This window comes from Suricata suricatta, chromosome 6 (genome assembly GCF_006229205.1).
Source record: "Suricata suricatta isolate VVHF042 chromosome 6, meerkat_22Aug2017_6uvM2_HiC, whole genome shotgun sequence".
Taxonomy (NCBI): Eukaryota; Metazoa; Chordata; class Mammalia; order Carnivora; family Herpestidae; genus Suricata; species Suricata suricatta.
Window position 1 is genome coordinate 9,773,774 of NC_043705.1, and position 71,710 is coordinate 9,845,483.

The following is a 71,710-nucleotide window of genomic DNA, read 5'->3' on the forward strand; positions in this document are numbered from 1 at the left end:
TTATAGAGCCTACTTCCACACCCTGCCACCCACATCCATGTGCTCCCAGGGCTTTTGCACTTAGCTGTTTCCTCTACCTGGAAACTTCCCCCAGACAACTGCACATCTTACTGACCAACTTCAGTCCCGCTGAAATACCACTTCATCAAGAAGGGTTTCCCTAAACTCCCCTAAAATGACAATTCCCCCACCTTATTAGAATATAAGCTCTATAAGGGCAAAGACTTAGTTTTGTGAAGAGTACCTGGCATACAGCACATGCTTTTTTTTTAAATTTTTTTAATGTTTATTTGAGAGACAGAGTGTTTGCAGAAGGGCAGAGAAAGAGGGAGACACAGAATCTGAAGCAGGCTCCAGGCTCTGAGCTGTCAGCACAGAGCCCAACGCGGGGCTTGAACCTGCAAACTGTGAGATCATGACCTGAGCCTAAACCAGTCACTCTACCGACTGACCCACCCAGGCGCCCCAGCAGCACATGCTTTTAAAAATGTGTTGAATGGATGGATAGACCATGATTTCCAGACCTGTAGTAATAATTATTCCTTTCTCTGGATATCTACCTGATGTCGATGTCTGAAAATGTGATAATCCTTGCCCTTGGCAATGCAAAGTGCAGTGGACCTGGACCTAAGTATTCTACTTATGTTAATAGAGCCTGTAAGGGCAGTCACTTTCTCCTCCTCCCCCTTCTCCCCCCTTCCCCTCTTCTTTTTCCTCCCCCTCCCCCTTTGCCTCCTACTTCTTCTCTTCCTCCTCCTCCCCCTTCATCCTCTCCCCCTCTTCCTCCTCCCCCTCTTCCTCCTCCCCCTTGAAGAATTCAGGTGTCCTTTGCAAAGAATCCAAAAACACCTGAATAAAACAAGTCTCTTGGATTTGAATTCATAACCCCAGGATCCCTAAAGAAAAAGTAGCAATTCAATTACTCTAGCCAGTTACCTATGTTTTTCCTAACTTTGCCATTCATGCATACACGAGGCAATGTGTGCTGGGCAGTGAGAGGGATATAAAAATAAAACGTTTAAAGGGAGTCTGTCCTAAAGGTTCTCCCTGTTAAGATGCACATAGCAACCGCGGTACATGCTCTGGCGTAGTTAAGTGCCCTAAAAAAGATAGTGATTATTGTACCAGTTCAGGGAAAGACACAGCTTATTTGAAAGGAAAGCATTTGAGCTAAGTCCTTAAGATTTGGACATGGAAACAGGCTTCAAGAATCTAGTCAGGAGGAAAAGCTTAAACAAAAGAATGGATTGGGTAAGCACAAGAAATAGTAATTCCATTTCACTGGAAGATATATTGGCAAAAAAAAAAAAAAAAAAAGGATGGCAAAAGGTGAAAGATGGAAAATGTAATTCAGAACCAAAAGGTGGAGAACTTTGAATGCCAGCCTGACAAACCTTGTGTGTTGGAAACAAGAGTTATTAAAATTAACTGGGAAACAACATCATTGGCTGTTGCCTTAGGATAATGAATCCAGTGGCTGTGAAGAGAAGATTGACAAGACCTGGGGTGAGGGGGCGGAGCTGGAACCAAGAAATCTCCCGTTTAGGAGATCAGTACAAGATTCCCGCCAAAATAGAGGCCTTGACCAAGTGTAGTCGCAATAAGAATAGAGGAGCAGGAAATCACAAAATATATGGAGGCACAAAATCTGGCAACGAGTTGAAGGATTGGAGAATGAAGCAAAGAAAGGGTAGGCAGTGGTGGGTGTGGTTTTTGAACCCAGGTAGCCTCCCTGCAGAAATAGAAACTCCAGGGCGGCTGGGTGGCTCAGTCAGTTAAGCATCAGACTCTTGGTTTCCACTTAGGTTAGATCGCATGGCCTGAGCCCACATCAGGCTCTGTGCTGGCAGTGCAGAGCCTGCTTGGGAGTCTCTCCCTCCCTTTCTCTCTTCCCTCTGCCAGCACTCTCTTTCTATCTCAAAATAAATAAATAAAAACTTTAAAAAAAAAAAAAGGGAAAAAAGGAATAAAAACTCCAGGAGTCAAAAAGCTTGCTTGAAAGGAATTTCAAATATCTTGCATTTTTAGATGCCAAAAGCTGTTAGAGATTGCTCTCAGTATGTACAGCTAGGGAGACGTGGGACGCATCTGCACAGAAGTGACCAATGAAACTGTGAGTCTGCGGGAAGGTTTAGAGAAGAGAGGCAAGGACTATGAAAGTGTGGATATGGCTATATTAGGTAGTATATTGAAGTCTTTGAAAGTCAAGAAGAGCCAGTGAAGGGAGATTCGGATAGCTGAAATGGAGCAATTAAGAGACTCAACAGAGGGGCGCCTGGGTGGCTCAGTCCGTCGAGCCTCGAGCCTCGGACCTCGGCCCAGGTCATGATCTCACGGTCGTGGGTTCGAGCCCCCCGTCGGGCTCTGTGCTGATAGCTCAGAGCCTGGAACCCGTTTGGGATTCTGTGTTTCCCTCTCTCTGCCCCTGCCCGTTCATGCTCTGTCTCTGTCTCAAAAATAAATAAAACATTAAAAAAAAAAAAGACTCAACAGAAAACAGTGACAAGAATAGAAAAATAATGTTGAGTAAACAATAAAAACTGTACAGTGTACTCTGTCTTCAATTAAACACGTCTCAATGACATATATCACAGAAGGTTGGCTTCTACAGGGTCTTCGACCCCTTTTTGAACAATGGGGATTGAACTGTCATTTTCATTTCCTAACAACATTATTAGAATACTTGCAGTGTGATCCGTTTAACCAGGGATGTTTAAAATAAGGCCTTATGGGACACATCAGTGGCTCTCAAGGTTAAGCTTTGGACTCCTGATCTCTGAACTGATAGCACGGAGCCTGCTTGGGATTCTCTCTCTCTCTCTCTCTCTCTCTCTCTCTGTCTCTCTCTCTCTCTCAAAATAAACTTAAAAAAATAAAGTTAAGACCTTAGGTGGCACAGGTAAATTTAAATACAGACACATATACATGATGCAAAGTAGGAGTAGGGGGGAGAGATCAGTCTTTCATAAATGTAGGCCTTTAATAACCCTGAATTCGAATTATTCCGTGGGTCCGTTTATAATGAGAAAGAATGAATCTAGACTTGCATTTCTTCTGTCCCTCACATTTATTTTCATTCACACTCAATTTATGCTGTTCACAAAGCACATCACAGGCGTGCACAGCACAGAAAATGTGTCTCCCTAACCAGTAGGCTCATTCCAGCGCACGCCTAGATTTGAGTTTAAGAGTATAATTAGAACCCTATAAATTACTGCATTAGGAGCCCGGGGCGGTGTTTCTTCTTACCATTACTTGACACATCAGGTCTTTGCACCGAATATGTATTACCTTAAAGGAAATGTTTGATTTTAAAATCAGCCAGGGATACCTGACTTCCTTCGTGTCACTAGTCTTGCTCAAGACCCGCGTGTCCTTTGTGAAAATGTACTTTCAGTGCGGTACATTTCTTTCTTTCTTTCTTTCTTTTTTTCAACGAAGGCTTCCATTTTTCCCCCCACCTAGCCTGGAGCATTTACGGATACTTTCAATCGACAAAACAGTAGCTCTCCAGCTAGAGAGTGCCCTCCATCCTCAACCGTAACCCCAGCTCTGTTGGGAAGCGAGGGTCCCTTTCCCTCGGGTCCCCCCAGCCTCCTCCCGATCCCCTCGGAAGGTCCCAGAGTCGCCAACCACGGCGACGGAAGGGAGTCTCCCTGAGCTGCGAGGGGCGGGAGCGGAGGGGGTGCGGGGAGAGGGGCTGGGATCGGCGGACACAAGTCTCCGAGGTGGGGGACACCCTGCGCGAAGCCCCCCGCGAGCGAGCGGGCGTGGAGACGGGGGCTCCCCGGGAGCGCTGCAGGGCCGGGGGCGCGGGGCCGCGTGCGTGGACCTTGTCCGCACGCTCCCGCCGCCTCCGCCCGGCTCGCTCCCCGCCTCTCCCCACCCTCCGAGAGCCGTTGGTACAGTCCCGCCGGCTCCGAGAGCTTAAAAAGGGCCGGGGCCGCCCAACCCTGCAGATTTGGTCCTGATTTTCGGGCGCGGGGCGTCCCCTACGAGTCCAGATCCGCCACGCTGCTGGGGGCCGTCGACGGGGTGTCTTGATTACTTGGTGTGGGGGGGTCTTTAGGCTGCGGCACTCGAGCGTTGGGGGGCTTTGTGCGCGCGTGCGTGTGTAGCTGTCCAGCCAGCAGCTAAGGCCCCCCGGCCCCGGCTCCCCGGCTCGCTCAGCCCCCGAACCGCCGCGCAGCGGAGAGCCGCGCGCGCCGCCCGCTCGGCGAGGGATGGAGCAGACGGAGGTGCTCAAGCCGCGGACCCTGGCCGATCTGATCCGCATCTTGCACCAGCTCTTCGCCGGCGAGGAGGTCAACGTGGAGGAGGTGCAGGCCGTCATGGAAGCCTACGAGAGCGACCCCGCCGAGTGGGCAGCCTACGCCAAGTTCGACCAGTACAGGTGAGCGCGCGCCCTGGCCGCGGGAGCTACGGCGCGGAATCCGGGTCCGGAGAGGGATCCGAGGGCGCGAGGGGGGCGGGGTCTGGCCTCCCTGGGTCCGCCGCTCGCCGGCCTCTCCCGCACCCGCCGCCGCTACGCCTGCTCGCCCGCGGCCCGGCGCTTTGGGCAGAAGTGGATCACCCCGGCCCGGCCGGAGACTGCGGCGGGCTCCGGGTGCGGAGGCCGCCGCGCGGCCGCGGAGGGTTTTGCTGTCTCCTCGCCGGTCCACCTCCTTGTCTCGGCCTCGGGAGCCATGCGCTGCGCTCCGGCGCGGTCGCTCGCCTCGGACGCGGCGGGGGCGGAAGGACCCCCGGTGGCCCCAAGCACTCAGACTCCGCCCGGCCCGCCGCCGGGGGTCACCGACTGGCCGGACTGACGGAGCGTGCCCCAGGGGCACAAGGGGTGGCGGCTGGAGGACCCGATCCCCCCACCACCGCCGTTCTCCATCACTCGATCGCCTGCCGCCAGGCACCTGCCATCTGGCATTTTTGCCGGTTTACATAGCGTCGTGTGGTTACCGGCAGCTGTTTTCCAACTCGTGCTGCCCCTCCCAAGCCCATTTAACTTACCGGACTGAGGGTCTCTTTCTTTCTTTAATATTTCTTTATTTTTTGAGAGAAACAGAGCGTCAGCAGGGGAGGGTAAGGGAGAGAGAGAGACACAGAATCCGAAGCAGGCTCCAGGCTCCGACCTGTCAGCACAGAGCCCGACGCGGGGCTCGAACTCGTGAACCGTGAGATCATGACCAGAGCTGGAGTCAGACACTTAACCGACTGAGCCACCCAGACGCCCCTGCGGGTTTATTTCAGCCCATGATCAGGGGTGTGAGTTGAAGGGCTTCTTCTCTTTGAGCCCCCAAGCAGTGTGCTTTCTCGAATCCTCAGTTCTGAGGCTCTGGAATGTAAATTGAAGACCGCTGCTTCCCAGATGTGATGGAGGGAGAGTCCATGCAGCCTTGGCTTGGTGATATAAATACCAACGAATCTCCCTACCAGTCTGAGGGACCAGAAGTAAAACTAACTCACCCTGGAAGGTGGAGGTTTCTTTTCCGAAGGGCAGCTATCGATTCAGTCTTTATGGCTGGTTGGGCTGAGGGTAGGGAGAGGAGAATCCTTGAAAGATAAGACTAAGCAGAGATTGTGTTCGTTGGGAGCAGTTTTTGTTAGTCACCTCACCTAAACAAAGGTAGCATGCTTGTCAGCAAGGGCTGTTTCCTCTGCATTTTAGGGCTTGAAATAAAAAAGTGAAGCCTTCTTAAGATCCCCTTCGCAGCTTGCAGTGGCCCCAGGAAATTCTTTTGGTTCCTATCCTTCTGTGGTTGCCAATAAAGCCACCGGGGGCCACTTTTTAATTGTGCCACTGGCTCCAAGTAAGGAAGGGCTTCTTATGGGCCAGGGACTCTTTATCTTCCTCTTGGATTTACTCATGTACCTCATGACAGCTCTGTGACATAGGTACAATTTCTTAGCCTTTTTTTTTTACCACTGAGGAATGGTAGGCATTAATAAAAAAAATGGTTGGATGAGATGCATCAGGTCATACTTGTATCAGGGAGCTGCTCCAGGATTCAAATTAGCATTGTGTTCCAGATCCCTCCCTCCAAACAACGGCTAAACTTTTTGCAGACACAGGATGCCTTACTAGTTTTCTTTCCGGGTAGATCTATTTTTGACCAAGTGAAATTCATCAACCAGGAGAGACTGAGGGCTCTGAATCTGTAGAACAGTGGCCTTTCCAGGGGCTTGGAATTCATCTTGACTGACAAGCTCTAATTAAATCACTTGAGATACAAGCATTTGGATTGATCTATTGCACAGGTATGTGGGGTGCAACGAATGAAGATAAATAGGTGGGCAGTTGGAGAAGTGTGGAGGGAGAAAAAGGTAGGAGGAGAGAAGTCATTTGGGTGGTATTTTTTGCTTGGAATGGGTATCCTAGCCTTGCAAAGGATTCTGATCTCTGACCTTGGGAAGGCCAGTGCAGAAGAACCAGGACAGACTATGTTCCAGTGTGAGCCAGACAGTAATTTCTCTGGAAACAGTCCCAGAAAAGCAACAGGAGGGCCCTTAAGACTGGTAGAAGGAGAAAGAGTGTGTGTGTGTGTGTGTGTGTGTGTGTGTGTGTGTGTGTAACAAAATGGAGTTTATTGTGAATTATAGGCTGTGTGCACAGACCTTGCTAGGTCATCAAGGGATACAAAGTTAGCCCTGACTTTGGAAAGCATTACTAATCAACTCTCTCTCTCTACTGGCACCTGACCTCCTGCCTCTCGAGAGAAAAGGAGAGGAAGGATCATTAGGGACATAAGTGATCAGACTATGTGATGAAACACTACCCCAAATAAGGGATAAAGATTCCTTGTCTTTTTTTTAAATTTTTTTAATGTTTTATTTATTTTTGATACAGAGAAAGACAGAGCATGAGAGAGGGAGACGCAGAGAGAGAAGGAGACACAGAATCGGAAGCAGGCTCCAGGCTCTGAGCTAGCTGTCAGCACAGAGCCTGACGCAGGACTCGAAACCAAAAACGTGAGATCTGACCTGAGCCGAAGTCGGAGGCTTAACCGACTGAGCCACCCAGGCGCCCAAGATTTCTTGTCTTAAAAAATAAATTAAACAAATGTCATAATTATCAAACTTCACTAATTAGATGATATGGATGATAACCCCCTTTTTAAAAAAAATTCTAATGTTTATTTATTTTTGAAAGATAGAGCAGGGGAGAGGCATAGAGAGAGACAGAGACAGAATCTGAAGTAGGCTCCAGGCTCCGAGCTGAGATCTTGACCTGAGCAGAAGTCAGACACTTAACTGACTGAGCCACCCAGGGGCCCCTGGATGACACCCCTTTGACCAATAGAAACTTGAAAATGGGTTTTTTTTTCTGAGGATGTGCTTGTGGTAGTTTTGATTTGGGATTTTTTTGGGAGGCCAATTACTGGTTTCTTCTGGAAAAGGTTTAGAGTGTTATTTACTTCCCTCATGTCATTTCCTTTGTTGTATACTTAAGTCATTCCTCATCCTATTTGTGGAGGACTTTTTATTATGAGTGCTTTTGAATGTGGTTTGTGTCTGGGCTATAGGGAAAATTAAAGGAGAATCCTAAAAACAGCTCTGTAATGAAACCTTGTTTCTTATGGCTTAGCTACAAGAGAAAAAAAATAGCAACTTTCTTGCACACAGCAGCAATGCCCTTTGCAAATACCTCTGTGACAAACTTACTCCTTTTATCAGTTTCAGCCTGTCACGTGGAGAATCAAGGAATTTGCTTTTCTTTCCCGTTACCTGTTTTCTGCCGTTAATTAAAGGCAGCTATAAACTGCTATAAACATGGTGATTCCAAATACAGAAATGTCCAAAATGAACTGTGAAAAATTATGTGTTCATTTTAAGTTGTTCAGAGGAAGAAATGTTAGCATTGTAAATGAGCCATGCTCTGTGACACACTTCTTTTTCCCCGGTGCGTATTTCATCAACCAGATTCAAACTTCTGAATACCTTCCTTGTAGGTATACTCGAAATCTTGTGGATGAAGGAAATGGAAAATTTAATCTAATGATTCTCTGTTGGGGTGAAGGACATGGCAGGTAATACAATTATTCATTTGCAAATACTTAATAAATTCTCTCTAGTCCAGCGTAAGGAAAGGACAGTGCCAGAATGGTCACAGGTCTCGGGAGGGACCAACACATCTCATGTTACAGTTATTTTGTTCACAATGTCCCAGCAAAAATTCTCATGGGAATTAGGGTAAGAGGGTTAGGCATACACCATGGGTGTCAAAACCAGCCCCCTAAATGAGTAGTAAATCAAAGAAGGTATGTAACTAGTTTAACTTCATCTCTCTGTCTTCTGTGGAGTTTAAGTACATATGGAATTTTGCTAAAACTTGACCTCTGTGGTGCTTTGAAATATGCAAACAATGGCAGGACCAAAGACCAAAGGGTCCACATTTGGACCTAGAAAAGCTGTTCACCAATTCAGAAAATTTCTTTCGACTTCAAGTTAATTGTTGACTGTTAACTTTTGTAGTTCCCTTTTTAATGTTTTATGGAGAGGGTAAGGCAGCTTAAACTAATACCAGTTCTTTGAAACTTGGTTCCTTCATTTGTCCTTAGTTGATACATTTGCGAATTATTATCTCGTAAACAGATCCTTCTCAGGCTTTTGAGAATGGTACAAACAAAAATTGCAGACCCAGTTTTGATGGGAGAAAGGAAACCTGAATTTATGAAATTTGAGGGGGAGTTAGGTCTATGGAAATCATTTATTTACTCATGGAATGCAATTGTTTGCATTCACTCTCAATATGTTTTAAAAACAGAATATACGTTAAGAGTAGTAGTACAGTAAAACCTTGGTTTGCGAGTATAATTCATTTCAGAAACATGCTTGTAATCCAAAGCACTTGTATATCAAAGCCAATTTCAAGAACCATTGGCTCAGTTGTGATCACGTGACATGTATTACAAGACATCGCTTGTTTACCAAGTAAAATTTTTTTAGAAACGTTCGCTTGTCAGGGTCCCTGGGTGGCTGAGTCAGTTAAGCATCTGACTTCCGCTCAACATGATCTCACCGTCTGTGAGTTTGAGCCCCCTGTCGGGCTCTGTGCTGACAGCTCAGAGCCTGGAGCCTGCTTCGGATCCTGTGTCTCCCTCTCTCTCTGCCCCTCCCTGCTCCCATGCTCGCTCTCACGCTCACTTTCTCTCTCTCTCTCTCTCTCTCTCTCTCTCTCTCTCTCTCTCTTCTCTCTCTCAAAAATAAACATTAAAAAGACAAAAAACTAAAAAGAAGTGTTTGCTCATCTTGCAGAACACTTACAGAACAAGTTACTCGCAATCCAAGATTTTACTGTATTTTATATATCGCCCTGAACAGTGTTAATTAAAAATTGATGACATTTGCAAATGCCACTGCAGCGGTTTGTGGCCTGTCCCCATGATAGTACGCAGCAGCGAGCTGTGGGCAGACTGTACTGCACATGGGCGTCCTGGACCGTCTCCTGAGCTCAGTTGTCTTTTTGTGTATCTATAGCAGTATCCATGATCACACTGACTCCCACTGCTTTCTGAAGATGCTGCAGGGAAATCTAAAGGAGACATTATTTGCCTGGCCTGACAAAAAATCCAACGAGATGATCAAGAAGTCTGAAAGAATCTTGAGAGAAAACCAGTGTGCCTACATCAACGGTAACCTTTGAAGTTTTGTATCTGAATTGGAGTCACTTATTCAGAATATATGCACGTAGATTACCACCCACAAAAAAGGCATTTCCTGCCAAGTCTTAGGACAGAATCGAATATGAATTTACAAAAGTAGATTGTAAGGGAGTGAGGCCATGTTCGAAATACTAGTCTATGTGTTAGAAATGTTCTGGAAATGATTAAGAATGTGAGCTATAGTCCTTGTTTATAAAATGCATGCAGCATACTTCTCTATTCTCAAGGGCACCTTTATAAAGCACATTTTTTAGCAGTGATTTCTAGGTCTTCTACCAAGAGTTCATTCATTTTCCTAAAAGTGATTTGGGAGAGGCAAATGCTTTTTAAACAGGCTGTGATTAACATCTTTTTTTTTAATGTTTAGTTTTTTGAGAGAGACAGCATGAGCAGGGGAGGGACAGAGAGAGAGGGAGACACAGAATCTGAAGCAGGCTCCAGGCTCTGAGTTGTCAACACAGAGCCCAACACAAGGTTCAAACCCACAAACCCTGAGATCATGACCTGGGCCAAAGTTGAACATTTAACCAACTGAGCCACCCAGGTGTCCTAACATCGTTTTTCTAAAGAGGATAGTAACTTTCTTTTTTTATTAAAGTTTTTCTTTAACATCATTTTTATTTATTGTTGAGAGACAGAGCATGAGAGGGGCAGAAAGAGGGGAGACACAGAACCTGAAGGAGGTTCCAGGCTCCGAGCTGTCAGCACAGAGCCTGACAAGGGGCTCAAACTCACAAACCTTGACATCATGAAGTGAGCTGAAGTTGGACACTCAACCAACTGAGCCACCCAGGCACCCCAAGGATAGTAACTTTCCAAATAGCCTGTTAAGATTACAGGAGATGATTTTTGATTTCCATCTATAAATGAAATTGCCAGCACATAGGAAGAATAAATAACTCGGCCAAGGTCGCTCAGCTATTAAGTGCCAGTTAGCATTTGAACTCAAGCCATTTGATTCCAAAGCCCATACTCTTAATGGGGATACTATTCCAATGATGTAAAGTAAAATATTACAGAGATTTCTCTGGTCATGTAGCTTCTTTCTTCTTGTATCTTTTTTTTTTAAGTTTGTTTATTTATTTTGAGAGAGGGAAAGAGAGAGAATCCCAAGCACGATCCGTGTGGAGCCGGACATGGGGCTTGAACTCATAAACTGTAAAATTGTAACCTAAGCCAAAACCAAGAGTCTGGCGCTTAACCAACTAAGCCACCCCGGTGCCCCCTTTCTTCTTATATCTTAAAGTCCCATTTGGGCTTTGATACTTGGCCTAAATTTGCTCATTTGTTTAAGAATGCAGGCCACTTACGAAGCTCAGACTGTATGGGACCTTTTCTCCCGCCTTCACAAAACTAGAGGTGTCCATTTCTTATGTGGTAGGAAGCTGTTAGTTGAGGACTGCCGTATGTGTAGGGCACACCAGGTTTCCAAGAGCGATTTTGTTGTCTGTATCGCTCACAATGAAGCTCAAAGCCTTTCAGCATAATTACTTTCAGCCGGAGTCACAGAGTCTATGAAACTAGATTAGATCTTAAAGAATAAGTGCGCTTTCTTCAAGGGTCTTTGATCCAGAACCTACCAGAGCCAAGCAGTGAGTGATGCAGGGCAGGAAAAAGGTTGGGGTACTGGTGTGTGCAGGCCACACCGTCTACAGCAGGGGCGGTGACGGCCACCCATTTCCCCACCCACTGTTTCGATTTCTTTTTCCACCCAAGTGGGAAATTCCCATTTTTACGGGACATGTTGCCAGGTGGTGAAATACTGGTTGGGATAAGCTGAATGTGTCTATAGATGAATTTCCCATAAGCTCAAAAGCCTAAAAAGTTTAACCATTGATTTTTACGGACACAGGAGGAGTACGGATGCACAGTGGTCAGCGGGAGGGATGTTTCGAGTACAGGAAGGAGCGTGAGGGCAGAGGAGGCATTGCAAAGAATCAAAACTGTTCAGGAATGGTCTTGCTGGAGGGAAGGGCAGTGGGCTTGGGCAGGAGGCGTAGGAGGGTGAAGTGAGATCAGGGCCTGGGCCTCTAAGACCAGCAAAGAAGTAAGAGCCTGCTTTGGTCGGTAGAATTCTATCAGACGTGTCTCGACACGTGTCTCGATGGATTCCGTAGCAGCGTGCAACACAGGGTGGAGGAAGGAGGAAATTGGGAAGGAGACCAAATTACTTATCGTAAGGCAAGTAGTAGACAAGCCTGGTGTCCATAAATATCACCAAGAAAAGGTCAAGGTTACTGTGAAAGATGGTACACCATGGGCATGAAGGAAAGGAGGCAGAGGTGGATGGGTGGGTGGATGGATGGATGGATGGTGCATGGGTGGATGGATGGATGGGTGGGTGGGTGGATGGATGGATGGGTGGGTGGATGGATGCTGGGATTATTAATAGTAGGTCCAAGAGTTTCCAGGGCTTCCATAAAGGAGGATGGCTAGGATTGGCGGGATCTGTGCTTGCAGGATTGCTTGACTTTCATTGGGTAGCATATGCACGTCCACTTGGAGAACAGTAATTTACCTAAGGGACAGTCATTACTTAAGAAGGTGGAACTTGTGTTCAAAATTGTTCTTAAGCCAGTGTTTTACGGGCAGTAAGCTATAGAACCAAAGAGGTCGCATCTGTGAGAAGTATGTCTGATATTTGGAAATGAAGACACTGCTGAAGACCCCAGAAGTTGTGAGTTGGTGGAAGGTGGTCTTGCCATGCTCTGGCTGGGAGGAGAACCTTAGTCTTACCCTTCTCTCATGCAAGATCAAAAGCACAAATCATAAAACGGGCACCAAATTAGGTGCCTACGTTAACTACACTCATTACACTGGAGTCCTTCCTTGATTATTCTTCAAACTCTCCTAACTGTAAATTTCTTGGGGGGGGGCGGGGGGAACAGAGTGCGAGCCCCAGAGGGGCAGAGAGAGAAGGAGACACAGAATCCAAAGCAGGCTCCAGGCTCTGAGCTGTCAGCAAAGAGCCGGATGCAGGGCTCAACTCACAAACTGAGAGATCAGGACCTGAGCTGAAGCCAGACGCTCAGCCACTGAGTCACCCAGATACCCCAAATTATTTTCTTTTCTTTCTTCTTCCTTCCCTCCCTCCCTCTTTCCCTCTGTCCCTCCTTTCTCCCTTCCCCCTTCTTTCCATCTCTCCTTTGTTCCTTCCTTCCTTCCTTCATTCATACCTTCCTCTCTTCCTCCCTCCTCCTCCCCCAGGGCCCCTAGACTTGCTTCAGTGTCAGTTGGTTTATCTCTGAGCCAGAGCTCAGCTGACACCCTGGAGAACCCTCACATCATTCAGTCTTTCCCTTCGTTTCCTCTGCTGATCCCCCTTTTTCCTGATATCCTCTCTGCTTCCTCAATGACTTTGTGTGAAAGGGTTCACGGAAAGTACATTTTTGAGACCACACATCCCTAAAGGTCCCCAAAGTCCATCCTCGCAACATGGTGATAATGGAGCTGAAGGTGGAATTAGGACCTAGGCTCTTCTCTCAGTGAAAGTAATCCCTTGACTTTTAGCTTCCAGTCATCTTTTTGAAAGCCTGGTGCCACTCTGATTCTTAAATCTTTCTATGAAACTATTATTTTCTTTCTGAAAACTTTGGGATTTTCTCTTTCGGAACCTTTTCCTGACCCAAGCGTTATAGTCATGTCCCTTGTTTCTCAGCCATTGTGTTGGGTTCTTTTTCCATGGGTTCTTTCATTCTGGAAACCTGTGTCCTTCTAATCCAGAAAATATTTTCAGGTTCTTTCTTTGGCATTTGGTGTGGTTCTGTTTCTGAAACTCCTACTACTCAGTTAGGAAACCTCCTGAACTGGTCATCTAGTTTTTCAAAAGTCTTCTCCTGAGTACTGTTTGTTTCAAGTTGTTTTTTGGAGAGGTTTGCTTTGGCCCTTTTTAATATTAGAGATCTTTTCTTTTATTAAAAAAGAAAGATCATTTCTTTTATTAAAAAAATTTTTTTTAATGTTTGTTTATTTGAGGGAGAGAGGGAGACAGAGTGTGAGCAGGGGAGGGGCCAGGCTCCAGGCTCTGAGCTGTTAGCACACGGCCTGACATGGGGCTTGAACTCATGAACCATGAGATTGTGACCTGAGCCGAAGCCAGAAGCCTAATCGATTGAGCCACCCAGGTGCCCCTTAATTTTTTTAACATTTTAAATTTATTTTTGAGAGATAACTTGTGGGCAGGGGAGGGACAGAGAAAGAGGGAGACACAGAATCTGAAGCACCTTCAGGCTCTGAGCTGTTTTTAGCACAGAGCCCAGTGCAGAGCTCAAACTCACAGGCTGTGAGATCATGACCTGAGCCGAAGTTGGACACTTAGCCCGCCAAGCCACCCAGGTGTCCCAATACTAGAGATCTTGCTCAATACCCAGGGGCCTTGGCTGTGTGCTAATATTTGAAAATCAGGGGCAGAAGACAAAAATTAACTGATAGCTCTGAACACAAGAATGGTGTCCGTCAACTGGACTTCACTCTAGGATCATCTGCTGTGGTTTTCCCTTGAAAAGCCAGTGGCGGTATCTTTAAGAGCTTTATGCGGGAGCCCATCAGATTCCTGAGAAGTTGCTTCCCAGCACCACAGTCTGGAGAAAAAAATCCCGTCTGGCAGCATTCCTGCAGCTAGGTGGTGAAGAAAGCTGGGGTCTTGGCATCCAGTCTGTAAGTCACTTGTTCTTCTCCTGGTATCCGCCAGTCCTGAGTTCATGTATTCTACTCCTTCTAGACGAGAGATCCCAGACTTCTACCCCGGGGAATGGGGGAAGAGTGGTAAAAGAGATTTGAGCCTCTACTTAAATAGGCTTTCAACCAGTTCTTGGATTTTTAGCCCCATCTCCATCCTCATTTCCAGAAGTATCTGTGCTGCCAACCCCTAAGCTTTTGAGATAGATACAGATATAGATATCATATGTTAATGTATACATATTTATGATATCAAGGTATAAGTGAGGTTATGAGGCACCTGGGTGGCTAAGTCGGTTAAACATCTGACTTTAGCTCAGGTCATGATCTTGCAGTTCATGAGTTCAAGCCCTGTATCAGGCTCAGAGCCTGAAGCCTGCTTCGGATTCTGTGGCTCCTTCTCTACCCTTCCCCAGCTCACGCTCTGTGTCTGTCTCTCAAAAATGAATAAATATTGGGACGCCCAGCTGGCTCAGTCGGTAGAGCATGCGACTCTCAATCTCGGGGTCATGGGTTTGAGCCCCATGGTGGGTATAGAGATTACTTTCAAAGAAAAATGAATAAATGTTAAAAAAAAATTTTAAAGATATAAGTGAGGTTCATTTACATAAATATTGTATATATCGATAGATATAGATAGGATATCAAGATAGAAGTCAGGTTACTTTTTGGCTCTCCCCATGGGTGGCTAAGGATTTTACTTCCTGCCCCTGGCAAACTTATTCATCTTCTTTCAAGCTCTCAAACTTTTATTGATGTTTTCCCTTCTCCCATTTTTTTTTTTGTCTTCATGGGTTGCTGCCTTTTTAAAATTCTTCTGGGTAGAGCGGGTTCCAGAAAGAGTACATGTCACTTATTATCTTAAACTGGAAAGTCCCGTGGAAGTGATTTCTGTTAATTCCAGCCGTGTCCGATTGATGTAGGATCTTAGGAGGATGACAGATTTTTACCTGCACGTGTCACTTAAACTCCTTCATCCGCTTCTCCTTCGCGGGTATTGTATAGATTCCATCGGCTTACACCGAGTAGAAAACATCAGCCATACGGAGCCCGCTGTCAGCCTCCACTTGTACAGCCCGCCGTTTGACACGTGCCACGCCTTTGATCAAAGAACAGGCCATAAAAACAAAGTCACCATGACATTCCACAGCAAATTTGGAATCCGGATTCCATTTGTAAGTATAATTTCTCTCTTCTCGGTTTAAGCGCTTTGTCAGTTGGCCACATTACACTGTACGCATTGCTTGTTTTGTTCTAGATATTGTTTGAATGTCTTGTGGTAAGTATTCTTAAAGTGAAGAATGAGATGAACCTTAACTTGGTGGAAAAGCCCTTTCATCCTAAATCTTTTCTTTTCTGGAGATGATATGGTGATAGTTTGCATTTATTTAAAATAATGTAAATTTGGGGCACTTGGGTGGCGCAGTTGGGTAAGCATCCGACTTTGGCTCAGGTCATGATCTCACAGTTCATGAGTTTGAGACCCACATTGGGCTCTGTGTGGACAGCATGGAGCCTGGAGCCTCCTTCATATTCTGTGACTTCCTCTCTCTGCCCCTCCCCTGCTCCCACTCTGGCTTTCTCTCTCTCAAAAATATATAAACATAAAATGTTTTTAAATAAATAAGTTAATTAAATAAAATAATGTAAATTAGATTTATTAAAACGAATTATTTATTGAGAAATTTTGAAAAGTAAGCTCACTACTAAAGGAAATGTATTCTGAGAGACCCTGAGTGGCTCACTTGGCCAAACATCCGACTCTTGATTTCAGCTCAGGTCGTGATCCCACAATCTTGAGATCAGGCCCTGCATTGAGCTCCATGCTGAGCGGGGAGCCTGCTTGGGGTTCTCTCTCCCTCTCCCTGTGCCCCTCCCCCAGTCATGCATTCAGGTACTCTCTCTCAAAAAAAATTTTTTTAATAGAAAACGTTCCCTCTTCACTTATTAGAGAAATAAGAATAAAAACTGTATTATTTGATTTAACTATTATTGCTGGGACTTAATGTTCATGGACCTAATTGACAGCACAAGTCCTTTGCATAGTTCACCTTCCCAAAGTCAGGGCTCTGTTCTGATGATATAAATACACTGGCCTGTTTTGATTGCCAAATAGTAGTGATACTGTTTAGACCACCAATAAATGAGAGTAGACTCTAATGACATGTTTCCCCTCGAAGGCTAAGTGCTGCCTCCTGAAAATAATAAGGGAGCCACCGGTGATACGGTACAGCAATCTTCTATGTCTGGTGAAGTAAATTGGCCACTTAGGAGAATGATCTTGGAATAGTAACAGGAATGTCCAGAAATAGTACGTGAAAACCGACCCTGGAAACTCTCCTCGCAAACCTTAAAGCACAGCTTTGGAGGGAAGTGAGGGCAGAATGTCTCAGGTGATTGCCCCGCTTGGTTTTCTGCATTTCGACCCCCAAGAAATAGTTATTATCACGGGAACAAAACTACAGGGCTCCACCGCCAAAGTCAAGTTGACATATGCTGCTAGCAAAGCAGGACTCCTTAGGAACAAGCCAAAAGGGTCTTATGTAAAAGACTTACACAATTTTCTTTTTCTTTCTTTCCAACAGACTGCTTCAGGATCCCTGGAGAACAACTAGGAAGCACCAAATCCTCTAAGGTTTTCCTCTAAGGTCTGCTACAAGTTTTGCCTTGGACGGGGAGGCCTCTACTGTCTGCTGTCCAACAGTACACTTTGCAAAGCCAATACCTAGATCTTCTGCAAGGCGGACACTGATTGTAGGGCATCGAGCAAGCAGATAGTGGCCTGAGCTCCTGCAGAAGAAAAATCCCACTGAAGGTACAATAGGCCTCGTAATTGTAAAGGCCAAATGGAGTGCTCACTTGGTTTTATCCTCTAAATTCAGGGGAACTGCAGTGGGAATGTCAGTGAAGGTTTTTACAGCTTTTGGAAACGCTTTGGTCCCTGAACTGTAATTTGCAATAAATAAAAACCAGATACCATAGACATCAAATGCTCATCTTGCTAGTTGGCGGAGTAATTGTAGATGTCTTTAGTATCCTTTGTATGTTCTTAATATTTTCAGAGAATTTTTTGGATCTATGGATTTTATTTTTTCAGTCTTACTTTACAAATTCCTGTCCTGTACATAGGAAGGTATTGTAGGTAGAGAAACGTTAGGCGCTTTGCCATTTGGTAATGAAAGGAAGGGCAGACGGTTTAGAAAAGTACACGCATCCAAACGCACACCAGACCAAAACCATGCGTCTAAAAACTCCCCTCTAGGAGCGCCTGGGTGGCTCAGTTGGTTAAGCGTCCAACTTCAGCTTGGGTCTCATGGTTCGTGAGTTCAAGCCCCTCGTCGGGCTCTGTGCCTAGAGCCTGCCTCAGATTCTGTGTCTCCCTCTCTCTCTGCCCCTCCCTGTTCGCACTCTGTATCTCTCTCTCAAAAATAATCATTAACAAAAATTTAAAATAAATAAATAAAAACTCCTGTCTAAACATGCACAGTGGGGGCCACCTGGGTGGCTCATTCCAACTTCGGCTCAGGTCATGATCTCATGGTTCCTGGGTTCGAGCCCCGGTCAGGCTCTGTGCTGACAGAGAGCCTGGAGTCTGTTTCAGATTCTGTGTCTCCCCCTCTCTCTGCCCCTCCATTGTTCGCACTCTGTCTCTCTCTGTCTCAAAAATAAATAAACACTTTAAAAAATTGAAAAAAAAATAAACATGCGCAGCGGTTATGGTCAAAAACTTTGTACTGCTACTGAAATCGCCAAATAATTTTAATAAAACTGGATTTGAATACAATTTAGTGTTGTCTTTCTGTTTAATATTCTTTAGTTCATATCTTAGATTTAGACGAAGTACCAAGAGCACAACAAAAGATACTTTTATGGGGGTGCGTGGGTGCCTCGGTTGAGCATCTGACTCTTGATTTTGTTTCAGGTTATGATCTCATAGTTCGTGAGTTTGAGCCCCACCTTGGGCTCTGTGCTGACAGTGTGAAACCTGCTTGGGATTCATTCTCTATCTCTATCCCTCTCCACCCCGCCACTTCTGCCAAGGTCCCGCATTTTCTCTCAAAACAATAAATAAATAAAAATAAATCTTTTAAAAAGACACTTTCTGATCTCACCCTTACGGTGTGAGAGGGTCAAAAAATGAGTTCAAGAGAGCTCACCTTCTCGTGTTTCACAGCTGTTCACGAATTGGCCAGAAGTCCCAACCCAATGGCCTCTGGCGCTTGCAGTTCACTGACATAAGCAGGTTGCCTGACAGTTCTGTGGGGGTCTGTAGGTGTTTACATGCAAATTGGCTTCCAGCAATTAAAAACAGGAGGTTTCCTAGAAGAAGGTGTAGATTTCTAGCTTCGTGAACATTTCCAGTTCCTTCACTGCATTTTCACTGATGTCTGTTAGCTGAGCTCTGCTCTGGCCGCCTCTCCTGTCCGTGGCCGCATCCGGATTTCCTGTTTCTCTGTTGATGTTACTTACAGAGGCCGCACAGGCGTTTCAGTTTGCTGCCCCTGCTTCCCGCAGTCATTTTAGGAATATCTGTCATAAACTTGGAGTTCATTATCTCCAGAAGCTTAATTAGAAAGTGAAGTCCTTTGGGTTGCCCGGGTGGCTCAGTCATTTGAGCGTCTGACTCTTGGTTTTGGCTCAGGTCATGATCCCAGGATCGTGAGATCAAAACCCATGTTGGGCTCCGTACTGAGCAGGGAGCCTGCTTAAGATTCTCTCTCCCTCTCTCTGTCCCTCTCGCCGGCTCACTCTCATGTGTGCATACACACTCATTCTCTCTCTAGAAAAGTCCTTTGAAGATGCTTCTATATAGGTTATTGCTTGTGTTCTTTACACCACACTACCGTCTCAGAATTATATTTGCTTCCTCTCACTTTGGAGAAGGATGCTAACAGTTTACTGCGTGCTTACTGCATAGTAGGCAGTGTTACCAGTTGTCCAGATGTACTAACAAACTTCTGGAAGGTTTCTTCATGAATTAGGTCTTTTATTGGCTCTCTACTGCTACCTGAATGTATTTCACTACACACTTAGTGCCTTAAAGCAACCACAAATTACTATCTTACAGCTCCGAAGAGTCCGAAGTCTGACCTTCACGGCGTTAAAATCTAAATAACGGCAGGCTTGCATATCCTCTCTGTGAGTTCTGTGTGAAGTCTGTTTTATTGAGTGTTTTCCCCCACCTTCTGGAGACTGCCCGCATGCCCGGCTCAGGGTCCCCTTGTCCATCTTCAGGCCAGTAATGGCGGGCTGAGGGCTGTATCCGGGCACTCCGACCCATTCTTGGCTCCTCTTCCCTCACTCAAACCACCAGGAGGTGTCTGCATCTCTAGGTTGTGCCCTTCCATCTGTAAAGTCTCTTGACACGTGAGATAACATATTTATAGGCTCCGGGGATCAGGATGTGGATGTCTTGAGGGGGGCGGTCATCCTACCACAGTCTGTCTTCTTCTTCCCAGAGCCATGTCCATCCCACGTGCGAACTAGAGTCACCCCATCCCAGGGTCTCCATCACAGTCTCCACTGGAAGTCCAAAACTTTGCCCAGTCTCCTCATTTAAATCAGGTATGGGTAAGGCTCTATCATCCGTCTGGGCCACCATTAGTCCCCATATGTTGAATCGCTAAGCCCGGTTTAGAAACCTGCCGAGTTTATCGAACCAAGTTGTTGGGACTTGACCCCAAGCACCTTTTAAAACTCATTCTAAGGGCGCCTGGGCGGCTCAGTTGGTTAAGTGAATGACTCTTGGTTTCGGCTCAGGCCATACTCTCTTCTTGATCCTGAGATTGAGCCCCCCATCAGGGTCTGGGCAGAAAGTGCAGAGCCTGCCTGGGATTCTCTCTCTGCTCCTTCCCTACGCCTGCATTTGCTCATACTTTCTCTCTCTCTCTCTCTCAAAATAAATAAACTTTAAAAGAAAAAAGCAAACCCTAGCCACTGTCCAACTGATTTCACTGAACAGTTTAGGATTATCTGAAAAGTGTTCTTCCTTTTTTCACTCCTAAATTACCTAATCCTACCAATAATATGCAAGCCCTATAGGGTGGAGACATTGTTTCATTTACTACCTTCTCCTGAGACCTTAGATCAGACCTGACCCAGAGCAGGTACTCAATAGATACATACGAAGAGAATGAAGAAAACCCTTGGGGCGCCTAGGTGGCTCGTTTGGCTAAGCATCTGGCTTGTCTCAAGCCCTGATCTCATGGTGTTGGGAGTTCAAGCCCTGCATCAGGCTCTGCCCTGTCAGTGCAAAGCCTGCCTGGAATTCTCTCTCTCTCTTCCTTTCTCTCTACCCTTTTCCCACTTTCTCTCTCCAAATAAACAGACTTAACTTAAAAACCCTCAATCTCCTCGTATAACAAGTTTGCCTTAATGTATTCTGATGCTGCCATCCTTTCCTTGGGTCACCAAATCGCATGCATTATATTACTTTTTATTAAGTTCGGAAATTCTGAGGATCATACTTTTAGGCCAGAGACTTCTTTCATCCAGCCCATGTCGATGGCTTATCTCTTGGCATGACTTCAATGGTCATGTATTTAGACAAACCAATTGATGAAGGGCTTTTAGATACATTTCATGGGTGGAGACAGCATTAATTATCCATTTAGCAATAGGGCCTAGCCTTATTTTATTTTATTATTTTACTGACTCACAGACCACTTTGAAAACCTCTGAATGGGGGTGCCTGGGTGGCTGTTAAGTGTCTGACTTCGGCTCAGGTCATGATCTTGCAGTTTGTGGGTTCGAGCCCTGTGTTGGGCTCTGTGCTCGGAGCCTGAAGCTGCTTCAGATTCTGTCTCCTTCTCTCTCTGTCCCTCCCCCACTCATGCTCTGCCTCTCTCTCTCAAAAATAAATTATAAAAAAAAGAAAAAGAAAACCTCTGAATGATAAAGTTCTCTCCAGAAAGCCCAGCAACACTGTAAATTTGCATACAATTTCAGAAAAGATTCCTAGATCCTCCTAGGGTCTAAATTCCTAGATTCCTAGGTTCCTAGGTTCCTGGATCCCCAGTTAAAGAACCTTGTTTTCTGTTTTTAAGTTTATTTTATTTATTTTGATTGAGAGAGTGTGCACATGAGCCAGGGAAGGACAGAGAGAGGGAAGGAAAGAGAATCTTAAGCAGGCGCCACCCTCTGCTCTGAGTCTGATGCAGGATTCCACCTCACAATTGTGAGATCATGACCTGAGCCGAAATCAAGAGTCAGATGCTTAACTGACTGAGCCACCCAAGCGCCCCAAGAACGCCATCTTATTGAGCCAAAGCTTGTGGGAAGTGATGGCTATTTGAGTTCATTTTCTGAGATAAGAGGGCATTGGCAGGCTAGACTACTAGTTAACATTTTAAAAGTTACAAGGGGGTTTCCAAGAAATGCCATAAACTGGTGCTACCTTGTCCAGGCACGTCCACATATTTCACAAGTTCCGGTCTCTATGTCTCTGAAGACATGAAGGACATTTTAGACTTTCACAACTTTATGTATGCAGTTAGTAGATGTTTTCCTTAAAGACATGTGGGAAAAAAAGGAAAAGTGTATAAAATAGTGAAATAAGCCAGACACAGAAAAAAAAAAAGAACAGTGTATGATTCCACTTTTAGATGAGGTACCTAGAGTTGGCCAATTCAGAGAGAAAGAAAGTGGACCGGAGCTCCAGGGAGGAGGGGCCCCGGGGGAGGGGGAGTTAGTGTGTCACGGGTACAGTTTGGAGCCATGAAATGATGTTCTTGGGGGCGCCTGGGTGGCTCAGTCAGTTGAGGGACCGACTCTTGATTTCAGCTCAGGTCATGATCCCAAGGTCGTGGGATGGAGCCCCGGGTCGCAGTCTGTACTAACTGTGGAGCCTGCTTAAGATTTTCTCTCTCCTCTGCCCTTCCCCTATTTGTGCTCTCTCTAAATAATACATATATTTATATATTGATATAAAATATGTATCCATTTATATTAATACATATATTAATTTGTTATATAAATATCAACATTTTATGTTAAAATAAAACACAATTATAATATATTTAAATATTAATATATAGTGTATATTATATAAATATATATTTTACAGAAAATAGAAAAATAATATCTATATTTAGAAAATGATTTGCTTGTAGATACTGGTGGTAGGGACACACTGTTGTGAATGTATATGATACCACTAAATTGTACATTTGTGGCTGGTTAATGTTAAAAGTATTATGTATATTTTTCCATAATTACAGATATTTTTACTGGTGAAACTTACAACATGCTCCATCGTGAAATCGGTGAAGGGGATTAAGAGTACACTTATTGGGGCTGACAGTGGGAAGGTTGCTTCATGAGGAGAGGACAATGAAGGAATGAGTTTTAAAAAAAGTACATTCATTGTGATGGGCACTGAGTAATGTATAGATTGTTGAATCATTGTATTAGATACATGAAACTAATATCCTGAAACTAATATAACACGGTATGCTAATTATACCTGAATTTTTTTTAGGATTTTACTCTTAACCTTTACTCTAAATCCAACATGGGACTCAAACTCACGACCCTGAGATCAAGAGTCACATGATCTACCAACTGAGCCCGCCAGGTGCCCTTATACTTGAAATTAAAAAAAAACACATCACTTCAAAGGCAGAGGACTTGACAGACTCATGGGTATTCCCCAAAGAAAGCTCTACTCTCTTTTTTTTTTTTGGACAAGCTCTGTTGGTTAAGCACCCAACTCTTGATTTTCACTCAGGTTATGATCTCACGGTTCATGGGTTCAAGCCCTGTGTCTGGCTCTGTGCTGACAGTGTGGAACCTGCTTGGGATTCTCTCTCTCCCTCTCTCTCTTTGTCTGCTCCTCTCTGCTTGCGCATGTGCACATGCACTCTCTTTCTCTCTCAAAAATAAATAAATATATATATTTTTAAAGTATATGGAGTTTCCCTCTCTAAAAGTAACCTTACGACTTTCTGTGTTTGCTTACTTTTTTTTTTTTTCATTTATACATAGTGTGCTCTTACAAAGAGAGCTTTCCACATCGGAACACAAACATTTCGTTCTTATGCAGCCTCGGGGTCATGGTATTTCCATCACTTGAATGTTCCCTGGTTTAGTTCACCAATCCCTGTTGTTGGACTTTGACGTGATTTTCCGCCTTCCACAACTGCAAACAGCTCCATGATGAACAACCGTGTGCATAACATCATTTCACAAGTATCAGCTGACACACTTCTTTATTACAAAACTAACAAGATAACTCAGCCCCAGGAAATGAGGTGACACCACAAGGTTATGGCAAACTGCCCTGGCTGGAGAGTACCCCTTCCGAGCAGGACTTGTCCGCTGATGTCACTACTTGCCATATGAAGGCTTCCCCACTGTGCAGTGGTCAAGTGCATTTGTGTGGAGCCTCCAAGCCTCTTGGAATCTTGAGGCTCACAGAGATTACTTATCACAGGCGAGAAAGAAACACATGTATTTGTGGGAAAACCAATGATCCGGTCGTGATCAGTTTGGAACTCTAACCGCCCTCAACGGGGGAGTCCTTGCTTTCCTTATGTGGTTGCTGGTTTTTTTAATCACTGAGCTTTCTGACTAGTGGAGGTGGGAGATGTGATAGCTTTGAAATCACGCTTCCCTTTGCGGGGGAGGTGTTGGTATATTTTGTTTCTTTTTCAAATAATTCACAAAAAGACTTAAAGGCGCTGTGTGAGACTCAGGTCTGCTGAACATGGTTCCAAACACTGAGTAAAGCCAAAATCAGTGGTCTGGGGACATCCTTCCTTATACAAGTTCTGTTTCATATATTTATATTTATATATCCATACACTATGGTGATATGTATAATGTTTACCTAAAAGCACGCCTGGAAAAATTCCTGGCCCAGCAGGGATCGAAATATTATAGAACTAGAAATTAATCGAATGCAGTTGAGGGTGGATTCACTTTCAATGCCAAGAGCCCTCCTCAGCACACTGTAGCAAAGAGACAAAGTGTCATTACACTATAGGTCTCTGCAGTGCACCTTTCAGCAAAAGCTGTATGATTGTAAGTTTATGCATCTATGATTCCTCTAACTGATAAATATAGAATTAAAGTATCGGGCAATCATGAAGATGAAATGTACTTGAGTGAGCACTGAGCCCAGCAAGTCTTATTATAAATAGAGAAATGGAGGCAAGTGAGGTGAAAGTTAACCAATACGCCTGAGCAATGCAATGCTAGTGCAGGTTCACACACACGGGCTGATATCCAGGAATTCCACAAGCTGACTAGTAGATGAAAATTGATCACAGCAGGAGAATTTACATTGTGGGAATCTGTCAATGCTATAAATCAGGGTAGTTTTCTTCCCTCAGAGAGCAGACATTCCATTGTGTCTAAAGTCATTCAACCAAAAGACAATGTTTGCTTGGACTATTTAAGTATGTGCATTCTACCTTTTTGTTTTTATTGCACTTTATTTTTTTTTACTTTTTATTTTTTAAATTTTGTTAATGTTTATTTATTTTTGAGAGAGAGAGAGGGTGTATGAGTGGGGGAGGGGCATAGAAAGAGGAAGACACAGAATCCAAAGCCCGCTCCAGACTCTAAACTGTCAGCACAGCTCCCCACAAGGGGCTCGAAACCACGAACCATGAGATCATGACCTGAGCTAAAGCCGGTCGCTTAACTGAGTCCCCAGGGGCCCTTGCACTTAAAAATTTTTAAATTGCTTTTTGCGTATTTAGATATATGTTGTTACTTCAGAGAAATCCTTTAAGGTTAGACAGGAATATTATTGTTCTCCACCCCATTTCAGAGATAAGGACATGTAAACACAAGGTAGATGAAGTAGTTTACCTAAGCACACACAGCTAGGTAATGGAAAAACCACAACACATTGGTTCTGCTCAGGACTCATTGGACCTTTGGCAAAAGAGAAAAGCTATTGAGCAAGGACAGAAAATCAACAAGGGCCCCCATGCAATGGTGTCTCTATGTCTTTCCTGTCTGAAATCTATCAACTGGTTGAGATGTTGTAGTTTAAAAAAAAACACTCATGAGGTATTCAGGCTGGATGGCTCAGTTAAGAGTCTTTTTTTCCCCCCAAGTGGATCCAATTAGTTCTCATGTTATAGCAAATGTTGGGACAGGGTTGTGCTTTATTCTGATGTGACAGGTCACAGGTTATATAATTCTTAGGGTTTAACATAACCCAGGATTCCATATTGTTTTGATGAAGACTCGCTCAAATGCAGTTGACAAAATGTAACCTGAATGGACTAGAACAAAACAAGCTCATAGAACTCAGCCAAGGGTGGATCGAAGGATCCAAACTGATTTTTAGGACTCTATCTTGCGCTCCATATTTTTTTACTCTAAAGTCTACCCTTGTGGCATTATTATCTCCAGGCTCACAACTTCGATTTCAATTTTGGTAGCATAAGGGGCTATTTCTTCCCAGTCTCTCAATAGGTATATGGACTCTGATTACATCATATGCCCATCCCTGACCCATTTGTACGGCCAGCAGGGTATGATCTCTGCCCTGGCCTGAGTCATGTGTTTGGAGTCAAGGCTGAAACAAGGTCCACCAAATCAAACGGCTTGGTGTGGGGGTTGGGGTCACCAAGGAAAACTAGAATTCCGCTATGAGAAGAAAGAAGAAGAAGAGACTACACAGTAGGCGGAAAATCAACAGATTTCTATTCCATAGGAGCTCGCCAGGTGTGTGTTGAGTTAGTGAATAAATGAGTATGGGGTAACGTAAATATAAATCAAGGAACCAAGGGCGCAGAACGAAGGATCATGGCAACCAAATCACCTTTTTTTTTTGCCCCTGATGACACCATTTAAACAATGCAAGGCTAATTGTTTTTCTTTCTCTTCTTTTACTGGTGAAACTTATAAGACATTCCATCACTCAAGAGACAGAGGACTTTCCAGGTAGACTCATGGGTGTTTTCCAAAGAAATCTCCAATATCTAGGGGTGCCTGGGTGGCTCAGTTAAGTATCTAACTTTTGATTTGGGCTCAGGTCATGATCTCGCCATTCATAGGTTTGAGCCCCATCTCGGGTTCTATGCTGCCTGCTTGAGATTCTCTCTATCCCTCTGTCTCTGCCCTTCCCCCCTCTCAAAAATAAGAAAGCCTTTTTTTAAAAAAAAAAAAAAAAAAAAAAAAAGGAAAACTCCAATATCTAAATATCCTCCATCAAACCCATATCAAAATTCTTCCACCAGGATTACAGGCTTGTGTAACAGGAGACAAATGGACTTTTTCCATCATCCCGGAATCTAGTGGAATCTTAAGGCTGAAAATGGAAGGTATCAAATACCTCCTATGCTAAAGAGGACAGCCAAAAGTCACTCAGGGGTTGGTGTCAGGCATTTCTGTTCAGGACTTGCAGGAAGGAGTTGGTCTCGCAGCAACCCCATTTTGTCTAAGGCCGAGGAGCTGGGCTTTTACATCGCCATTGTGAGTTGATCAAAGCACTCTTATGAGGTTCATTCCCAGACCAGGACTGCAGTAAAGTCTGTTAGAACCACATGCCAGCTCCTGTTGTGACCACACTTCACCTCCGCCCTCCCACGCCCCTCCACAACGGAGCCAGGTTTTCCATTCAGATCTTAGGCATTCCTGAGCTTTGGCCAGATCACACTTTCCTACCTCGCTGGCTCTGTTCTCCGATCTCCTGCCTGAAATGCACCCTACCCCAGCACCCTGCCTTCTGGGAGACATAGCAGCTCCTCTCCAAGGTGATACTTCCCCCGCTCAAGTATCATGTCTTTCCTAAGCTACCCCCATAGGAGGGATCTCTCCATCTCTGGGATTCCATAGGATTTTGTTTTCACTTTCTTGCAGCTGTTGCAAGTTCTATTCTGCCACAGGAATTTGCGTTTGATCTACCACCGGATAACAGATTCCTGGGGCCTGCACAGAGCCAGATTCAGTGGTCTCCAGCTGACTCTTCTTGTACCAAGCAAGGCAATTTTTTTTTTTTAGAATATTTGTTTTTATCTTGCTTAGGCTACTTTAGAGAAATCATAAAGAATATCAGGCACTGGCTTTTTTCTGCTAGTATTTTCTCCCCCTACTCCAAGAGATTAGTGGCCTTTGAAAACTCTTGCTTCAGGGTCTAAAGAAGTGGGTTTTTTTTTAATGTTCATTTTTTTTTTTTAGAGAGAGCATGTGAGTAGGGGAGGTATGGAGAGAGAGACAGAATTCCAAGCAGTCTCTGCACTGACACTGATAGCAGTGAGCCTGATGTGGGGCTCGAACCCATGAACTGTGAGATCATGACTTGAGCTGAAGTCAGACACTCAACCAACTGAGCCACCCAAGTGCGCCAAGAAGCTGCATGTGAACAACCTCTCCTCCTGGTCTTTTTCTCTCCCGAAAGCCTAGACTGATTGAGGAGATTATGGTGGGTGCTCAGGGAGCAGGTGGGGTGGGAAGGAGGGCTCTTAGAAGTCTTTGTGAAGAGTAGCTGAATGGAAAAGGACATGGCTTCTTTTTTATAGGACCTGTGCCTCCTTTCTTAGAAGTATTTCAAAAAGGAGCAGATTTTTGGTGCACCTAAGAAGGCCAGACTCTAGGGACTCATGCCCCAGCCGTGGCACAAAGCACGATCTTTCCAGGGACTAGACAGATCTAAGCACTAAGCCTGTCAGTGACAACCAAGATGAACTGAAGCCCAGAGACACTTCTCTTGTCAGCCGGCATCTTCTCGCATTCTTGTGTAATCCCGAGAGGGGGAAGGAACTCCCTCCACTGAAAACGAAAAGACTGGCAGGCTATCGGCCGAGAGCTGGAATTAAATTTGATTTATAGAAAAATAAAATAATACTGCTTTCAATGTTGGATAAGCTCCTGGCTGGTGAACTGATGCGGGGTGGAAAGGGATTTTCTCTAGGCTGGGATGAGATTCACTGACTTGTGCTCTACTGGACCCCAGGGCAAGAATCTGCTAGGAATGACTCACTTTCTAATTCAAGTTCAAGTACTGAGCAGAAGGGTGCAGTAAGGTGGTGTGTAGGAATATAGAGGTCAGTGTCATTCAGGGATCAGGTGAGCCCGTTGCAAGTTTGGAGCTAGCTGAGAGATACGTGTTGTTTGGTCTCCTGCAGCTACGCCTCTTACATCACAGCAGCTTAGGATTTGTCATTCTTGGTCCTCCGCAGGCAACGTGCACTTATCAGAGGTTCCAAATGCGCATCATCGTCATCAACAAATACAAAAGTGAAGTACCTCCTATAAACATATATGACACACGGAAGCTTCACTTTTTTCTCAGGTAGGAGATAAATAAGTATTATGGGAAGCCCTGGTAGTTTTAGAAATGTGAATGACAAAAAATAAAGGGTGGGGGAAGGTATGATTGAAAGTTGCAAGCGCCTTCTTTCTTATTTTTTGAAATTAATTTTTAATTTTTAATTTACATCCTAACAGTTAGTTAGCCTATAGTGCAATAATGATGTCAGAAGTAGAATCCAGTGATTCATCCCCTACATGTACCCAGTGCTCATCCCAACAAGTGTCTTCCTTACTGCCCCTTACTCATTTAGCCCATCCCCCCACCCACAACCCTCCCAACAACCCTATTTGCTTTCTATATTTAAGAGTCTCTTATGTTTTGTCTCCCTCCCTGTTTTTATAGTATTTTTGTTTCCCTTCCCTTATGTTCATCATTTTGTATCTTAAATTCCTCATATGAGTGAAGTCATATATTTGTCTTTCTCTGACTGATTTTGCTTACCATAATACCATTTTGTTCCATCCACGTCATTGCAAATGGCAAGATTTCTTTCTTTTTGATTGCCGAGTAATACTCCATTATATATACATATACCACATCTTCTTTATCCATTCATTTGTCGATGGACATTTGGGCTCTTTCCACACTTTGGCTACCATCAATAATACTGGCAAGCACATTCTGAATTACTTTTGGGAAAGACTAATTCTTTGTTCTTGGAAAATATTTTCCATCCTGGAGTAACATAAATATAAATCAAGGAACCAAGGAGCCCCCACCCCTTTCTTTTGGGAAAACTGTGATGTCATTGTTTACCTCTACACCAATGTTGAGATAAATAAGCCAAATACTCTGGGTGATCACATGAATTGGGTGTATGCGTGGTCAGGCAGGGGCTCACAGAAGACTAGTTATAGAGAATTGTAGGAGGACACAAGATAGCTTCAGGGTCTCTGTATTCTGCAGAAGAAACTTGGGAAGGACTTGGACTGGCCTGAAATAATCCTGCGGGTGATCCTCTCTCAGTGTTGTTCAAAACCAACGAGTCCAACTTCGGTAAGTAAGGCTGTTGGACCGTTTTCTGTTGTGAGTGACCTGCTGCGGCCAGAGGACCAGTCATACCCAGATGTAGGGGGCCAGGGACAGGTTGAGGCAGGCTTTTCCTGAAGGGGAGTGTTCGTTTCCTCATAGTCATTCTGGGAAGCCGCATATTCCAGCTGAAGGAAGAGGAACTGGGCTACAGACTGGAAGGAGGTGAAACATTCTTTCCTTTTCCCCAGCAGCTGGTTGCAAAATGTGGTAGAAGTCTAGAATGTGTGCAGCGGGGGCGGGGCTAGCCCCTCCAGGTGGAGGCAGGAGGCAGCGCTTGGAGGAATTCCAGAGCAAATCTGAGCTCAGAGAGGCCTCGCAGGACTATGAGGCCTGTCGTGTAGATGACACCCAACCCCTGAGAGAGGCCATCTTCATTTCAACTTAGTCTTTGTGGGGTTGTGAGGGATCAAGGAAAGGTTTGAGTTGGACCCACAAAGGGGCCATGAAGTCTCCTCCCTGAGGCCAGGGTTTGGACACAGTGACGAGCCCAAGGACCAGTCATCCCGGAAAATCACTGGTGACTGCCTTAGGCAAGGCAGCAAGGAAGGCAACAGGGGCCTTGCACATGCAGGAGACGGCATTCTTCACATTCTCAAACATGCCCGGGGGTTGCTTTGCAAGGACTAGCGTCCAAGATCATCCTGGTGGGGTCAGGAATTGTTTTCGTGAGGATATTAATAGAAACATGACGATCTAGGGTTACAGTTCCAGGCTGGCAAGAGCTTCTGTGGGCTTACTACCTGAGCAGTGTCCCCAGGGAGGCAGGCTGCCTGGCCAAGCTGCTGTCACCCTATGTCTCCCAGTGCCACCTTCCTGGGAGACTTTTCTACCTCAATTCTCGTTGCCTCCACCCAGCCTGGTCCTGGGGCATGTTGTTCCCCGTCATGAGCACTTTGGCCTGAGCAAGAGTAAAGCTACTGTCCTTAAAGGAGCTGAGCATGGTGTTATCCCAATGCTAAAAGAAGTCAACTCAGGGTGCCTGGGTGACTGTCGGTTGAGCATCCGACTTCTGATTTCAGCTCAGGTCATGATCTCAAGGCTCGTGAATTCCAGCCCCACATTGGGCTCTGCGCTGCCAGCAGGAACCCTGCTTGGGATTCTTTCTCCTCTCTTCTCTCTCTGCCCCTTCCCTACTCTCCCTCGAAATAAAAATAATAAAATAATAACATTTAAAAACTTTAAAATAAAAGAAGTCAACTCAAACTCCAATACATTTTAAAGTTAACTTCAAAAAAGGACTTGAAACAGACACAGAACTCTAATTAATGATAAAAAAAAAAAGCTGAGTTGCTTCAGGCTATTGATTTTTCATTAAAAATATAGGCCAAAATACATGATAAAAGACTATACTATAAATCGCCCAAAGGTTTTCAATATGCAGATCCAGATCCTACAATAACTTCACTCCAGGGCTGGGGTAATTTCAGAGACATCTCTGAGATTTTTTTCTACATTCCAGCTTGTGTCCTTGGGCCAAATGCCATCATATTCTCTATCATACCTCAGTGGTGTTTTGAATGCCTTATTCTCTATTTTATTGCCATCACCCACCTTGGTGGGCCCCGTCCCCCTTTCTCATTTCTTTTCTGAAGGACAGCCCTTCTTCAGACTTGATGAATAATTCAGAGTAGACTGACTCAGGAATGGCTATATAGACTCAAACTATCACAAGCAATGGCATGGGTATAGCATATTCTTAACACAGTAATCATGCAAATTTATTAAGAGGAAGACAGTTTCTCTTATACTCTGCTCCTCTGTGGGACAGATTGTATTTTTCAAAATGGCTAAAGCAATACTTTTTGACCCACATGCTCTTCCAGAACCTATTCCTATTTCCCATCCCCAAACCCAGGCAGGGCTTGTGGCTGCCTGAATAAATAGAATGTGGCAGACGTGTGGCATGTAACACATGATTTCCAAAGCTAGACTGCCACTTTCTCCCTGCTTGCTTGTGCTGTGTCTCCTGTCTTTCTCTCAATATGCCCACTCTTGGGAGCCATCCCTCTTGCTTCAAGGAAGCTCAAACCTGCCCTTGGAGACAGACCACACGGACAGGCCCACAAGAACAGGAATTGAACTACCCTGCTCCCAAACAGCCAACATGAACTGCAAGCTGTATCACAGACTGAGCTTTCAGATGATTCTAGGCATACAGAGCAAAGAAAAAGCACCCTCTCTGTGCGCTGTTGGAATTCATGAACCTCATAATCATGCACATAGCAAACAGTTGCTTTATACCATTACATTTCGGGGTCATTTGTTACCCAGCCATCATAACCGTGCTGGTGGATTGCAGATACAGAGAGCGACTGACTTCCATATTTATTTTCCTCTTAGCATTTGCACTCCACTGTTTCTGAGATTCCTTTTACAGCTGCACACATTGTGGGAGTTTCCGGGGTCCTGAGTTTGGAACAAACAAGTCCAGAGATGTTCTTAGGAATCAGACACACAGAGTTGGAAAGTATCAGTTTTGTTACGGGTACGTTGATTGGCAACTATGGCTTCAAACCTATGGCCAAGTGGGTTCGCTAGTATCTTACTCCTCAATTAGACATGGTCACTCATCCATAAGCATCCGCCCAGGGGTAGTGACTGCAGACCACGCCCCCACCCTATCAGAATTCCCTTGTTGCAAGGCACGCAGTCTCTAACCCTGAGAAAGGGGCTAAGTGAGCATGCCCAGTTCCTTTTCCCAAACTGACCAATCAGACCACTCCCTCCTCCTGCTGACACAATGGGGGGTGGGGAGTTACACTTCCAAACGGAAATGTGAATGTCCTACCTCCTACCACACTCTTATTAAATATTTATGTTTCTTTGATTTTTTCTACTTTAGCCTACTCCTAAGCAAACACTCCATGAAATCATGGGTTTGATTTCTAATTATGAAATCTAATTATGAAATTCTTTTTCCAGCCTACATTAAAATAAGCACTCCACTATTAAAAATTGTCCATGTACCATTTAGAATAATTACACATAGGGGCGCCTGGGTGGCTCAGTCATTTAAGCATTCGGCTCTTGATTTCGGCACAGGTCATGATCTCATGGTTGATGAGATTGAGCCCCATGTTGAGCTCGGCGCCCACAGTTCAGGGCCTGCTTGGGATTCCTTCCTCTCCTTCTCTCTGTCCCTCCCCTACTTGTTCTCTCTCTCAAAATAAATAAACGGGTTTAAAAAATAAAATACACATTTAAAAATAAAATAAAAATAATTTCACATACATCAGTGAATATATATCACACTTGGGGAAATCATACTATAAGAAATCTGATACAGGCTCCTGGGTGGCTCAGTCAGTTAAGTGTCTGACTCGATTTTGGCTCAGTTCATGATCTCATGATTCTGAGATCAGGCCCCAGGACAGACTTTGTACTGAGCACAGAGCCTGCTTAAGATTCTGTCTCTCCCTCTCCCTCTGCTCCTCGGCAGTCCATGCTGCCTCCCAAAAACAAACACATACATACATGCCTACATACATACATAAAATTCTGTATATATAGATAAAGAAACCAATACAGATCACTCCACAGAGTGAGTAAGCTCTGACTCAGGCAGGTGTATAATCCACTGTCTGGTTAAAGACAACGTGACACAGGAAAAGTGATGTTAAATGAAAAAAAATTTTCTTTTTTGTTGTGTTTTGCCACAGCGCAGTCTGTAGGGAGGATGGTGTCGGCAGCTTCATGAAGCAGGAAGTCACAAGACGTTAAAATGGGGTCTCCTGATTCTTCCTGTAATTCCAGCCCTGTGGGGTGATTCAGAATCATCTTTCACGATTCTGGATTCTGAACCTTAGTGTGTTCACATGCCAACTGCCATTCTGTGAGCATTTGTGGCAAACATTTGTTGCCTCACATGCGTTCTCCTCACAACATGGGATGACAGCTGCTGTCCCATTTTTTTTTTGCTCCCTTTCTTCCTTTTCTCATTCCCAGAGCCCCCTGGGGAGAAGCCAGAGTGGGGGTGCCAGCCTAGGGCGTCGTCACAGAGCGACTGAAAGATGGTGCTTAACACTCGTGGTTGCTAACAGTGGGTGGTCTCTGTTTCCATATGTGATCGATTGATTGATTGACTAATTGATTTTTACAGTTTATTTTTTTATATTGAGAGAGAGAAAGCAAGCGAACTGGGGAGGGGCAGAGAGAGAGAGGGAGAGAGAAAGAGAGAATTCCAGGCACGCTCTGCACTGTTAGCCCTGAGCCCAGTGTGGAGCCTGAACCCTCAGAACATGAAATCAGGACCTGAGCTGAGATCAAGAATCAGATGCTGAACCAGCTGAGCCAGGCGCCCCTGTATGTGAGTTAAACATCAATCTGGAAGAACCGATCATTCCCTGTCATCCTGAGAACCCATACTGGAATGGCCTTCTCACTTGGTTTCCTGACTCACTGCACAGAGAGCGGGGATGCTGGAAGCCAGCCAGGCCACAGTGGGAGAAAACAGTGGTAGCGAGAGCTGGAAAATGCCTCCTCGTACCAACAACCTTACTTCACCAAGAAGGACTTCCTCAACTGAAGGTCAGATTGCTGTTTCTTAGAGGACACTGTCGGAGAAAGTGTAGAAACAGTTATGAAGCTCCTTTGGCAACTGTGAGAACAGGAAATTTGGGGCCACTCTGCCTCCCTCCAGGATTACCAAAGGTACTTTTTTAAAAGTCAGTGCCTGGGTGGCTCAGTTGGTTAAGCGTCTGACTTTGGCTCAGGTCACAATCTCGCAGTTCATGGGTTCAAGCCCCACAATGGCTTCTGTGCCGACAGCTCAGGGACTGGAGCCTGTTTCCGATTCTGTGTCTCCCTCGCTCTCTGCCCTTCCCCCACTCATGCCCTGTCTCTGTCTCAAAAATAAATAAACCAAAAATAAATAAAACCCAGAAATGGGAGGGGCGCCTGGGTGGCTCAGTGGGTTGAGCATCTGACTCTTGATTTCAGCCAAGGTCATGATCCCAGGGTCATTGGACGGATCCGCATCTCCGGAGCATGGAGCCTGCTTGGGATTCTCTCTCTCCCTCTGCCCCTCCTTTTGCTTCCACAATCTCTCCCTCTGTCTCTAAAAAAAGTCAGAAACCGAGTAGCAGCAGCTACAAGAGGTGTGCAGGTGACACATCCGGCCATGTGCTGCCTCCTTCCCCTTTGGCGTGAAGGTTGCTCTTGAAGGAATGGATTATGCAGTAATCAGGTGTAGGAATCAACTGGGGAAGTTTGTTGAAAAATGTATGTAGTGTCCTGGACCCATCCCTAGACAATCCAGTCAGGACCACTACACTTGCAACAATTTCCCCAGAAGCCCAAGGGCATTCTGGTGCGGAAGGTGTACAGAACACACTTAGAGAAACACCACTCCGATCACTGTTTTTGAGGCATTCTTCTGACAGAATGCATATGTCTCAACCATTTTTTAAGTTTATTTATTTTGACAGAGAAAGTGTGTGTGTGTACAAGTAGGGGTGAGGCAGAGAGAGGGAGGGAATCGATCTCACGAACCATGAGTCATGACCTGAGGCAAAATCAAGACGTGGTTGGTTAAACAACTGAGCCACCCAGGCACCCCGGGTCTAAACTATTTCTTGGTAACGCTTCTAAAGTTCAGTCTGAGTTTCCTTTGACTTTGTTTCCCAGCCTCTGCCAATAACGGACCAATTCCAGGAGGAACATAAAGAACACTTGGTCAGGACACCTGGTTTCTAACTTTGCTCTGCTACCAGCTTGTACTGGGATATTTGGCTTCTAAGTTCTTTGGGCCTTGGTTTCCCCATCTTTCATTGAAAAGAATTTTTTTTCATACGGAGCTCCAAAGCACCCTAATACATCTATATTTTCCTCAGACCCAAAGATTTCATGAGGGGCGAAGGATAGACTGATAGTCTGGGATTAAGCACATTCTCCCGGCTCCCATCACACACACACACACACACACACACACACACACACACACACACACAACGGCCAACTCCTCCAGCAACCAAACCAGCGTGGCGTTGAATTTTTACTTTATATCTAGGAATTCTACTAGTGCTTTTGTTTGGTCTGGAAAGAACCCCCACTGCTGATTTTATTTTTTAATCCACAGGATTTAAAGAGGTCTTTAAAGAGTCCTGTTGATCTCTGGTGTTTATGATTCTGAAACCCTGGATGGGATCTGGCACAAATTCTTCTCGGTGGGTTTTTTTTTGTTTTTGTTTTTGTTTGTTTGTTTGTTTGTTTGTCCCATGCCATGCCCAGTTTTATTAATCTGGGGAGAAAGGATTCACGTCTGGGAAGCATGTTGTATTGAGAGTCAGAGGCATGAATGGGTCCGTTGGGCATTATGGCAATCAGTGCTTGCCAGGGAATCAACTCAAGAGTCACTTAAGCCTGGGGACACCTGGGTGGCTCAGTCAGTTAAGCATCTGACTCTGGCTTAGGCATGACCTTGCAGTTTGTGAGTTCAGGCCACACATCTGGTTAGCTGCTATCAGCACAGATCCCCGATTCAGATCCTCTGCCCGCTTCTCTCTCTGCCCCTCCCCCCGGCCACAAGCGCACTCTCTCAGAAATAAATAAAAACATTAAAAGAAAAAGACTGTATAAAAGAGTCACGGAAGCCTACTTATCCAAGGACAATGGTCCATCCAGTTCTGTTTTGTCTCTACTAGTCACTGCCTCCCCCTCATGTTACCCTTGTCACAGTGATGTCCCCGGCAAATTATTTACAAGTTGTGGTAGGGACAATGACAAAAGACCGTACAGAGGACTTCCAGAGCGTTGGAAAGATTCAGTTCCTCTGAAAGGCATTCTATCATCTCAAAACAAGATAAGATAATCCCTCTGAGTTCTCTCTCTGTTCAAGGACCAGGTGCTATCACCACAGCAACGAGAGCAGCAAACAAGGGATGTTTGCTCCTCCCGGGTTGGGCAGCCGTGCGCACATTCAGCCATGGCAACGCGCTAACCAGAAAGGGTGAGGCATCTGCCATGTGGCAGAAGCAAAGTTCTTGCTTTGGCCAAAGGGATTGAAGTACTGAAAGGGTTAATGACTTGCATTCATTGAAAAATCAGTAGATATCCTTCCCATTCATGTGTGGATATAAGGACAGTGCGGTACAAAGAAATACCTCCGGACGTGTTGGAAGACACAAACAGTGCCTGCCCCAGACTGTCAGCCCATTGCTGGGAAGTGCTCTGTCCTCCACATCAGACATTTTCTCTTCAGAACTCAGCCCGGCAGCCACAGGCACTCACCTGACCCTGGACTAAGGTGCACTCACGTGACTCTACTCATCTCCTGGCCAGTAGGACATACATCATCCCAGGTAGCCCCTTAGGTGGCTGTTCAGATTGCCACCAATAAAAAAATAAAATTATGGGGGTGCCTGGGTGGCTCAGTTGGTTAGTGTCCAACTTCAGCTCAGGTCATGATCTCATGGATCATGGGTTCGAGCCCCGCATCAGGCTCTGTGCTGACAGCTCAGAGCCTGGACCTTGCTTCTGATTCTGTGTCTCTCCCTCTCTTTCTGCTTCTCCCCCCACCCAAAGACAAATAAACATTAAAATTTAAAAAAAAGAAAAAAATTATAGAGCTGCCACCTGTAGGTAAAAACTCTGCTTATTTATAAATTGAAACTTCCTTTATAAGGCAGTAAGCTTTGCCCGAATTTCAAGGAACCCTATTAGGAAACTAAACTTATCATTAGATAAATTGCAGAAAGCAAGTCTGCTTTGGCAAAACCCAAGCCAACAAACGAATTCCTTTATTTATTCAACAGACATCTATTGGTGCCTCTTAGGTGCCAGACTGTGTGGGGAGTTGCAGGAAATCCAAATCAAACACGGCCCCCATCCTGAAGAGGAGTGTGTAACACACACACACACACACACACACACAGACACGTGAAAAATATCAAGCTAATAAGAATTGATGCCATGAAAGATATAAACCAAGCACTGTGGAAATTTAGAATGGAGAGGACTTTTACACAAAGGATGGGTAGGATTTTTACAGGTAGACATGGAAGACAGTGTATAGAGGGAGAAGAAAAGTCTCACCGTAGCCAGGGCTCACAACCTTCCGAGTTGTATATATTTAGGGAGACTTTTTTAGGAAAATTGTGGATACAATTTGACTACAGGGCAGGGTGGGAGTGGAAGGCTGAGGTAAAAAGCAGTGGGCAAAGGTTGAGGACTTCAGGCTTAACTGAAAGCAATAGAGAGTGATTCAAATGGAACGGTTATGTGATCAGAGCTGGGCATTGGGAAATCTGAGCCAGTTCTTGGTGTGAGTTGGGTTGTAGGAAGGACAGAAGTGAAAGCAGGAAGGTCATTTCCGAGGGCCCTGATAGGGAGGTCGGGATCAAGAGTTGCCCACTGAAATGGATAGGATGCAGGGGGGAGAGGAGCCATTGCTCAGGCTGAATGCTCAGGACGTGGTTGTGGACTGGCTGCAGGAAGCAAGTGATCAGAGATTGACTGAACCCTCTACCAGGCCCCGGGGAGAAGGGATCTGATGTATTTAACACAGACAAGTCAGGAAGGAACATACCTTGAGAAGATAAAATTAAGTTTGATTTGGGGGAGTTTTTTAGGAAAATAGGATGTGTGAATTGACCTGCCTTCGATTAATTATCAAACTGAATTGCACCACCATCGGTAGAATAGAGCCTGAAAGGAAATATGACTAAATAAGGAAAATCCATGTAGTCACTGAAGGAATGAAAAATGCTTTACAGAGACAGTCTATTCTGTGTGATTTTCCCAGATATGCAGATGGAGACTTATTTAATTCTATGTTTCCATTCTCTTAATAACTTTGTTCAATTGTACTGAGGTATAATTGATAAATACAACCGTAATATATTTAAAGTGCACAATGTGCTGATTTGATACACGTACACACTGAAGGAATTCCCACTGTGAATTACTTAACACATCCGTCAGTGTACATAGATACCTCTTTTTGGATGAGATTGGAACACTAAAGATCTACCCTCTTAGGGACACCTGGGTGGCTCAGTCTGTTAAGCGTCTGACTCTTGATTTTGGCTCATCATGATTTCAAGATTGGTGGGATGGAGCCCCCCAGCTGGGCTCTGAGCTGACAGCATGGAATCTGCTTGGGATTCTCTCTCTCTCTTTCTCTCTCTCTCTCTCTCTCTCTCTCTGCCCCTCCCCCACTCATGCACAAGCACTCTCTCTCTTTTTCTCAAAATAAATAAATAAAGGTCTACCCTCTTGGGGAACCTGGGTGGCTCAGTCAGTTAAGCGTCTAACTTCAGGTCATGATCTCCAGGTTCATGAGTTCGGGCCCTGCATTGGGCTCTGTGCTGACAGAGCTCAGCCTGGAGCCTGCTTCAGGTTCTGTGTGTGTCTGTCTCTCTTGCCCCTCCCCCACTCATGCTACGTCTCTTTCTCTCTCTCTCTCTCTCTCTCTCTCTCATTCTCTCAAAAATAAATAAACTTAAAAAAATAAAGATCTACCCTCAGCAAATTTCATTACACAGCTCAGTATTACCTATAGTCAGCGTGTTACACATTACATCCTCAGACTTTATTCGTCCAATGATTATAGGCTAATACCCTTTAGCAGTCTCTCCTTATTTTCTTACTCCCAAGCCCCTAGCAACCATTATTCTACTCTCTGTTTCTCTGAGTTCAACCTTAAAACAAAACAAAACAAAAATTATATCCCACACAGAAGCAGATTTCACTTAAATAGATTGTTATGAAGGGAACCTAACGAAGTCTCCTTCTTAGGCACACAACGGAAAGAACTGTCATGTTAGTTCAAAACCCCCATCTCTGTGTGAGTCATTAAAGTTGTTTTTAATGCTGCATGGAAATCTAGTTCTACTTATTTTGCTATGCCATTTCTTCTTCCAAGATATAAATTTGTCTGCGTATGTTAATTCAACCATTATGTGCAAGAATGCCAAGATATTTCTCCCATCTACAGTATTTTAAGATCAATGCAATTAAACTACTTTTGATTCCCGGGTCACCTGGATGGCTCAGTCAGTTGAACTTCTGACTTTTGATCTCAGCTCAGGTCTTGGTCTTGATCTCAGAGAACTTGAGGATCAGGCCCTGTGTTGGGCTCCACACTGGGCATGAAGCCTACTTACAAAACCAAAACCAAAAAAAAACCCTACTTTTGCTTCAGATGCACTCTTACTTTACCCATATCAGATACTGGCAGGAATTTGCAATGGGTCTCAACTGAGGGGAGATAATTTGCCTTTAATTTACAGGTTTCATGTCAGTCTAGGAAGGTCAAACCTAAATTCAATTTTTAATTTTTTTAATGTTTATTTATTTTTGAGAGATACAGAGTGTGAGTTGGAGAGGGGCAGAGAGAGAGGGAGACACAGGATCAAAGCAGGCTCCAGGCTCTGAGCTGGCAGCGCAGAGCCTGATGCAGGGCTTGAACTCATGAACTATGAGATCATGACCTGAGCAGAAGTTGGACGCTCAACTAAGTGAACCACCAAGGCACCCTTATATTCAATTTTTTTTAAACTTCAAAACTTCAAAGTCCAAAATGGCTAGAAACAGACCTCTTTTATTTTGGGAAGCAATTTTCACATATTTTTTCCCAAAATAGCCACAAAATAATCTTTTTACTCCCTTTGTAAAGAAACTGATGAACGAATTCATCTCAAGATATTTCAAAGATTCAAGCAAACAGATCTAAAAAGGTTAGTCTCATCTACCTCGGGGCTCAGCATGAGAGTTCTGGAGGGTGCTTTTGGAACGGCTGAGGAAAATCACATAGAAAAGAGGTGAAACGTGTTGCAGAGCTGAAACCAAGCCCCTGGCTAGCCAGTGGGGCCCCCGGGGACCCCAGGACTCCAGAGTGTCTGCAGGCTGGGGTTATCCCAAGAAAAAAAAACAGTAATAAGAGTAAGCTTAGCTGGTGTAGGGCATCTACTTAGGCTGGGCACACTGCTGCATCCTCACAATGTTATTCCACCCCTTCTGCAACGTGATAATCCTCATGTTGCAGATAAGGACATCAAAGGCTCAGAGCAAGCTGCAAAGTGGCAGATTTATGATCCAGATGGGTCCTCTGCCTCCAAATTGTGTGCCCATCTCTCCAGAAAGCTTTTCTCACTTACTTGAGCAAGAGGCCAATTAAGAGTCCTGGCTGTAAGCTGAGCTGTTGAGATACTGAGGGCCAGGAAACTGAGCCCTGGGGCATAAAACTGAGACTCTTTCCAAGTTCTTCTGGTGAAGGACCTTCATTTCAGCGGTTTTTACTTTTCCATTCCACTGAAGGTTATTTTGATTCTTCCTGCTTATCATAAAATAAATATTTTTCTACTGTTGTGTGAAAATAAGATACAGAATTCTATTGTCCTACCAATCCTCTTGAAGTTTTTGCTTCCTTCCTCTCTAAAGGAGACCTTTCGAACGCTAATTCTTTCCCTTCTCGCACTCTTAATTTCTGTTTGTTGAGATCCTTTGGTAACTTTACTCCTGAACTATCATTACGTTTTCCTTTGCCATGTAAGTCTTCACCTCTTCAATTTTGAGATTCTTGGTCGCTTAGATTGCACATTCAAGCTCTTCACCACTATGTGTTTAGATTTAGCAATGTGCGCTGGAGAGCGTGTTGAGTATCAGTCTTACATCCTCTCTTGGGCTTCCCTTAGTTGAAATACTCCTTCCTTAGTATTTTCCTCAGCGAGGATACATGTGGGATACATCGTCTAAATCATCACATATTCATCAGTACGTTTCTTTTTGCTCTGGGAGGCGAAGGGCATCTTGGCTGAGAGCAGGCTTTTTTGATTACATTCCTTGCTTTCAGTGTGCAATAGATATTCCACAGACTCCTGCCTTCCGCTGTTGCCATGGAGTCCTAGTCTAGGGCCAATCGGGTACTTGGTCTTTTGTCTAGAGGCCTGTAAGATTTCTCTTTATCCTTGCAGTTCAGAAAACTAACCGGGAGATATCTAGGAAAAGACATATTGTTTATTTTTCTAATCCTGCCTGGAACTTGCTAAATCTTTTCAGGGTGATGTCTTCAGTTTACCTAAACCAGAACTTTTGTACTTTGTTTTGAGATATTTCTCCTTCTCCTCCTTCCCCCCTCCTCCCTCCTCCTTCTTTCTTCTCCTCCTCCTCCTCTTCTTCTTCAGATATTTCTTCTGCTTGATCATCACACCTTTAATTAGATTCTCAACTTCATCTTTTCTCCCATTTTTTCACTGAATAATTTAGCTTCAGAATAATGCTGGCTAAGTCCAGAGAATCCTTGAGTACATGCTTATTTATTTATTATTTGTTTATTATTAAAGTCACTTTTCTGTCTCCACTGGCAACTAGTACAGTAGAAGTTAACCCAATTCTGGATGCTCTGGTTGCTACTCTTTGTTTGTTTGTTTGTTTGTTTGTTTTCTGGCTGCTGGGTTGCCTAGGACTATTTCTTCTTTTAAATTCAAGTAAAATGAACATACAGTGTTATATTAGTATATACAGTGTACAATATAGTGATTCAACAATTCTGTACATTTCTCAGTGCTCATCAAGATGCTAAGGCCATTTCTTTGTTTACTCTTGGCTCTCTCCGCCCCTGAGGTTGAGTCTATCCATGGAGGTACGAGGGGGAGCTACGAGGGATTCCGCAGACGCAGGGGTAGACCTGCAATGGACAAGCAGATAAGCCGTAACTCCTTTCTTGGTCAAGCATCGGAAAGGAGCTTCCTGCTCCCTTTCTTCTCATCAGTAAAGGTTAGTGTTCCTCATGGAAAGAGAGGAGGCTGTACCCTGTTCAGCAGTCTCCGGGTGGCCAACGGTGCTTCCTGGCCCACCGGGAAGCAGGTTGGCCAGTCACTCTTCTCGCCTAGAGATCTATACATCGTTTCAAGGCAAACTCTCCCCTAAGATCCAATCCTCATCCTACAATTTCCCCTCTACTTCAGAGAAGCTGGTCAGATGTTTAACAATGGTGCCGAGACTACTCAATGAGAAAAGAACAATCTTGTCAACAAATGGTCCTGAGCAACTCTGTAGCCACAAGCAAATGAATGAAACTAAGGGGCACCGGGTGGCTCAGTTGGTTAAGTGTCCAACTTCAGCTCACGGTTGTGAGTTTGACCCCGCACCAGGAGCGCAGAGCCTGCTTCAGATCCTTTTGTCTCCCTCTTTGTCCCCCACTTGTGCTCTCTCAAAAAGGAACATTAAACAGTTTTTTTTTTTAAAAAGAATGAAATTGAATGGTTCTCTCACACAATATATAAAAACTAGCTCAAAGTGGATCAAAGACCTGCATGTAAGAGCCAAAACTATAAAATTCTTAGAAAAAAACTGAGGGGTAAATCTGTATGTAGTGCCTTGAATTTGGTAATGCATTCTTCTATGACACCAAAAGCACAAGCAGCAAATGAAAAAATGCAAACTTGGATTTAATCCAAATTAAAGACTTCTATGTGTCCAGGGACACGATCAAGGAAGTGAAAAGACCACGTACAGAATGGAAGAAAGTATTTGGAAATAATATATCTGATGAGAGACTTCTAGCCGAACTACCTACAGGGCTCTTACAACTCGATAATAAACAGACAACACTTCTTTTTAAATGAGGAAGTGATCTGAAGAGGCATTTCTCCAAAGAAGATCCACAAAGGACCAATAAACATGAAAAGATGCTGGACGTCATTAGTCATCAGCCGAATGCAAATCAAAACCACAATGAGATACCATTTTACACTTGCTAGAATGGCTAGAATCAAAAAGTCAGAGGGGCCTGGGGGACTCAGTTGGTTAAGCGTCTGACTCTTGATCTCAGTTCAGGTCATGATCTCATGGTTTGTGAGATCAAGCTCCAGGTCAAGCTCTGCACTGACATTGCAGAGCCTGCTTGGGATTCTCTCTCTCCCTTTTTCTCTGTACTCCCCAATATCGTATGCTTTTTCTCTCAAAATACATAAATAAAGTAAAAAAAAAAAGACAGATAATGACTGTTATGCCCAAGATTTCTTTATCATCCCCCAAAACCAGAGGCTGCCAGGGAGACTGAGTCATGCACGCAAAAGCAAAGGGCTTTATTATTATTACGGGCTTAGGCTGGCCGGGCCTAAACTCAGGCTCACAGACTTTACCAGTGCAGTGGATCTGTGCTGAGAGCCCCAAACAAAAGCGGGGCAGGGCCTTTATGGGCTTGGGAAGGGGGAGTTACAGGAAATTGTGACACAGGTATAGTGATCCAATCACTATTGCCTGTCAATATTGGCAGTAACTTTAACCATATACATTGTTACTTTTGGCGAGACCCAACCACAACATTTAGAGTTTTGACCAATCACAGAGTGGGCCCAGGACCCTCACGTAGTGTGTAACTAGCCTTATAGGCCTGCCCTTAGAAATGTTAAGGGTGTTAGCTGGCCTTTCCTGATTGGGTGTTACAAGGGTGTCCCTCCTGCCTTGGGCAACGTGTGCCCTTCTATTGTCTAATGATTCTGAGAAACTGACACTTAGGCCTCCAAGGTCAGAGGGAAACTTGAAACCTGTCATAGAGTCAGTTTGGTTCAGACCTGTGTCCTTACATGACAAGTGAGGATGTGGAGAAATCAGAAGCCTCATACACTGCTGGTGGGACTATGAAAAGATGCAGCCACTTTGGAAAGTGGTCTGGCAGCTCCTCAAATAATTAAACTTAAGTTTCCATTTACCCAGGAGTTCTACTCCTAAGTAATAACCTAAATGGAAACAAACCAAATACCCATCAGCTGATGAGTGGATAAACAAAATGGGATATATCCATACAATAAAATATTATTTGACCCTACAAAGGAATAAAGTACTTATACTTGCTGCTTGATGGATGACCTTGAGAATATTATGCTAACTGGGTGGCTGCATGACTCAGTCATTTGAATGTTCAACTCATGATTTCTGCTCAAGTCATGATCTCATGGTTTGTAGGTTCAAGCCCTGAGTCGGACTCTGTGCTGTGGAGCCTACCTGGGATTCTCTCTCTCCCTTTCTCTTTGCCCCTCCCCTACACACGTGTGCTCTCTTCCTCTCTCTCAAACAAGAAATTAAGTAAACTTAAAAAAAAAAAAGAAAACAGAAAAGAAGTGAAAGAATCCGGTTACAAAAGATGGCATATTATGTGATTCCATTTATATAAAATGTCCAGAATTGTCAAATCTATAGAAACAGAAAATAGACTACTGGTGCCCAGGGCTGATGGGTCGTTGGGGGGTTGGGAGCAGTGAAAAGGGCGGGAGGAGGGGACAAAAGCAAATAGCTCAAGGGTGAAGGTTTCCTTTGAAGTGCTGAAAATGTTCTAAAATTGTCGTTGAGGAGGCCCCTGGCTGGGTAGCTCAGTTTGTTAAGGGTCCAATTTCAGCTCAGGTCATGAAGTCACATTTAATTAAATCCCCATTTAAATTTCATTTATGTCTAATTGCCTTTATGTATATATACATTTAGATTAAATGACATATATGGCATGGGACATATTTTACTATAACAGTATTTGTTATTTATCTGAAATAAATTATAGCCATCTAAATAACATACCACTTTCCTTAATTTCATTTCCCTGATGACTTCACTCTCCTTACTACTTCCTGGCTTTGCCAAATTTGCTTATAAAATCCGTGTGGTCACAGTCTATATCCCATTTACATTGTAACATATCATCTGTACAGTGGTCTCATTCAGTTTATTTTTTGTCCATCCATTAATGAGAAAACATGCTGGATATTATTCCAAGACAGTATGTTAAATACATACTAGCATAAAGCTAAAATTCTGCGAATTGCTCTTCAAATTCGATTTGTTGAAACACACACTATCTTTCATGGCATAACTTGCTTTTATTACTTTTTTAATATTTATTTGTTTGTTTGTTTTAAGTAGGCTCTACACCCAACATGGGGTTTGAACTCACAACTCTGATATCAAGAGCCGCATGCTCTCCTGACTGAGCCAGCAGGTGCCCCCATAACTTGTTTTTTGTTTTGTTTTGTTTTGTTTTGTTTTAAGTATAGCACAAGCAGGGGAGGGGCAGAGAGAGAATCCCAAGAGGCTCCGGGCTGTCCGTCAGAGCCTGAGTGGGCTGGAACTCAAGAACTGCGAGATTATGAGCCGTAATCAAGAGACGATTGCTTAGCAACTGAGCCATCCCAATGCCCGTTGTCATTCGTTTTTATTTCCTTCTTCTTCAACAATACACGTGATTCCACTTATTCCCGTGCTAGAAGAATATTTAGCACCATCCAGTAAAAAAAAAAAAATCAAATTCCTTAAAGGATAATATTGACTTCAAAACCTGGTTACAACAAGTACCATAATAATGATTTACCTCGAGTTGGGATATCTTTGCTGTTCAAAAGTACTATTGCCCTTTCCAGGAACAGCCTTGCTAACAAAAGGGATAAAGATGGTATCGAAATGTCCTTAACACACTCAACAAATTCCTTTAAACAGGGGAGTACATTGAAAACATTGTAGCTCTTCTTTCACTTTGCATAATCCTCTTACTAAAGTCGAAGACAAAGACGAAGAAATAGGTAGCTTTTCCAGAGTAAGTTACACTGGTCTCCGGGATTTGGCTTTTCTGCAGTTTCAGTTTCAGGCGGTCAACCCTGACCGGAAGCAGGGGCGTCAGAAGCTTATCAGGAGCCTGACGCACGTCAGTGAAGTCATAAAGTCTGCGACACGCCCCTCGCTTTTTCCATTCGGTGACATCACAAAGTCTGCGACAGGCCCCTCACGTGGGCATTTTATCATTTCACACCATCACAGGAAGGGTGAGTATAGTACGACGGGATGTTTTGTGAGCCAGAGACTACGTTCACACAACTTTTATTACAGTATATTGCTATAATTGTTCTCTTTTATTATTTGTTATTGTTGTTACTCTCTTACTGTGCCTGAGTTACAAATTAACTTTATCATAGGTATGTACGTATAGGGAAAATAGAGCATGGGGCACCTGGGTGGCTCAGTCGGTTAAGCGTCCGGCTCCGGCTCAGGTCATGAGCTCACGTTTCGCGGGTTCAAGCCCCACGTCGGGCTCTGTGCTGACCTCTTAGAGTCTGGAGCCTGCTTGGGATTCTGTGTCTCCCTCTCTGTCCCTCTCCCGTTTGCACTTTGTCTCTCTTCCTCTCTCTCTCTCTCTCTCTCTCTCTCTCTCTCAAAAATAAATAAACATTAAAAAACTCAGCAAGAATTTAGGGGCCCTTTTCTTCATAATTAAAGTATGATTTTATGCTTTCAGTGATAAACTGAGATTTCCTTCCCATGTGTTTGTTAGAACTGAATCATGCCAACAAAATCATGGCATTTTTAATTGCTCAGTACAAACAGGTAATGCTGCTAACAGCATCATTGTAAATGCTGAAATAGGAGAACAGGTTTATGACAAGGCCGTGATGGTGTCAAAAGAAACAACATCATATGCTATTTGAGAGCAGGACAGCCAACGGTTTGTGTGGAATCATTCTATGCTTTGCTGCAACTTTGAATAAACGTCTGCACCTTTACGCAAACAATTGCATGCTCTACCTCCAATTTAATGTATCTTATTAACTGGTTTATAAGAGAGTCTTTGCTACAATGCCTCTGAAGTCTCATCTGGAAGCGATTTCATGGACAATGGCCTTGTAAGCAATCCTCTTTCACAAGAAAACATTACCCAAGCAAGAGGAAAGTGTTTTCTGATCGTGGTTACTTGCATTCTGCTGCTATGCTGCAAAAAAGACAAGGCGTTTTACGTCTTTGCTAACCTGTAGCAATGAATGTGGTTTCTACCCTTTGCTGTGTTATTTTATTTTATTTTATTTTTTAATTTACATCCAAGTTAGCATATAGTGCAACAATGATTTCAGAAGTAGATTCCTTAATGCCCCTTCCCCATTTAGCTCATCCCCCCTCCCACAACCTGGCCAGTAACCCTCTGTTTCTTCTCCATAGAGAAAATACTTCTGATAGCAGCACATTTAAGCAGTCATTCAAGGGGCACCTGGGGGGCTCAGTTGGTTGAGCATCTGACTTCTTCTCAGGTCATGATCGCACCGCTTGTGGGTTCAAGCCCCGTGTCGGGCTCTGTGCTGACAGCTCAGAGCCTGGAGCCTGTTTCAGGCTCCGTCTTTCTGCCCCTCCCTACTTGAACTCTGTCAATCTCTCTCTCAAATATAAAACTTTAAAAAAACATTGAAAAATAATAAAAGTCATTGAAGCTGAATGTCTGATGATGCAGACCATGAAAGGCCATTACAGCGTCTGCTGTGATTATCTTCATCTGAATTTCTCTAAATCACAAAAAGTTATTTTATTGTTTTCTTTGAGGAATTGAGGAAATCGTTCATCTCTTATGCTCAGCTTTTAGGCTCCTGATAAGCTTCTGACGCCCCTGCTTCCGGTCAGGGTTGACCGCCTGAAACTGAAACTGCAGAAAAGCCAAATCCCGGAGACCAGTGTAACTTACTCTGGAAAAGCTACCTATTTCTTCGTCTTTGTCTTCGACTTTAGTAAAAGGATTATGCAAAGTGAAAGAAGAGCTACAATGTTTTCAATGTACTCCCCTGTTTAAAGGAATTTGCTGAGTGTGTTAAGGACATTTCGATACCATCTTTATCCCTTTTGTTAGCAAGGCTGTTCCTGGAAAGGGCAATAGTACTTTTGAACAGCAAAGATATCCCAACTCAAGGTAAATCATTATGATGGCACTTGTTTGTATAATATGCCATTGTTTACTCACTTTGCATCTGACAGTATTTATAGTGAGTGACCAATGGCATATTATACAAAAAGCTTCAAAGGACTTTTATTTTCTCATTTAATAAGTCTTCATTGTTCTGGAATTGATCATAAAACTTCTGTCTTCTCACATTTGGGAATCAGTTGCATGCACATGAAGAAATTTACCAATTTGCTTTATCGGTCACTGCAGAATGTGAAGACCGAATTTGGGAGTCTCATGCCCAAGTTCCAGCCATCAGTCACTTGCAGGTCTGAACTCATCATGACCTGTAACCGGGAGCTGGAGAGCTTCGAGCTTGCCGACTAACAATGACTCGAACTCCTGGAGCTCTGATGCGGAAAAGGTAAACTTGCTGTCTGCCTACAAGGGAGATCTATCAGCTGACTCTTGAACAACTCGGGTTGGAACTGCACGTTTCCATTTATGTGGAGATTTTTAAAAGATAAATACAGTACAGAACTGTAAGTGTATTATCTCTTCCTTATGTTTTTTTCTTTTTTTTTTTTTTTTTAAGATTTTATTTGTAAGTAACCTCTAGCCCCAATGTGGGGCTCAAATTCACAACCCCAAGATCAAGAGTCCCACGCTCTTCGACTGAGCCAGCCAGACTCCCCTTTATGATTTTCTTAATAATATTTTTTCTCTAACTTATTTTCTTGTAAGATTTTAACATAGAGCAAACATAACATAAGGATGTATGGGCTAATCTACCATATAGGATAGCCAGAGGCTGCTGGTCAACAGTAGGCTATTAGCCATTAAGGTTTAAAAAAAATTTTTTTTAATGTTTATTAATTTTTGAGAGCGAGAGACAGAGCATGAGCGAGGAAAGGGCAGAGAGAGGGAGACCTAGAATCGGAAGCAGGCTCCAGGCTCTGAGCTGTCAGCACAGAGCCCGACGCGGGTCTCGAACCCACGGATGCTTAATCGACTGAGCCACCCAGGCGCCCCTAGCCATTAAGGTTTTGAGGATTCAAAATTTTCAACGGCAGGGTCAGTGCCCCTCACCCCTGGATTGTCCCAGGGTCAGCTGTGTTTGTAAGACACTGTTTTTTTGGGGGGGGGAAGGCCAGAGTTGATCTTACGTAAAGTGTCAAGAAGCTTGACAGTCAGGGACCGGTGGGCTTTCGGAAGTGGGAGTGTGTACTGATTGAAGGGGATTTTCAGCCGTGTTCCTGTGTTCACTGGAGTGAGGCACTTTCTGAATGGCTCTTGTCTGGAAGCATGTGCTGTCCCGTATTGGGGACCCTGAGGACTGGAGATGTATCACCGAATGGCTTTCAGAAGCTTGGGGCTGTTACTGACGGGCTCACTTTTAGACCCTTGGAGTAAGGCTGTTAACTGACCGCCTTCCAGAAACGGGCCACAGGAGTGAAGCTACAAGCGTTTGGCCGACTTTCAGAGCACGTGCACTTATCCGACGTTAACTGTGCTGATTTGTTCACAGCTTGGGAATTGGGCGGAAGAATAGTCTTTCCTTGAGTATGAAAAAGAAACACTTTTCATTCTCAGTTCCGTTTTTTGATCTCCCTGCAGCCAGACCTGCAGGAGAGGCAGTAAGAGGCGGTTCAGATGTGTGCGGATGTGAGGGTGGCAGCTGGTAGGGCCGTGTGAGTGGTGCAGGGACCAATCACTGGGGCAGAAAAGTAGCTCCAGCTGCTGATTTTTGTCATTTCTTTTAAAAGCTGAAAATGGGACATGTAAGGTGTCATGACAGAGTCAGGACAGGGCCCAGGACCACATGAGTATGGGCATGTCCTGTACATACAGGATACTGGCAACTCCGCCTGAATACAATAGTCTCGCTACCACAGACAGTAAATAACAGCAAAGAGACTCGCTTTCCAAAAGATTTAAAAAAAATTGTTTTATAAACATCATCTGAATGGCCTGGGTTTCTTTAAAAACATAAATTATATTGAGCTCATGTCTTTTTTTCCTCTTTCTCATTGAACCGCCCCAAACTGTATAGAGATACTTAAGATTTGTTCTGTAAAAGGAGGTGCTTAGTTTTCTCTTCTGATGACGATGGTAATAACTTCCTGCTAGAAGATCCTTAACACAAGGTCTGACTTTGCACTTAACCCTTCTGCTTTTGTTTACCTCTTTGCTTTCTGCAAAACTATGGTTCCATCTTCTCTATTAGATCGATAAATACCACCAGGAATACGATTAATGGGTAGTGCTGAGTTTTTAAAATAGCAAGTCAAGAATTTCATGTCTTTTTCTTTTTTTTTCTTTTTAAAAAAGTGTTTATTTATTTTTGAGAGAAAGAGAGACTGTGAGCAGGAGAAAGACAGAGAGAGAGAGAAACACACACACGGAACTGGAAGGATGCACATTTCGGAGGAAGAAAGTAGGAGGATGGGTGGAAACAAAAGGTCTCAGCCGCATGTCATAGTTATTATGTATTTTTTCATATGTTACACCCTAAATAAAGCCATACATTAATCTTGTGTTTAAGAAAATGCACAGTTCAGGGGCACCTGGGTGGCTCAGTTGGTTAAGCGTCTGACTTCAATTCAGGTCATGATCTCACGATCTGTGAGTTCGAGCCCTGCATCGGGCTCTGTGCTGACAGCTCAGAGCCTGGAGCCTTGCTTCAGATTCTGTGTCTCCCTCTCTCTCTGCCCTGTCCCACTCATGCTCTGAATCTCTCCCTCTCAAAAGTAAATAAACATTTTGCTTAAATAAAGAAAAGAAAAAGAAAACACGCAGTTCATGATACTACTCAAACCTGCATGATCCTTCTTGCAACTTTGCTTCTTTCATTACCGTCAATGAGATCTTGTAAGTCTGTAAAAACATTTATTTTTTTCCCTTTTAATAAGCAGTGACAGAGAACACTTCAAGGGTGTTCAACTTATTTGACAACCACTAACATCTGTCTCTAACAAAGATTGCATGCTGTTAAGTAAATGGAATTTAAATAAAAACTTAAAAAAATGATTCCATGCTTTCTATAAACATAAGTATCTGACTGTAATAAGGTCTGTCTTTTTCTTGACTTTGATCCTAACGTACAATACCGTAGGCTAAGGATGATATAGCTTCCACACCTGTGGACTCTTCCACTGGTCCACAGTATGAATACAACCAGAATACACTATGAACCAAAATTTCCCTGGAGAATGTTCTAGAGCAAGTTCTAAGTATCTAGCTGATTTTAGGAATAAGTGAATTTCAGCTTCCCCTGATATTAAGCGGTGTGATTGCTAATCTCATAGCTAATTAAGTAAGAGCCAAGACTGCAACTTTAGTGACTTTTTTTGAGTCCAATTCAGGATACCATGACACTGGCCGCAGCCTTTAGGACATCATAGTTGCCTTTCTATTTTGTAATAGTTTACTTCCATATTTGCTTCTTGCATAGATCTTATATAAATAAATCCCTTGCAATCAATATCATATATATGATCTATAATCTCCTATTGATCCTATTCTCTGATAGAAAACTAATACACATGTCCATGATGTAATGGACCCTAAATAGTCAATGAGAAACAAAAAACAGAGGTGAAATTTACAGTTAAGTATTGAGAGAAGTGGTAAATAGGTAAGTGGTATGGATTTTCAAGTTGTGCCAAGAAGGAAAACAAACCGGCCATTGAGTGGAAATTATTTTTCCTAGTTTAAGTCAGGTAGTCAGGGATGGTCTCTCTAAGGAGGTGATGTATCAGGTGAAGTGTGAAAGGCCTCAGGCTTGAAACATACAAAGAAGGTCTAGACAGCGGGAACAGTATGTGCAGAGGCCCCAGGATCGGGTGAGTCCTTGACCTCTTGCTGGAATTACTAGAAGACTGAAAAGTAATACTTCTGGCCCCTCCCTTGAAACCCTGGTAACCATACTAATCACCGATTTGACATACTTGCATATATTTGTGCAACTGGGCTTTTTGTCTCTCTTCCCTTCACTAAGCGAAAGTTCCATAAAGGCAGAAATTTTGTCTGTTTTGTTTCCCCGGTCTGTTTTCAACAACTATGTTGAAAAGTTCCTGGTACTTAGCAGGTACTCATAAATAGTCAGTGAACGGATACATGAGTGCATGAATGAATGCATGCATGGAATGAATGAACAGTTATGACAGGAACAGGTGTAGGAGTCCGGGCAAAAGATGGTGTTTGTTTGGTTAAACCGGGGGTGCTGAGAACAGGGAAGAGTCACGGGTTTGAGGTGCTTCTGGAGTTAGTCAGGGGCGCTGGTTGGCAAATGCGAACTGTGGTAAAAAAAAAAAAAAAAAAAAAAAAAAGGGAAGCAGTCCACTAGCTCACAGTTTTCCAGCCTAAAAAAACAAGGTAGATGGAGATACCAGAAGAGCCCCCAGGGGAAATAGTTTGGTTCCCAAAACCCAGCCCGCAAGCTTTATGACTCTTTGATAAGTGAATGGATGAAGTGGTGAATTTAATTTCCATCATGTTTTAAGCAAAGGGCAGCTGCCTTCATGTTCACTGATTTTCAAGTTCTTATTTTATGTTTCTTGTTTTTTAATGTGTTCCCCCCCCCCCCGTAAGTTTTAATGCTGTCTTTAGCTCCTTCTAGGACAAAAATGTGGTTTTTTTCTTTCATGGTATAAAGTAAGTATCTTAACAGTTTGAAGAACTGTGTTTGGATGAGTTTATGGGACGTTAGGCTACACTGAAATCTAATGAACAGGAAAATTCACGTGGCACATGCTACCAAGAATACACATTCTGGGTGCAATAACCACAGATTGGGTCCATGAGTTTCACACAAAAAGTAGGTCTCTCTTGGTCTTACCCTGGTTTCAGGTCAGATATGTGCTTTCACTTAAAATGTTAAAATTTCATCTGTTTTAGTTTGCAAAATATCCAAGGTTTCCCTTTTTTTCTTTCCTAGAACAATTTTTCTCAATCTGTCCACCGTGGATTAGTATTAGCTTGGGGGCAGAGGAACTGGTGTGATTTGTTAAAAAGTGCACAGTCCTAGATCCTAGCTGAAACTTAATGCATCAGCAACTTTGGGAATGGAAGCCCAGGACAAGCCTTTTAAAAAGGCCTGATTCTTAAGCACGTGCACTAAAAGTTGAAGACTACTTCTACAGAAATATGAAAACATACATTTTTAGAATAAAAACTCAAGGCATAGTTTGATTTCATTTTCTTGGGTTTTTTTGTTTTTAATTTTTTTAATATTTTATTTATTTTTGAGACAGAGAAAGACAGAGCATGAGCAGGGAGGGGCAGAGAGAGAGGGAGTGACAGAATCAGAAGCAGGCTCCAGGCTCTGAGCTGTCAGCACAGAGCCTGACGCAGGGCTCGAACCCATGAACATGAGATCATGACCTGAGCTGAAGTCCAATGCTTAACCCACTGAGCCACCCAGGCGCCCCTGTTTTTTGTTTCTTTTTAAGAGAGAGCACCAGTAAGGGAGAGGGGCAGAGTGAGAGAGAAAATCCCAAGCAGGCTCTGCACTGATCTTGATCAGCTCAGGGCTCTATCCCACAACCCTGGGTTCATGACTGAGCTGAAGTCAACAGTTGGATGCTCAACCAAGTAAGCCACCCAGGAGCCTCCTTGATTGTTCTTAATATAAATTTATAGCTCTTAAAACTAGCAGTTCTCAAAGTATGGTGCAAGGGACCCCTGGGACCCCCCCCAAGACCTCACATGGAGTCCACAAATGAAAACTACTTTTGTTATAATATTAAGATGTTATGTGACCATTTCATACTCATTTTCTTATGGATGTTCAGTGCATATTCCCAGAGGTTAAGTGATGAATGCTATCACAGCAAACCGAATCCAGAAGCAGGTAGCAGGACCCAGCTTCCTTCTATTAAGCTAGACACTAAAGAGATTTTCAAAATGCAAAACAATGCCACTTTCCTCATTATGTATTGTTTTTTGTTTTGGAACATGCAGTTATTTCTCATAAATTTGTTATTTAGGCTAACACGTAATGCCTCTTTGTTATTTTAAAATAAGTGAATAAATGTTTTTTAAATTATAATTTTGGGGCACCTGGCTCAGCTGTTTAAGCGTCCAACTTTGGCTCGGGTCATGATCTCAGGGTGTGTGGGTTCGGCCCCACGTAGGGCTCTGTGCTGACAGCTCAGAGCCTGGAGCCGGCTTGGGATTCTCTGTGTGTGTGTGTGTGTGTCTCTCTCTCTGCCCCTTCCCCATTTGCACCCTGTCTCTCAAAAATGAGTAAGTGTTAAAAAACTATAGTTTTAATTTCTAATATACCAAGTATCAGTAGGTACAATGCACATGCAAAAGATGTTTGGGGTGTTCTGTATATTTTTAAGACGGTCTTCCTGAGCCAAAAAGGTTGAGAAGTCTTGTCCCAGATTTATTTTTCCTCTATAAAAGAATCTTAGGGGATTTTGGGGCACCTGGGTGACTCAGTCGGTTAAGCGTCTGACTTTGGCTCAGGTCATGATCTTTCGGTCCATGAGTTTGAGTCCCACATAGGGCTCTGACAGCTCAGAGCCTGGAGCCTGCTTCGAATTCTGTGTTTCCTGCTCTCTCTGCCCCTCCCCCACTCATGCCTCTGTCTGTCTCCAGAGTAAATAAACATTTAAAAAAATTGTTTTTTAAGAATCTTAGGGGATCTCAGTTGGAACTCTTTCCTGGTTCCTGATCTGCAGTGCATTCCGAATCCGTGTGATTTATAACCAACCAACAGCTTGGCCAGGTGGACAGATACACTGTTGGGACTTTGGTGAAGCCCTTTGTCTCTTCAAGAGTAAACAGCGATCATTTCCATGAAGACTAAATGAAAAACTAGAAAAACAAGCTCTCAGAATTCCATTCAGGTAGCAGAGTTTAGTCAACACTGAAAGAGGAACAGATGGGCATTCTGTTTTAGGCGTGCAGAGTATGACAGAGCAAAAACAGCATTGTCCTCCAAGCAGGCATTCCCGGAGTTAAGATTTCTCTTTCTTGCTCTCTGATCTCGGGCAAAACAAACCTCTGGGCTGTCATCTCGTCTAAAATCCATGCGTTCCTTCATTTATTTGTACATTTATTATTTTTCTTTTTTTTATTCAACAAATACTGACTATATATCTCCTTGGATCCAGATACGTGAAGCACTAGAGATATAGAGGTAAATAATTTAATGTCTGACTCTGAGGTTTTCACAGTCTCTGAGCATAGAACATACATGCATTTAAATAATTTAAGTTACTCTCACTTAAAATAGCTCCCAATGTCCACAACTGTTTATGTCTTTATATCACTAAGTATCTCTTCATAGCCCTTATATCACATGATGTAGTATATGTTTCTTTTTTTTTTTTTAATTTTTAACATTAATTTATTTTTGAGAGACAGACAGAGTGTGACCAGGGGAGGGCAGAGAGAGAGAGGGAGACACAGAATCCAAAGCAGGCTCCAGGCTCCAAGCTGTCAGCCCAGAGGCTGATGCAGGGCTTGAACTCATGAACCGCAAGATCATGACCTGAGCTGAAGTGAGCCGTTTAACTGACTGAGCCACCCAGGCGCCCCTATATGTTCCTGTATTTATTTTGGGAGAGGATACTTACGATGTATCTTCCTCACTAAACGGTAAGTTCCAAGAAGACAGGGACTTTATCTTGTTGACCAGTGTTTTTCCCGGCACATAGGTGACATTCAGTAACTATTTGTTGAATGAGTGAAAAAAAGGGGGTGGGGAGAAAGAAGAAAGAGAAAGAATGCAGAGGAAAACAAATCAATATATTTATTGAGAGAAGAAAAATGAGTTAGGTGAAGTTTTGGGGAGACAAAATATTCTAAGCAGAGGGAAGAGCGTCTATGAAGATGTGAAGTGTGGAATAACATAGAAATGTGAGTTGTTCAATAAAGACAGCTGAAGGGGTGCCTGGATGGCTCAGTCTGCTTGCACTCTGCCTCTCTGTCTCTTAAAAACAAACATTCAAAAAAATTAAAAAAAAAAAAAAGACAGCTGAAGGGGTGCCTGGGTGTCTCAGTCGGTTGAGTGTCTGACTTCAGCTCAGGTCATGATCTCATAGCTCGTGAGTTCAAGCCCCGCGTTGGGCTCTGTGCTGACAGCTCAGAGGCTGACAGCCTGCTTCCGATTCTCTGTCTCTCTCTTTCTACCCCTCCCCTGCTCACGCTGTTTCTCTTTCTAAAACATAAATAAACATTAAAAAACTTATAAAGACCGTTAAAAATGTGTGATCTGTAGGCAAGGGAGGCATTGAAGAGGCGGGAAGCTCTGACGCTTTCTGAGTCTATCAAAGAATGAGTGGATTTCTGCCATCCTTCTACACGACTGCCTCTACAATGTGGATGTATCTGCAAAACGGACTGACAGACTCAGTTTTCGTATGGGAAGGTTGTTAGCTCTTGAAAGGAAAAACTCCATTGTTTCCCTTTTCCACACTCAAAAGTCACTACTTCAATTCTAGTTCCCAATGTGTGGAGTTTTCCCTCCCACTGACCAATTTTCCACCACCAGCTGGTGTCCTACATTTAGCTCCGTTCTGACACTATCTACCTAGAGCGATTCCACACATCAAGGGGACCAGCCCCACAAGACCCCCGCCTACTTCAGACACCAACAAGGCCAGGCTGTCACTTGAGATTCTGATTGGCTGTAAATTGGAGGGTCCCACTCCCTCCCCCTCAGGTTTGATAATTTGCTAGAATGGCTCACAGAACTCAGGAAAACAGTTTACTTATGAGGCTACTGGTTTACTCCGCAAGGGATACAACTCAGGGACAGTTGAGTGTAACAGTTGCATTGGGCGAGGTCTGTGGAAAGGGGGCCGAGAGCCTCCATGTCCCCTTGAGTCCTACCACCCACCCAGCACCTCCCCATGTTCACCCGCCCAGACGCTCTCTGAACTCCAAGCTTCATACTTTAGGGATTTTTATGGAGGCTTCCTTATTTAAGCATCATTGATTGGATTATTGTCCATTGGTGACTTATTCAACCTCCAGCCCCTCTCCCTTCATGGCTGAAAGGTCAACCTCTCTAGTCACACAGTTGGTTTCCTTGGCAACCAACTCTCTCTCTCTCTCTCTCTCTCTCTCTCTCTCTCTCTCTCAAGGGCTTTCCAAAACCCATTTCATTGACATAAACCCTGGCACTGTTGAAAGGGGATCTTTGTGAATCACAAACGACACTCCTTTTACCTTTATGCTCTGGAGCCATTTCAGGAACCAGAACAATAGAACAAAAGATGCCCCTACTTCTCGGGTTACTTAGGAAATTACTAGGGTTTTGGGAGCTGTGTGTAGAAGAGGAAGACCAAGTTTATATTTTTATTATAAATGACGATATCACAGGGATCATTTAACAATGTTAATAACATCGTTATTATGATTATGGCTAATGCATACTGAGTTCTTACTAAGTGAAAAGCAATTGACCTATATTATCTCATCTGCAAACAACTTCATGAGTCAGAGACTGTTATGAATTTCCATTTTATAGATAAGGACATTAGTGCAGGGAGGGTCTGTGGGACCTTCCCAAAGTAAGGGGCAGGGCTGAACTAGGATGGCGATGTCTTAGAAGGCTCTCAACGATCTTTGCCTTGGGATGTTCCCTCCCTCATGTAGTTTACTCTCATATTAAAATTATTATGGAATCTGGTCCGGATCACCCGGCGGTGGAAGAACCAAGTGGCACTTGGAGATCTTGGTCTCAGAGGAGATCCTTCTCCAGAGGTCTGAGCCCAGAGCATCAGCAGAGGTGACAATTTATGGTCTGTTCCCATGGGCAAGTGGGGTGGGAAGGAAAATCGGAATGGGAGTCTTCAGGCAGAGACTGGAATTCCCCTGTCAGTCCTGTTAGCCATCTTATAACAGATATTTCCCTATCAAAGCTGATTCTGGGGCACCTGGGTGGCTTAGTCGGTTAAGCATCTGACTCTTGATTTCAACTTAAGTCATGATCTCATGGCCTCATCGTGAGATCAAGCCCTGAGTCAGGCTCTGCCCTGAGTGAGGGGACAGCTTAGGATTCTCTCTCTCCCCCTGTCTCTGCCCTTTCCCCCCTCACATTCTCTTGCTCTATCTCTAAATAAATAAAAATAAAATCAGAGCTGATTTGGTTAAAATCAGTAGAGCATGGGACAAGCAACACTGTATGACTTCAGAGACTAACTGACCTCAAAGGGGTCGTCGCCATCATGTTGAAAGCAAAGAACTTTGTGTTGTCACAAGTAAGGAGACAGGTCTCAAAACACTGTCTCCCCCGTGGGGTTCGTACAGGAAGCTTTGATTCAGTGTCTTAGGGGCGGGGAGCCGGGAGCCTGCATAGGCTCTTGGGTTCAATCGCGCATGCCTAGCACGTCAACATGTTAGTATGTGTTCCAAAAATGGTTGCAAACTGCCCCTAGGAGGAGATCGTATTATAATAAGTAAGGTAACCTCAGGACAACTGAGGTGGGGGGGGGAGGGAGGAGGGGGACTTCTGTACAGATTCTCAGCTCCATTCCAGTTCTGACGGAAAGGGCTGAATGGGAAAATGCCTGGTTGGATGTCCACAAAAGAAAACACATTGCTTCCCTGCCTTGGCCCCTTGCCCTTCTTTCTGCTGGTAGGTCTCAGCCCTCTAAATGAGTAACTTCCCATTGTGTCCCCGCTACCAAGTGTAGCTTCAACCTTGATCTTTTTTAAAAATTAAAAACATTTTTTGAAGCTTATTTTAAGATAGAGAGTGCAGGAGGGGAAGGGGCAGAGGGAGGGAGAGACAGAATCCCATGGAGTCTGTCTGCTGTCCAGGCAGAGCCCAACCGTGGGGCTTGAACTCATGAACCCGTGAGGTCATGACCTAAGCTGATATCAAGAGTCAGATGCTTAACCAACTGAGTCACCCAGGCGCCCCTCAACGTTGACCTTTTGAATTGCTCACTCTAGATGAAACCAGTTGCTGTGCTGTGAAGACACTCAAACAGCTCTGTGAGAAAGAACCGAGACCTCCCATGGAGAGCCAGCCCCGACCGAATGAACACCTTGGAAGTGGATTTGCAACCCGGGTCAAGCCTTCAGATGACGTCAGCCCCAGACGTGGACATCGGACGTAACTTCATGAGAGACCCCAAGCCAGGACTGCCCAGCCAAGCCACACATAAATCCCAACCCCACAAAGATACGTGAGATAATAAACGACTATGGTTGTGTTAAGGCACTAAGTTTTGAAGCAACTTAATATGTAGGAAAAGGTCATTTATACAATTGGGATCAGAACTCAGGTTTGTCTGACTTGAGAACCATATCTCGTACTATGTTTTTTCCCCCTTACTTCTTATGTTAAAGACTCGCTTCTCTTAGTGAGTGTGACTCAAACCCCAGGAGTAAAGTATGGAATCCAGGAGAGTATTTGATTCGAACACTACTCATTATGTTCCAGTTAGAAGGCTAACAATTGTAGCCTCAACCTTTAACTCCAGACAAAAGGTTGGTTTCCTAATTTGTCATTGGGATTAAATTTTTTTTTTAGGTTTCAAGGGGCCATCTTGAGTCATATATTTTTACTGAAACAGATGACAATTTTAAAGGCTTACTTATACAATATCACTTATTACATCTGCTATGCATAGTTTAATACTATATAGAATAATGCACTGACTTAGAACAAATCAATATACCATTTTATCCAGATGCTCCATATACATCTTTTAAATCCCTGCTACAAATACCCACGGGGCAACAGCATTGCATTCCCTGCGAGCTTGCTGGAAATGCAGAATGCCGCAGACTGCCTTGAGTCAAAATATGCATCTTCTTAAAAGCTTATTTATTTTGAGAGAGAGTGCACTCACATGTGAGGGAGGGGCATAGAGAGAGAGAGAGAGAGAGAGTATCCCCAGTAGGCTCTCCACTGACAAGCCCAGAGCCCAACGTGGGGGTCAATTTCATGAACCATGAGATCATGGCCTGAGCTGAAAATCAAGAGTAGGATGCTTCACCGACTGAGCCACCCAGGCGCCCCCCCCCCCACACATGCATTTTAAGAAGAGTCCGCAGGTGACTGGTGTGCACACTAACGTTTAAGCTGCCCTGGTCTCACTGGTCCACAGACCATCTTGTAATCACTAGTGTCATCTGGTTTCCGGAGAACGTAGTCCTCACTGCCATGTAAACTGCTTGCCGTATAGCACGCTCTGAACCTCCGATGATGTTATGGCGGACGCTGCTCATCACTCTCCCCATCTCCGGTATTCTTCCCCCTAACTCCGGAACTCCGAGTTTGTTTGGGTAGACCCAGGTGCTCCGTTAGAAAAGCTCGGCTTCCCAGATTTCTTTGCAGCTAGACTTGACCACATAACACCGTTTAACTTCTGACCCACGAGAGGGATGCAGAAATGCTGGGTGGGTCTGCAGGAAAATTCTTTATGAAAAGGGGTTTTGTAAAGGGGTTTGCATGCCCTTTTTTGCCTTTCTCTTTTAGTCCTAACCCTTTGATTTCTGCCCGAAACGTGGATGGGAAACGGGGAGGTGGAGCGCACAGGGACTAAAAACACGATGAAGCTGGGGAAAGGAAAGTGGAAAGGAGTCGAAAGGGTTGGCTGCATTGCCTTATGTGTGCTTGTGTCAGAACTTCCTGCCGTGTGGAAGGATTTCAGTCCTTTTTTGATGAAGCCATTGTAGTCAGGCTTCTACTACATCAGCTGAACGCAGTCCTGAAGCACGTCACAGGCACAGGTTCACAAACAGCAGGCCCTTATTGTTTTGCATTCCTTCTGTAGGTGTGTACTTCCCTGAATGCCAAAATGTAACCACTTACCATGCTGCTTTTGAAGCTAATTTTGTGGCGCCTGGGTGGCTCAGTCGGTTAGGCATTCGACCATTGGTTTCAGCTCACGCCATGATTTCATGGCTCATGAGCCTTATGTCTGGCTTTGTGTTGACCATGTGGAGCCTGCTTGGGATTTTCTTTCTCTCTCTCTCTCTGCTCCTCTCCCACTCATGTTCTCTCTCTCTCTCTCTCTCAAAAATAAATAAAATAAGTAAATGTAAAAAAATGTTTATAAGATAAAAGCAAAACAAAAAGTTGTTTATAAGTGGCTCAGTCGGTTAAGCATCTGACTTCAGCTCAGATCATGATCTCGCGGTTTGTGTGTTTGCACCCTGTGTCAGGCTATGTGCTGACAGTTCAGAGCCTGGAGCCTGTCTTCAGATTCTGTGTCTCCCTCTCTCTCTCTGAGCCTCCCCTGCTCACGCCGCTGTCTCTTTCTCTCAAAAATAAATTGCAAACATAAAAAAGAAGAACATTTAATTGTAACCCGGTGGTCATGTGCCGGAGTCTAGCTCCAGCAGGTCCAGGGGTCCCTGAAGGATGGAGGGTGTCACCAGGCAGGCATCTCTGCACTGACCTGAGAGTCAGCTTTATTTAGAAAAAACGTATGGGGTACAAAACAGGAGTGGCAATTGCCTTAGACAATGATTTCTGATGACAAATTCTTTGGTATGTAAAAATTTCCCAGAACATAGATTGGTAGAAGACTCATGCATATCTTTACCAACAAAGATTGAAGTAGGTGACTAGATGTTTATCACTTGGGGAAGGAAGGGATCTTTAGCATTCAAATACAAGGCGATGTTTTTAGCATAGCAAAGGCAAGAGTTAGTTCTTTGTGAGCAGGGGTCAATAGCCTGTTTTTTGAGGGGAAGAAAAACAGGTTTTCTCAGGCAATGTAACATTTGCTCCTATAATCACAAAAGAAGAAACTCCTATAATAAGTTTTTTCCATAAGGTACAATTCACATCTTTTTAGCATAAGAAGGCAAGTCACTCCTGATATCAGTCCGGCAGCTCGGGGGTCGGTGCTCAAGCAGAAATTGAGTGGGGTTGAGTGGGTGAAGACGCCGGTGGGAGGCCTTGCAAACCCACCTTGCCTCACAAGGAGATTTTTGCTCAACATATGAGTTCAGAAAAACTGGCTTCCTGCAGTCATGTACTAGGAAGAATGACTAAGTCTATGTTAATTTATTTTCCTCCTTTGTTTTTATCTGAGCCCATCAGGTGACCTCTATAAGAAGCCAAAATTAGTATCTCCTGAGCGCTTCCCAAATAATACTTTGTTTTCCAAAGTGAAACAACTGAATTAAAACCTTAAAATAGAAAAACTTCATGAAAGCTTAAATGTAAGACAACGTCCTCTTTTCTCACAATCTGTAACTTCTACTTAGGTACTTTTGATGCATTGAGAAACATCAGAATAAATCTGTGTAACTGGTATTCTGAATCCAGGTACAGTCACTATTATAAGAGGTTGGCCTCAGCCCTTATGGGCTTCTCTTCAGCCAGAGCGGCTTCCATGGGGACAGGAATTAAAGGTAGAGTTAAAAATGGGAAAATGCTAAACATTAAAAAGTGTGTTTTAGAAAGAGTGAGGGGGTGCCTGGGTGGGTCAGTTGGTTAAGTGTCTGACTCTTGGTTTCAGCCTAGGTCATAATCTCACAGTTTGTGGGTTCGAGCCCCGTGTTGAGCTCTGTGCCAGTAGCATGGAGCTTGTTTGGGATTCTGCCTCTCCATCTCTCTCCACCCCTGCTCATGCTGTCTCTCTCTCTCAAAATAAATAAGTATAAAAAAATGCTTTTTCAGATGGAAAAATGCTCTTGGAGTTTGGGATAAAAATCCTAAGGCAGAGGGAGTTTTCTAGATAAGCAGTCAAATTCACTTTATGGGCACAACAGCCCTATTTATGGATGGTGTATTTTGAAAAATGGTGTAAAAGAGGCTGGATCTTCATTTTAGCATAAAGTGAACTGAACAGAAAGTTCTAGAAGAATGGGAGTTTCCTCCCAGAGACATTGGGCTTCGGGTTTCCAGGGTAGGATGATATGGGACTGCACATTATTCATTTGGGTATTAATGGACAAATTGACCCTAGAACACTGGAGAGTTTGGAAAGGACTGACGTTTCCTCTGGAAAATCACCTAGCACATGCGTCTGGCATATGGTAGAGAGCCACCACAGGCTTGTCAAATGTGAACACATTCATTTGACGATATCCAAGCTAGGTTCCATGTGGTATAAAAGCTTATCCAGAATATAAATCAAAACAACAGTCCTGTCAAGCCAAGTGTTCTGTATAAATCTCCAGAATTGAATTCAATATTCCGGATCAACACTTAGCGAGCCTCTGCTTTGTGCCACGCGCTGTGCTCGGTATTTCCACGTGCATGTTCACCCACTCCTTGCAACAGTCCTTGCCTTAGTTACTCTGCTCAGTTGGCCAAAACAAAAGGTCCACTGCTGCACTTGGCAAGGCTTCCTGTGTTGCTCAAGCCCAGGACATTCTACCCCACAGAGGAGCCGACCCACTGGCTCCGAGCATGCAGTCATGTCTCTCTCTTCCCATAAGGCTTCTGGGAAAGAGTGAATTATTTGTGGGGTGACTGGCTGGCTCAGTCAGTAGAGCATGTGATTCTTAATCTTCAGGTTGTAAGTTCAGGCTCCACATTGGGTGTAGAGAATACTTAAATATTAGAAAAATATTTTTTAAAAAAGAATGAAGGGGCGTCTGGGTGGCTGGTTGTAAAGCGTCCAACTTCAGCTCGGATCATGATCTCATGGGTCATGGGTTCAAGCCCCACATTGGGCTCTGTGCTGACAGCTTGGAGCCTGGAGCCTGCTTCAGATTCTGCATCTCCCTCTTTTTCTGCCCCTCCCCTGCTTGCTCTCTACCACTCTCTCTCAAAATAAATAAATAAATAAATAAATAAATAAATAAATAAATAAATAAATAAAATAAACGTTACAAGTTTTTTAAAAAAGACAATGAATCATTCAGTTCTCTGTAGTGCTGTGCATTCCTACTCAGGAGCTACATTTATGCCTAAAACCAGGAGCACTCTCCACTAAGTCCACATCTTTCCACTGAAAGAGCAGTAGCATACACCTCACTTAAGAGAACTAGTTCTCATTTAACAGAAAAACTGAAATAAAGGGGGACTAATTCCAGATTATAGTTAGATATTGTAACTTAAAAATTTTTTTAATGTATGAGACTGACGTTTCTCAAATTTAAGAATTATATTAATTTTACTAAGTTATTTTGTAACTTAAAAATAATTTTAATTTTAATGTCTAAAAATTTTTACAAAATTAAAAATAATATTAACCTTTTCAAGGGGAAAAGTTTCTCATAAAATCTGAAGACTAGACCCACTTACGTTAGTGGGAGAAAACACTACTTTAAGAAACAAAAGTTGTTAGTATCCAAAATATACAAAGAACTTATAAAACCCAACACCAAAAAGCCCCCAAAGAATCCAATTAAAAAATGTGCCGAAGACATTTTTCCAAAGAAGACATCCAGATGGCCAACAGACACCTGAAAAGATGCTTGACATCACTCAGCATCAGGGAAATGCAAATCAAAACCGCCATCAGATGTCACCTCACACCTGTCAGAATGGCTCAAATCAAAAACATAAGAAACAACAGATGTTGGCAAGGGTGTGGAGAAAATGGAACCCTCTTGCACTGTTGGTAGCAATGCACACTCGCGCAGCCACTGTGGAAGACAATATGGAGGTTCCTCAAAAAATGGAAAATAGAACTACCCTATGACCCAGCAATTGACTACTGGGTCTTTACCCAAAGAATACAAGAACTACTTCAAAGGAATATATGCACCTCCATGTTTATGGCAGCATTATTTACAATGGCCAAATTATGGAAGAAGCCCAAGTGTCCATCCATAGATGAGGGGATAAAGATGTGGCACCATATATGTATTTATATATTATGAAAATAATATATATAATTCAGTCGTCAAACAGAGTGAAATCTTGCTACCTGCAAAACCTGGAGGGAGCTAGACAATATAATGCTAAGCAAAATAAGCCATTCAGAGAAAGACAAACACCTATATGGTTTCGCTCATAAGAAATAAGAAATAAGACCAATGAGCAAAGGGAAAGAAAGGAGACAAAAAAGGAACAAAAATTTTTCACATGTGAATTATCACTACAAATGGATTATCACTTTATAGCCAGTAAGGTGATTTTTATACTCTTCTTTACAGTGGAAACTCGGCATTTAAAATTCCTCACCAAACTCCAAGCCTTGACGATTTGAATAAGTCCCTCCCACTGCTTCCCAGTTTGGGAAAACCTGTGCCAATCGCAAGATTATTTCTATACAAAACCATTTCCCATCACATACGGGTTTTTGGAGACCCTAACAGGGCACGTATCACGCAGATTTCCTTCTATGTGCACCTAAGGGGGAAATGACCCAGCACAACGCTTTCAGCTTGACCCCTGCAAAATATAGTTGGTCTGCATTCCAATCTCTGGGTTTGCACAGGCTTCCAAGCCACACTCGCATTTTCAAGCACCAGACACCCTGTGGGGCAGCATTATATTGTCTAGCTCCCTCTTGCACAGAGATGCCCATTCTGTCAGTGGCCAGTGCAGTGTTGCAAGGGCACCAAGGCCTTGGGAGAGCTGTGTCCTGTGAGGCTACGGCCGGCCTGAAGTCTGCGTTTGTGATGACGTGGTTGCATACCATATAGTGTCACAAGGGGTCAGGGATCCTTTCCTGCAGGAATTCAGCAGAACCGTGTTACACTGTCCATGGTCTAGAGAGGCACTTGGTACTGACAAACGAACAGGTGACCTTCTGAAGCACCACACAGAAATGGGGCAAGCCATGGGAAGGCAGGCACGGGTCCACCCATCAAGGGGCAACTTGAGGGAAAAATCACCTGGGATTCCCAACCAAACCCAGCGGTTCAAAGGATTCATGGTAGGACTGTTCCGAAGTGTGGGACCAAACTTTCAGTTATATTTATTAGTGTGTCCTTTTGGTTCCCATGAAAACGATTGCTTTAACAAGACTGATGATTGAAGATCTCCTAGAAAATGTGTTATTCTTGTTACCAGAAGGAACAGCATCACATCTGTAATGTTGATTTTCAGCAGTAGGATGACAAGTGAATTTTTTCTTGCTTCTGCGTATCTCCTGAGCTTTCCGAATGAGCTGTCAGGGTGCAAGAACAGGGATTTGGACTCAGACAGGTGGCTCCACTATCCAATGCCACTCTACTCCATTTCCTTCTGTGAAATGGGGGTAACAGCACTAGTGGGGTCTGCCCCCATGAGGCTCTTATGAGGATTAAATAAGACAGTACTGGCACATAGTAGCTACCCCCAAATCTTAGCTATTATTACGATGCTTACTAGCCTTCACCGATCCTGAAGCTCACTTTTTTTTCTCTTTCTAACTTATTACTTCCTTCTAATTAGGACATGTCTTACCTTTGATGGAATAACTGGCTTACTGGACAGCATTTTTTTGTGACCTCGATGAAACATAAGACAGAAATGCAGCGTTAGCCGAAGGCATTACTCTGTGTTGGGTGAGTAGTTGTTTCCCATTTTTGTCGTTCCCGTGAAGGATGTGAGGCAATAGCATTTAGCCCTGATGCTTCTGGTCTCTGAGAAGCAGGAAGCACCTCCCCAACCAAAAAGTATGGCAGAAGCTGGGTTGAATAGACACTTCTTTCTTGCTTGGTCCTCATGGGACTGCAGTTTGGACAGGACGAGTTGAATGCAGAAGCGTGTTTGCAGCACACCTGGCATAATAGGTAAGAAGTAGAATTCACTTGGGTGGCAAAGTGACGGCATCAGATGGAAGCCTTGGGTGAAGCCGGGTTACATAGACTTTTGACCATAGTGGTTGGATACAGCAAGTGTGAACAGCTGTGCAATTAGCTTTTAACTGCTGCACAGAAGTGAGCATCTCTTTCCTTGTGTGTTTCATTTTTGTTTATTTATTTATTTATTTTAACATTTATTTTCGAAAGACAGAGACCATGCACAAGTTGGGAAGGGACAGAGAGAGGAGACACAGAATCCAAAGCAGCCTCCAGGCTCTAAGTTGTCAGCACAGAGGCCGATGTGGGGCTCGAACCCACCAACCATGAGATCATGACCTGAGCTGAAGTTGGACGCTTAACTGACTGAGCCACCCAGGAGCCCTGTTTTTTTTTTTAATGTTTATTTATTTATTTTGAAAGAAAGACAGACAGTGAGCTTGAGTGGGGGAGGGACAGAGAGAGAGAATCCCAAGCAGGATCCACACTGTCGGCTCAGACCTGGATGGGGAACTTGAACACATGAACAATGCGATCATGACCTGAGCCAAAATCAAGAGTCGGAGACTTAATGACTCTGCCACCCAGGCACCCGAACCCGCGTGTATTTTGAACTGCTGCATATGAGGCTCTATCCACAGGCCAGTGGTTGTCTTTAATGGAGGAGAACCCAGCAAATACATAGGGTCCACAGTTGGCCTCAGCAGACAGCGGTGAGCACTAGTGAGCAGGCAGACACCAACCTTATTGTCCTCAGCAAAGGTACTGTCCCCCGATGGTGGCTTGACCGTGCAGGCTGCAGCTGGTCCGTGGGTTTCCCTGGCATGTGTATGCTGTCCTCCTGGGCTTGTCACAAGATCAGCAGGTCTCAGAGGGATGCATACCTGGAGGAGAGGAGGCAGTCATCCAATATTGGGAAGACGGTTTTTTGGCCATGGTTTTATTTTTTATTTTATTAAAAAATTTATTTAATGTTTATTTATTTTTGAGGCAAGAGCGAGCATGAGTGGGGGAGGAGCAGAGAGGGGGGAAACAGAATCGGAAGCAGTTGGCCATACTTTTAAAGCAACATTCTTTTGCTGCTTTGAAGTGCAACGCCTCTGAGTTGTGCGCGTGCGTGTGCACGTGCTGCAGGGGGAGTCCAGCGTGCCAGACTTTCCTAAGGAGCGTGAGCTGCGCTGCCTCAAGTCTGTTCTGTATCCAGAACCAAGGAGTGATCTGCAAAGGAGCTAACCTTGGATTCACAGGCCTGGAGCACAGATTCAAGCATCCGTCCCAACCACATGAACTTCACGTGGCTCAAATTAGAAGGCAGGATTCTTGGGACTAGCGGACTGGCAAGAGGTAGTACCAACAGCCTTGATGGCCAAGACAGAAAAGGTCTGCTCGCATAAGAATGCAAATGCTGGGGCGTCTGGGTGGCTCAGTTGGTTAAGCATCTGACCGGCTCAGGTCATGATCTCACGGTTCGTAGGTTTGAGCCCTGCATCGGGCTGCATGCTGACAGCTCAGAGCCTGGAGCCTGCTTTGGATCCCTTGTCTCCTTCTCTCTCTACCCCATTCCCCCACTTGTTCTCTCTCTCTCTTTCAAAAATACACTTGTGCTTGCTTGTGTGTGTGCACACGCTCTCTCTCTCTGTCTCTCTCTCAAAAATAAATAAATAAACAGTTAAAAAAATAATGTAAAGGCTATGTAACTGGCAGCGGGTGACATCCAATTCAACTGGGGTGTAAGTGAGGGGAAAATGTATGCTCCACACTATAAGACCCATGTAACTTTGTCACTATCCAGCTAGCACACACTTTTCATGGTTACCTGATTCTGATTCTCAGGGACTGTTTTACAACTCTGTGAGTTGCAAGTAGCGGATGGCAGTGCCAAACAACCCTGTCTGCAGTCATGGAAAGGGTCCTGTGCAACAGCCGGGTTTGGATCCATTTGTATATTCATTTCAACATCCCTTACTCCGTAAGAATTTCTGCTTCCTTGACTTCTTTTTTGAGCCAGTTGCCTACCTCTTCCATTTAATCTAGGAGCTATATAAAATCTTTAAGAAATCTGATGACTCAGTCGGTTAAGCATCTGACTTCGGCTCAGGTCATGATCTTGTGGTTGTGGGTTCGAGCCTTGTGTCAGGCTCTGTGCCTGGAACCTGCTTCTGATTCTGTGTCTCCCTCTCTCTGTACCCCTCCCCTGATTGTGCTCTGCCTCTCTCTGTCTCTCAAAAATAAATAAATGTAAAAAAATTTTCCTTAAATCTATAAAACCTTTAAGACCTGTTCATTTTATATCTGTATGTCAGTCATGTATTTGCTTCTTTTCAAAATATATCTTTTAACACTAGAACCATGGAGTGTGTAGGAGGGATGAATGTTTAGAAAGTTTTTGACATAATTGGTGGGAAAGAAAGACCTCTTAAGTAAGACTGAGGATGCCACCAGGTCACATTTCTAGATTTTGCTGAAAGCAGCAATATCTTCAATGCCCTCCGGTGACAAAAGACAGTTTGCGCAAATGGTTTTTTCTCCCAGTCTAGAAGATTCGCGAATTGCAAAACTAATCTCCTGCCAAGAGCTATTTCCCAGTTGATTTGAAGATCACAGGGCACAGCTTTTGGACACATGGCCTCAATTCTGGCACATTGTTGTCGCTCGACCCAAGGAGGTGTCGTCCTCTCTTCCAATGCCGCTGAAGCTCTACAGTGATCCTAGCCAACTCTTCGGTTTATGCTAAGTACTGAGTCTGGGGAATATAATTTGGTTCTGGGCTAACTGCCCAGGGGATTGGAGATTGAATCATTTTCTAAATTTGGTAGATGTGGGCCCAATGCTAGGGTAACCTTGTGTGTCCTACTAATAATTAACTCTGGACTTTCTCCAAGGTGGTTTGTGAAAGATTTAGCATTGAGTGGTACAACTTCTTATGAACTACCTTAATTATGGTAGGGAGCAAGCCTAAGCTCTTGCTGCTGGACGAGTCATAACTTTACTGAGGATAGACAGTCCATCTATCAAGAATGAAAAAAATAAGAAATTGGGCGGGGGCTACACTGTGAACATTGTCTTTGAACTCTAACACTGAAAGGCAAGGGAAATTGATTCTGAACCTTTAATTCCTTTGAACCACAGTGGCTTTCTGTTTGCCTTGTAAGTAGGGCTTAGTGTGTAGACCTCAGTTGCTCTTTGAGAACTTTAATGGAAGGGAGTGTATATTCATACCAATATGTTGACCATTTTCTGTTGGACTCTATTTGCATTGTCATTTCCTGTCGTTGTGAACGGCTGACTGACTGTTGGACGATAAGGCTGCTCGGAATCTGTGATGGGAAACAGAACAGGTTGTTACCTGGTAGAATCGGGTAGAAAAGCGGCCTTGGCCTCATCTACCCAATGCATTGTTCTGATGGATTTATGAGCCTTCTGGAGGCTAAATCAAAACTGCCCGTAGTTGGTGCCAGCATGCTCTTTGAAGCAGAAGGCGTTGGTATGGAGTCACTCGTGGGACTGCTGATCTTCTCCCCCACGCGGGTGGCTGCACCCTGGGGTTAATGGTTCATAGAGCACAAAACTAGAACATATGTTTGGGAAACTCTCCTGATGTTTCCTTCCACGTGGAAGACATTCATTAGGTAACTCTCCACTCCCGCACGTGTCAGTTCCAGGAGCTTGGAAGGAGAAAATGGGCCTGGATAGTGTCAGTTATTCCCTTTCCTTCCTCCTGAGGGTGAGCCGCCAAAGAGAACATGCACCTTCCTCTTCCTCGTACCGAGGATGGCCCTGACTGGGGCTGTTGGGAGAGAAGCTATCTAATTCTGGTTCTAGGATCTAGAAACTCGCTGGTCCAGAAATGCGAGCCCCCTGGGCCAGCATCAGTGTCAGTTTTTTTCGGTAATAAAGGTGCTGTGATCTCACATCTGGGTTTTTTTAAATCATTTTTTAAATGTTTTTTATTTATTTTTGAGGGGGGAGGGGCAGAGAGAGAGGGGGACAGAGGATCCAAAGCAGGCCCCACAATGACAACAGTGAGCCCGATATGGGGCTTGGACTCACGGATGGTGAGAGCATGACCTGAGCCAAAGTTGGACACCCAACTGACTGAACCACCCAGGTGCCCCCGTTTTTTGTGACTTTATTTCAAAACTCAAGGAGAAGAACGGTGTCATTTTTGGGCTTTCCTCAAATTCCTATATTGTACATCAGTATTTTTCATGGTAAATACATTTTATTTAAAATTATCTGTTGGGGTGCCTGGGTGGCTCAGTTGATTGAACATCAGGCTTCAGCTCAGGTCATGATCTTGCGGTTCGTGGGTTCGAGCCCTGCGTTGGGCTCTGTGCTGACAGCTCAAAGCCTGGAGCCTGCTTCAAATTCTGTGTGTCTCTCTCTCTCTGCCCCTCCCCTGCTCATGCCGTCTCTCAAAAATAAAATAAAACATTAGAAAAACAATTTAAAATGATCTCTTAATTATTCAAAACAAACCAATCACATTCCAAACAGTGAATGGGCTTTACTGAAAAATTCTGGAGTTTTCCCATAAAGACATGACCTTGAGTGAATTTGGGGAGTCTTTGTTTTGGCCTGTTTCAGCTACTCTGATACCTGTGTGGTTTGTCTCTGGGGGGACAGCTCAATTTCTGATGTGTGACTATACATCTGGATTTTTCTGTGACAGTCCTGATGTCCTAGAGTAATATATTAGTACTGTCCTCTTCCGTTCTCAGAATTGTTCCAAATAGGAGAACAGATTAAATGGTCACCATAGAGACGAGTGATAGCATCAGCAAGACTAAACACTGTCTGCTGATTTCTTCTCTAAGGGGTCTGTGGATCAGCATG

The 71,710-nt window shown here is 44.0% G+C and overlaps 1 protein-coding gene, 1 long non-coding RNA gene and 1 other non-coding gene across 3 annotated transcripts in view; all 3 read left to right on the forward strand.

Moving 5' to 3' along the window:
- Nucleotides 1-3,928: 3,928 nt before the first annotated feature.
- CDO1 (cysteine dioxygenase type 1) lies at nucleotides 3,929-17,320 on the forward strand. The gene is made up of 5 exons (XM_029941325.1): nucleotides 3,929-4,393; nucleotides 7,941-8,018; nucleotides 9,469-9,623; nucleotides 15,336-15,505; nucleotides 16,916-17,320. The coding sequence occupies exons 1-5, from the start codon at nucleotides 4,224-4,226 to the stop codon at nucleotides 16,943-16,945; spliced, it is 603 nt and encodes a 200-aa protein (XP_029797185.1). The 5' UTR covers nucleotides 3,929-4,223; the 3' UTR covers nucleotides 16,946-17,320.
- TRNAE-CUC lies at nucleotides 14,792-14,864 on the forward strand. Its single transcript has one exon. It is a non-coding gene; the product is annotated as a tRNA-Glu (tRNA).
- Nucleotides 17,321-65,807: 48,487 nt separating the features above from the next.
- Nucleotides 65,808-71,710, forward strand: part of LOC115293771 — a 14,841-nt gene continuing 8,938 nt past the window's right edge. The window contains exons 1-2 of the long non-coding RNA XR_003909584.1: nucleotides 65,808-65,890; nucleotides 66,525-66,637. This is a non-coding gene — a long non-coding RNA (uncharacterized LOC115293771). The remainder of the gene's footprint in view (nucleotides 65,891-66,524; nucleotides 66,638-71,710) is intronic.

Coding starts and splice junctions, on each gene's coding strand:
- CDO1 (XM_029941325.1), top strand. CDS start 4,224: ATGGAGCAGACGGAGGTGCTCAAGCCGCGGACCCTGGCCGATCTGATC. Junction 8,019..9,468: donor TGGGGTGAAGGACATGGCAG/GTAATACAATTA, acceptor GTGTATCTATAG/CAGTATCCATGATCACACTG. Junction 15,506..16,915: donor TTGGAATCCGGATTCCATTT/GTAAGTATAATT, acceptor TCTTTCCAACAG/ACTGCTTCAGGATCCCTGGA.